We start from the raw sequence: 71,446 nt of genomic DNA on the forward strand, positions 1-71,446 counted from the left end.
AAATAATGTCTCAGAAAACTACTTGAGCAACAAAATTGAATGAGTCTACCTCTATCTTTTTAAATTTCATTATTAAATTTGAAGGAATGCAAGACAGAGACACACAAAGAAATTTCTTTATTGAAGTAGTCGACCTCTTTTTTTTATTGAATATCACTATGGAAAAATAAGAATTTTTTTTTATTACAACTATATCCTCACTTTCTAAGGAATTTACATTAACAAAATAACAAAATTATCCCTTTATCAAATTATCAACATAACTTTTAATTTTCTGATCTTTAAACATTTTTAAAAACTGATCAAGTTTGAAGCTGATTATAGCATAATCAGATTTGTAAAAGGATTCTAGAAGCTCTATTTTTTAGCTTTTGAAACAAATATATATTATACTCAAAACATATTTGAATAAATATATTTATTACATATGATCCGTTGCGGTTCATGATTTGCCAAATACATTTACAAAAAGTAAGATAAAAAACTATTGTGAAAATAAAAACTAGGAAATATTATCACAAATATTCATAATTTGTCAAATACATTTGCATAAACAAATGAGAAACCGTGTTCATGGTCGGCCTACAATTTGGATTGGAATCCAAACAATCAATTGCTAGCTTTATGACAACCATCAGTTGATCTTGACTGGTAGGCGGAGGAGGTGGAAGGCGTTGGTACAAAACATTGTTCAACAAAATGTTCTCCCAAGTGAAAGGAGATGATAGAGAAGGAATGACATCACCTGGATGTTTTCCCTTGATCACTTCTAATGCTAGCACTCCAAAGCTATATACATCACATTTCTCAGTTACCTTCATCGTGTAAGCCAATTCTGCAAAGTGAAAGACAATTCATGAGAACACAGGTCGTAACTGTTTTTAATGCATCTAATTAATAAATCAAACAATAGCAAATGAATTATATATACCTGGTGCAATATATCCATATGTGCTTGCAACTTGTGTCCAATTCGATGAGTCTGGCTCGAGAAATTTGGCAATTCCAAAGTCTGAAACATGAGCTTCATAATCTGAATCCAACAACACATTTTTGCTTGATATGTCTCGATGGACTATTGGTGGGGAGCAACCATGGTGTAGGTAGGACAAGGCTTCAACCACATCTTTTAAAATATTTAGTCTTTTACCCCAATCCAATTCTCTTGCTGGAGCTTCATTACCCAAGAATGTGGCCAAACTACCTCTTTCAAGATGCTCGTACACCAAAAAAGAGTGTTGAGAATATATACAAAAACCGAAAAATTTCACAATATTTCGATGTCGTATCTCTGTTAATGTTCTTATTTCATTCAAAAACTCTTTTTGGTCATTTATCTCATTAGAATGAAATGAGTGAGATTTCTTTATTGCCAAAATAACCTTTGGTAGAAGTTGTGCTTTGTAAACACTTCCAAATCCACCACTCCCGATGCAATACTTGGCATCAAAATTCTCGGTTGGACTCACAATTTCTTCAAACAATATTTTCCCATCAAAATTTAGTACCGAAAAAAAAAATTATCTTTATTCACAATTCTGCATTCGTTCTGTAACTCTTGTTTTTTTCTCCAAAAACAAAAGAACATTATCGTCACGACAATTAAAAGAGCAAGTACTCCTAAAGCAGCAAAGGAAATTTCTAACCATTTTCCTAAGATGTGTCTGCATGAAATGAAAGCGCTACAAGGTGGCAGTCCACTAACATTGCCACACAATTCTTTGTTCCCTTGTAATGCTTCAATTGGAGCATCTCAAAATGCATTGTTGTTAGGAATTGGACCTTGTAACCCGTTATAAGATATGTTCTTCAACTCTCAATTTTGAAATCGTTATATTTAATATTAAAATGTTTGTATTTTAATTATATTAATTTATATAATATATTTATGGTTAAAACATAAATCTTTTGTTAAGACCTTGACTAGGTCGGACTACATTATCAAGCTTTAATTATATGTCATACTCTGCAACTACATGAGAAACCAATTTGCCAATTAGAGTTACACAAAATTTATTGTCCACATTATCAAGGAGCAAGTTGCCAAAAAAATTATGTCTCAGAAAACTACATTAGCAACGAAATTGAATTAGTCAAATTTGAATTAGTCTATCACTTTAAATTTCATTTTTAAGTTTGAATGAATGCAAGACAGAGACAATTAAAAATTTTCTTTATTAAAGTGGTCCACCTCTTTCTTTTACTGAATATGGATATGAAAAAATGAAGAATAAAATTTTTTATTATAATTATATCCTTGCTTTCCAATAAATTTACAATAACAAGTTTATCCCTTTATCAAATTATCAAGATTACTTTTAATTTTCTGTTCTTTAATCAACTTTTAAAACTGATTAAGTTTAGAGTTGATTATAAAATAATCAGATTTATAAGAGGATTCTAAATGCTCTAATTTGTAGCCTTTCAAACAGATCATTCTATAGCTGATTTTACATTATAAAATGCCAAATATACCCACAATAATTTTTTAAATTACGAAAATGAACTTGCATAAATATTTAATTTAAATAATTGAATGAATAATTTTATAATTTATTACTAAATTAAAAAAATGAAATGGCAATGGCTGCTTGCTAGAACCATATAAAATATGATTACCCTGTTGATAAATACATCTTATTTACATTTGGAAATCTCCCTTTAAAAGTATTAAAAAAAAAAAAGAGAATTATTATTTGTTTCATCACTGTTCAACATAGCTTACGGGCAACTTAGATAACAAATTAGATACATTAGTTCCTGGGAGGATATGATATATATTATACTCAAAACTCTAATAAATAAATATACTTATTAGACATGATCCGTTGTGGTTCATGATTTGGCAAATACATTTACAAAAGCAAAGAAAAAACCATTGTTGAAATACAAAATCACAATAAAAATAAGGGAAATTTTAATAAATGGCCGAAATACCTCTCCATTAAGCAAAAATGCCCAATTTCACTATTCTTAAGCAAAAATGCCCAAATTTCCTATTCTTAAACAAAAATACCCTAAACTTTTTTTAAAATACTAAAATTACTCTTCATCACATCTATATAAACCCCCCCACTCACTCTTATGACACACACTTCTCATATCACTCAAACACTCACTCTCATTTTTACTCAATATCAATTAGTACGGGTTCGTTTGGACGAAAGAAGTTCATATTTTTGAATTCGATTTGAAAAAAGGTTATTCGTGAAAAAAAGGTATTTATACGAATCTTAATCTAAAAACTTAATTTTATTTGTTAAATCTAGTTTATATGTCATATAAAGGGGGTATTTGAATAGCAGATAATAATATAGAGGTTAAATGCAATGTTAGATAAATATGAGGGTATTTTGATATAATACAATATATAAATGATTTAAATGACATGTTAAGAATAGATAAGTATACTTTGATACAAGACAACATACAAGGGTGTTAAATAAAATGTTAGATAATTATGAGGGGTCAAATGAAATGTTATAAAAATATGGGGGCATTTTGATATTAAACATTGTAAGAGCATTATAAATGAAATTTTAGGAATAGATATATGTATTTTGATATGAGACAACATACAAGGGTGGTAAATGCAATGTTAGGTAATTGTAGGAGGAAAAATAAATATTTTAAAAATATAGGGAGTATTTTGAAATTACATAATACATGAAAGATTTAAATAATAGGTTAAGAGTAGATAGATGTTTTTTGATACAAAAGAACATAAAATGGTGTTAAATGAAAATTCAAAAAATCGAATCTCAAATTTAAAAACTACATATTAAAAAACCCTAAAACAAAAAAAATGAATATAAAATTCGAAAACTACACGTTGAGAAACCCTAGATATAAAAAATATCAATTTACCCCCTAAGAAAATTTCTATTACAAACATGTCCAGTTTTTATCCCTTGCCCCCTCAGTAATTTTCTAATATATTAGCGCCCCTATAGTTTCAAAAAAGTAATTTTTTCCCCTAACCCATGGTATTCATGGCATCAGCCCACTGTCACATGGAAAATTTCAGAAAAACCCAACGTGGACTAATGGCTCTTAGCTAGCTCCCTAATGTTTTGAAAACGCTACATAACCCCCTAACCCACGGTCAATCTGTCCTGACTGTGGGATGCATTGTTCCCACGGTTGGACTATCGATCACTTTAAATGCATTTTTCAGCCACAGATTCATCGTTTCAACCTCCAATTTCAACACAAATCAAATCTACATAGACTATAACACAAAACCCCTCAACAAATTCAACGAAAACAACCAAAAATCAAAACATTTTAAGCATTATTCAAAATCAAAACCCTAAAGTTTTAAACCACAAAATCTCACTCAAATCTCAATAATATGAACAATAACTTGATTCAAACAAGATTAGGAAAGATATATTAACCTTATTTGTCATTTTTGGTGGTCGAAAAGCACGAAAATCATTGAAAATTTGTGCGACCATGGGATGACCATGGGACAGTGGAACTGTGCATTTTTTCTTTGTATTTGCACAGTGAACCATGGAAGTTTACCGTGGGAAATATGAAAAGTTTCTTTGTTTACATATAGGGGCAGTTTGGTCATTTCATAAAAGTTGGGCATTTTTGCTTTAACCTGATTGTTTTGGGCAATTTTGCTTAAACCCCTTAATTTTGGCCTTTTATTATAATTTCCCATAAAATAACATGGAGAGTTGAGTGGTCTCTATGGTTTCAAAAGAAACGCGCTTTCTTTTGGAAGATAATCAATTCACATGATTGCACTCAATTTTCTTTTCTTTTCTTTTCCTTTTAGTTTTTTATTTAACATTCGGACTTGACAAATTCTAATTTACAATTTATATATATATATTTTTTTAAAAACATAAGAAGAAGAAAATTTTTTGTGCATAATATAATGTTTTATTCCTATTAAAATATGAACAAAATTATATATATTTTTAATTTTTTTATATAAAAAGACGCGGTTTTCTCCATTAATTCTAATAGGATATTTAGTTGATTGATTTTGATGGGTGTGAAATTTAGGTCCACAATATAAAGTAAAATTTCTTTGTCGAAAAATAGTCCCTTTACAACTTTTGGAACATGGGCATCCCATTTCACTAGGTAAATGCTTTGAATTTTCTCATGATTTTCCTTTCTTTTTGTGACAAAAAGAGGGGGAAAACAAAAACCTTTTCCAGATGATTATTTACAAGAATAAATGAAGGTTACATTTTCCATGATATTTTATAATTAAGAAATTGAGCTCCAAATTTAAATGGTTGCCCAATTGCTCCTTTTATGATCTTCACATGATATTTGTGATTTGAAAAACGTATATATTAACCTACACGTATAACTCAGATTAATAATCACAATACGAAATGTATTAGTTTATTTTTGAATAATTATATCAAACTCATAATATAAATTCTTTATAGATTATATATTTATCCGATTTTATTACATGATAACAAAATTTAATCAATGTATCTAAATTATTATTCTAACATATCTAAATTTCTTTCAATGTTTTAATCATTGAATTCATAGAAGCAATTTAGCCAATTACAATTAAATGACTATAGACTTTTAAGTGTCGGAGCTTAGATGGACCATTATCCCGTCCCATTAAACATGTGAATTATAACTGAATTTTGCTTTTCTCCATAAACATCTTTTCGATATTATATAATTCTATTTTTCTTTTTCAAAAAGATTTCTCTATCAAAAAAATTATTTCTCAGAAAACTACATTAGCAATGAAATTGAATTAGTCAAATTTGAATTAGTCTATCACTTTAAATTTCATTTTTCTTTATTAAAGTGGTCCACCTCTTTCTTTTACTGAATATGGATATGAAAAAATGAAGAATAAAATTTTTTATTATAATTCTATCCTTGCTTTCGAATAAATTTACAATCACAAATTTATCCCTTTATCAAATTATCAAGATTACTTTTAATTTTCTGTTCTTTAAACAACTTTTAAAATTGATTAAGTTTGGAGTTGATTATAAAATAATCAGATTTATAAGAGGATTCTAAATGCTCTAATTTGTTGCTTTTGAAACAGATCATTCTATAGCTGATTTTACATTATAAAATGCAAAATATACCCACAATAATTATTTAAATTACGAAAATGAACTTGCATAAATATTTAATTTAAATAATTGAATGAATAATTTTATAATTTATTACTAAATTAAAAAAATGAAATGGCAATGGTTGCTAGTACCATATAAAATATGATTACCCTGTTAATAAAAATATCTTATTTACATTTGGAAATCTCCCTTTAAAAGTAAAAAAAAAAAAAAAAGAGAATTATTATTTGTTTCATCACTGTTTAACATAGCTTACGGGGCAACTTAGATAACAAATTAGATACATTAGATCCTGCGAGGATATGATATATATTATACTCAAAACATATATAAATAAATATATTTATTAGACATGATCCGTTGAGGTTCATGATTTGGCAAATACATTTACAAAAGCAAAGAAAAAACCATCGGCCTATATTTTGGATTGGAATCCAAGCAATCAATTCCTAGTTTTATGATTGCCATCGGTTAATCCTGAGTAGTAGGAGGAAATGGAAGGCCTTGATCCAAAAAATGTTTTCCCTTAATCACTTCTAATGCTAAGACTCCAAAACTATATACATTACATTTCTCAATTACCTTCATTGTAATTGAGACACGTTTTTGAGTCAACAGAGGACAAGAAACATCACCATCCACATCAAGAGGTTGTAGAAAATTGTATTTAGTGGGTTGGAAATTAGAGGGGAAACTTTTCTGGCATTAAAGTGTGCATTATTAATTGCTTATATATATCAGTGTTTCCAAATTGCGATATGCATTACATAATTTGGAACAGAAAAATGGGGTTGTCAACCTTGCTGAGAGTTTTTTCACTTGTTTTCCTGCTCTTGTTTGTTGTTATGTCTCATTCTTCACCTGATGTTGCTTCTACTTCTACTCAAGAAGCACTAGCTCTTCTCAAATGGAAAGCCAGCCTTCAAAACCACAGCCATTCTCTTCTGTCATCATGGGCTCTTTCTTCTGCAAATGCCACAAACACTTCTACCCACCTTAAAACCAAGATAAGTCCATGTACTTGGTTTGGAATTTCTTGCAATCGTGCTGGAAGTATCACAAGTATTAACTTGACCAGCACAAGTCTAAAAGGCACACTTCATAAACTATCTTTCTCATTATTTCCCAATCTTACTCTCATTGATCTAAGTGTGAATGAACTCTTTGGTGTCATCCCTCCTCAAATTAGTGGCCTAAAAAATCTAGAGGTCCTTTACCTTTATTCAAATAAGTTATCTGGTTCTGTTCCTAATGAGATAGGAAATTTAAACTCCCTAACAGATTTAGCTTTGGGGGATAATCAATTGAGTGGCTTTATTCCTCATTCTATTGGAAATTTGAGCAACTTAAGAGCTTTATACCTTCACACCAATAACCTTTCGGGCGAAATTCCTCAAGAAATAGGCAACTTGAAGTCTATTTCGAATTTAGTGTTGAGCATAAATCACTTGAGTGGCTCTATTCCTCGTTCCATTGTAAATTTGAGCAATTTAGAAGTTTTATACCTCCACACCAACAACCTTTTTGGCTCCATTCCTGAGGAGATAGGCAACTTGAAGTCTATTTCAGATTTGGAGTTGGGCAAAAATCACTTGAGTGGTTCTATTCCTTGTTCCATTGGAAATTTGAGCAACTTAAAAGTTTTATACCTCCACACCAACAACCTTTCTGGCTCCATTCCTGAGGAGATAGGCAACTTAAAGTCTATTTTAGATTTGCAGTTGGGCAAAAATCACCTAAGTGGCTCTATTCTTCGTTCCATTGGAAATTTGAGCAACTTAAAAGTTTTATACCTCCACACCAACAACCTTTCTGGCTCCATTCCTGAGGAGATAGGCAACTTGAAGTCCGTTTCAAATCTAACATTAAGTGAAAATCAGTTGAGTGGCTCTATTCCTCGTTCCATTGGAAATTTGAGCAACTTAAAAGTTTTATACCTCCACACCAACAACCTTTCTGGCTCCATTCCTGAGGAGATAGGCAACTTGAAGTCCGTTTCAAATCTAACATTAAGTGAAAATCAGTTGAGTGGCTCTATTCCTCGTTCCATTGGAAATTTGAGCAATTTAAAAGTTTTATACCTTTACACCAACAACCTTTCTGGCTCCATTCCTGAGGAGATAGGTAACTTGAAGTCTATTTCAACTTTGGATTTGGGCATAAATCACCTGAGTGGCTTTATTCCTTGTTCCATTGGAAATTTGAGCAATTTAGAAGTTTTATACCTCCACACCAATAGCCTTTTTGGCTCCATTCCTGAGGAGATAGGCAACTTGAAGTCTATTTCGGATTTGCAGTTAGGCATAAATCACTTGAGTGGCTCTATTCCTCGTTCCATTGGAAATTTGAGCAAATTAAAAATTTTATACCTTATCTCCAACAGCCTTTCTGGCGCTATTCCTAAGGAAATAGGCAACTTAAAGTCTATTTCAAATCTAAAGTTGAGTGAAAATCAATTGAGTGGCTCTATTCCTCATTCCATTGGAAATTTGAGCAATTTAGAAGTTTTATATCTCCACACCAATAACCTTTCTGGCTCCATTCCTGAGGAGATAGGAAAGTTAAAGTCTATTTCAGATTTGGAGTTAGGCATAAATCACCTGACTGGTTCTATTCCTCATTCAATTGGAAATTTGAGCAATTTAAAATTTTTATACCTCTACACCAATAACCTTTCTGGCCCCATTCCTGAGGAGATAGGCAACTTGAAGTCTATTTCAGATTTGAAGTTGAGCTTGAATCACCTGAGTGGCTCTATTCCTCGTAGCATTGGAAATCTAAGCAATGTGGAATATCTGTATCTTAGCTTCAACAACCTTTCTAGCATCATTCCTTATGAAATTGGAAATTTCATAAAGTTGATTGATCTAGAGTTGTCTTATAATCAATTCACTGGTTATCTTCCCTATAATATTTGTCGAAGCGGATCACTTACCCATTTTCGCGTTGGTGGGAACAATTTGATTGGTCATATCCCCCAAGATTTGAGATATTGCAAAAGCTTAATTAGAGTTCGCCTCGAAAAGAACCAATTTATTGGAAATATTTCTGAGGATTTTGGTGTCTATCCAAATCTAACTTTCATAGATCTTAGTCACAACAAATTTTATGGTGAAATCTCGTCAACTTGGGGAAGGTGCTCTCGGTTAGGTACTTTAAATGTCTCTGGAAATAATATTACTGGAAGTATTGTGCTGCATATTCAAAATTCGATTGAATTACATGAACTTGACCTTTCTTCAAATCATTTAATTGGAGAGGTTCCAGTGGAACTTGGAAAGCTGACTTCTCTTAACAAACTTGTTTTAATGGGGAATCATCTCTCTGGAGGTATACCTCGTGAAGTTGGATTACTCACGGAACTTGAGTACCTTGATTTGTCCACAAATAGATTATGCAAGTCAATCCCAGGAGAATTAGGAAGCCTGTTGAGATTGCATTACTTAAATTTGAGAAACAATCAGTTTAGTCTCGAAATTCCATTTCAATTGGGTAATTTGATTCAACTCTCAGAACTAGATTTGAGTCATAATTTACTTAAAGGAGAGATACCGTCTCAAATTTGTAACATGGAGAGTTTGGAATATCTAAATCTTTCCTATAATAACCTTTCTGGTTTCATCCCAAGTTGCTTTGAAGATATGCATGGATTGTCACGTATTGACATATCTTATAACAAGTTACAAGGTCCAATTCCCAACAACAAAGCATTTCGAGATGCTCCAATTGAAGCATTACAAGGGAATAAAGGATTGTGTGGCAATGTTAGTGGATTCACACCTTGCAGCTCTCTCACTTCACAAAAACATGTCTTAGAAAAGAGGTTGGTAATTTCCTTTGTTGCTTTGGGAGCACTTGCTCTTATAATTGTTGTGACAATAATGTCCTTTTGTTTTCGGAGAAAGAAACAGGAGTTACAGAAAGAACGTAGAAGTGTGAACAATTATAAATTTCTTTCGGTATTAAATTTTGATGGAAAAACAATGTTTGAAGAAATTGCAAGTGTAACAGAGAATTTTGATGCCAAGTATTGTATTGGGAGTGGTGGATCTGGAAGTGTTTACAAAGCACAACTTCTATCAGGGCCTATTTTGGCAATAAAAGAATTTCACTCGTTTCATCTTGATGATATAGATGACCAAAAAGAGTTTTTGAATGAAATAAGTGTATTAACAAAAATACGACATCGAAATATTGTGAAATTTTTTGGTTTTTGTGTACATTCTCAACACTCTTTTTTAGTTTATGAGTATTTTGAAAGAGGTAGCTTGGCCACATTCTTTAGTAAAGAAGCTAAAGCAAGAGAATTGGATTGGGGTAAGAGAGTAAATATCTTAAAAGGTGTGGCGGAAGCCTTGTCCTACTTGCACCGTGGTTGTTGCCCACCAATAGTCCATCGAGACATATCAAGCAAAAATGTGTTGTTGGATTCAGAATATGAAGCTCATGTTTCAGACTTTGGAATTGCCAAATTTCTCAAGTCAGACTCATCCAATTGGACGCAAATTGCCGGCACATATGGATACATTGCACCAGGTATATATAATTCATTTGCTATAGTTGTCTGATTCATTAATTAAACACATAAAGAAAAGTTGCAATACAGGTTCTTATGATTTATCTTTAACTTTGCAGAATTGGCTTACACCATGAAGGTGACTGAGAAATGCGATGTATATAGTTTTGGAGTGTTAGCATTAGAAGTGATTAAGGGAAATCATCCAGGTGATATCATTCCTTCTTTGTCCTCTCCTTTCACTTGGGAGAACATGTTGTTGAACAATGTTTTGGATCCACGTCTTCCACTTCCTTCGCCTGCTATTCGTGATCAATTGATGGCAGTCATAAAACTAGCAATTGATTGCTTAGGTTCTAATCCTGAATTCAGGCCCACCATGGACTTGGTTTCTCATATGTTTTGAGCCACAAGGGATTGTTTGTTAATACTAAGTAGAATGTCTTCTGCTATAGAAGAAAAATAATTTGTGTCATTTTGTTATTCTGGTTCATTGTATGCATCTAGTTTTCAAGGCTTGCATTTTATTTCCTTGTAATTTTTATGTATTAGTCAAGGCTTTATGAAAAATAAAAGTTCCAAAACTAAGAAATGCATGTTTAAATTACTTGAAAATAAAAGTTCTAAATATCAGTGATTCAATAATCCACTCTCTTTACTTCTCTGTGTCACAGTCACATATGATGGATCCCAGTGCTGATATCTTCTTTATAATTTGTTCTGTTACTTAAGAATTGAAATCTGAACTTGTTTTGAAGTTATTCGGCGGCAAAAAACTTGTAAGTTCCCCCTTTTAGCCTTTTTGCTTAAGTGAGCCTTAACAACCAATACATCAAGAAGTCTGCTTGTATCATTCATTATATCATCCAATCTTCATCTCCGTTTGTTTGTCTTCTAAGGTCTTTGAGATTCAGAGGTGTCAGATTCCTGAACATGAAACTCTTATTTTGCACATTTGCCATGTGAGGCAGAGGCTGATATTAGATTGTCCCTGCTTTGCTTTTTCATTGATCTGTCGAGAAACCAGTCTCTTGAAAACATATCTGTCAAGAAATCAATTTTCCTTTTTCTTAAATTTTTTCATCGAGTAACATATTCCTGACCTTAAGTGTTTTCCCAATTATGCTATATGGTTTCCAAACTCGGGCTAAATTCCAAGGAGCCATGGATCATAGGTTCAGCTGAAGTTTGCTCCTCACAGGGAAGGGCATACTACAAGGTTTTACTGGATTGCCATGTTGCAGGACAAACAAGTCTAGAAGGATTTTGATAGAGAAGCTAAAGCTTCAGGGATTCTAAATCCAGTTACAAGAAAATATGATGGTACCATCACGGATAACATTTTAGAGATCTGTTTTAATTTGCTGGCAAAGGGACTAACGCTCTTCCTGAAAGGGGAGTCTACGGCCCCCTCGTATCAGCAATTTCTGTGGTGGATTCCGGTGAGTGATTTCTCCTCTTATAATTTCACATATTAAAGTCTTGTTCAAACAATGCCATTCAGATGCTACTGTTGAATGAAAAATACAATATAATGTAATCTACCTTAGTCAATCATAGATATGCATCAGAAATTGTTGAAAACGCCTTGAAAATCTTATAATGCCCATTTGCTGGGAGAGGCTAAAGATGTCAGAATCATATTAAAGAACTAGACTTGTAACAAATTTCAGAATATGCAACTTAGAGCATACATTACTGAAATTATATATTTTGTCTTAATTAGCTCAAATACATGTATACTGGAATCAAAGAGTTGACATTTCCTCTGTTTCATCCAATTTTTATCACAAGAGAATGACATATTTAAGTGATCTATTCAGAAAGTACAAATTCATGCCCAAAACTATATGTATGTTTCTGATTGTAATAATAATTGCTTAGTGGGTTTGCTTGGGCTGACTACAATCCTGCAAAGAAGAAGATTGCAGAAATCATTGTGGGTGTTGTCGTAGGATCATGTCTCGTAATCTTGGCACTGGGTATCCTTGGTTGGAGATACTATTCCAGAATCAGGAGGCGAAAAGTAAATGGTTTGGTCTTCTTTAATCTTGTAGGATATTTGTTGCAACCATGTTCAAAAATTTTTCTCTAAAGTGTGAACTTGGAAAGACTATCTCATTTGGGTGATGATTTATCTGCAAATATCTCTTGGTGGCTAGCAACTATGAGGTCATTACCTTAATATAGCTGTTTCTGTTTAGTTCTTTGGGTAGATGTTTTAAATGGATCAGATCTGAAAACAATTTCTTTTTCCTTGAAGTAAATTAAAGCTGCCACTGACAATTTTGATCCTGTGAACAAGATTGTAGAAGGTGGTTTTGGATCTGTTTACAAGGTGTATTTTTTAATCTTTAGGGCCACAATTATATATCTTTCTTAATATAATAAATTTCTCCAATGATCTGCTTAAAATAATTACAGTTTTTCTGTGCAGGGACAATTATATGATGGTACTATAATTGTTGTGAAGCAGCTCTCTTCAAAATAAAAGTAGGGTTACCAAGAATTCTGGAACGAGATAGCCACGATTTTGTGTTTGCAACACTAGAATCTTATAAAGCTTCATGGATCTTGTTTCAAAGTTATTCAGCGGCAAACAACTTGTAAGTTCCCTTTCTTGGCCTTTTTGCTTAAGTAAGCCTTAGCAACCAATACATGATCATTCATTTTATCATCCAATCTTCATCTGCATTTGTTTGTCTTCTAAGATCTTTGAGATTCACAGGAGTCAGATTCTTGAACATGAAAATCTCATTTTGCACTTTTGCCATGTGAGGCAATGGCCGATATTAGTTTGTTCCTTCTGTGCTTTTTAAGTGATGTGTCAAGAAAGCAACTGTCCTGCCCTTGAAAACATATTTCAGAATTATCAATTTTTTATTTTAATTTTTTTATCTTCTTATAGAATAATATATTCTTGACCTTAAGTGTTTTCCCAATTATGCAATCTGGTTCCCAAGCTCGGGCCATGTTTCAAGGTGCTGTGGGTCATAGATTCAGCTGAAGTTTGTTCCTCACAGGAAAGGACGTACTACAAAGGTTTTACCGGATTGCCATGTTGCAGGACAAACAAGCGTAGAACGATTTTGATATAGAATCTAAAGCTTCAGGGATTCTAAAGCCTGTTACAAGAAAATATAATGCTACCGTCATGGGTAACATTTTAGAGATCCGTTTTACTTTGCCAGCAAAGGGACTACTGCTCTTCCTGAAAGGGAAGTCTATGGCCCCCTCGTATCAGCAATTTCTGTGGTGGATTCCTTTGAGTGATTTCTCCTCTTATAATTTCACATAATAAAATCTTGTTCAAACAATGTCATTCAAATGCTACTGTTGCATGAAAAATACAATGTAATGTAATCTACCTTAGTTCATCATAGATATGCATCAGAAACTGTTGAAAATGCCTTGAAAATCTTATAATACCCACTTGCTGGGAGAGGCTAAAGATGTCAGAAACATATTAAAGAACTAGACATATAACAAATTTCAAAATATGCAACTTAGAGCATACACTACTGAAATTATATATTTTTGTCTTAATTAGCTCAAATACATGTTACTGGAATCAAAGAGTTGACATTTCCCCTGTTTCATCCAATTTTTATCACAAGAGAATGACATATTTAAGTAATCAATTTAGAAAGTACAATTTCATGCCAAATCTATATGTTTGTTTCTGATTATAATAATAATAGCTTAGTGGGTTTGCTTGGGCAGACTACAAACCTGCAAAGAAGAAGATTGCAGAAATAATTGTGGGTGTTGTTGTAGGATCATGTCAAATAATCCTTTTAAATACTGTGATATCCTGTAGTTGACACGTGGAGGACTAATTTTTCCCTTTTCATGATGACTCATTTGATATTTTAGCCCAACAATAAAATTATGTATATCTATTTTTGATACATAATTTATGTATATAGATAAAGTGTCATCATATGATTAGATATTTCTTTATCATATGGTGACACATGTTTTAAAATCATCTAATTACATAATGATACATCACTGTATACATGAATTATATATCAAAAATAGATACACATAACATTATTCTTTAGCCAAATTATGAGCCTAAGTAAAGTGGAAAGGGCCGCTGAATTTAATTTTTCAACATTTCACGATATGTTTTATTTATAAAATTATTATTCTTTCGTTCAAATTAAAAAGAAAATAAAGTAAATTACTAATTCGCAACAAGACAATTTCAGTACAGAAGTATAAATATGTATTGATGATGAAAATTCTATCAATGACAAGTATGTAAAGTTAATTATGTAATCTTATGCAAGTGATTAAGATAAAGTAAAATGTTTAAAAATAATTCAACTTGTTATTCGAAAATTTACGTTCCTTTTTATATTATTAAGTTCTCTTGTCAATATTGTAGGAAGTAACAATATAAAAATATAATTTATCATCTCTTTACTTGTGTATAATCATGTATTTATACAAAAATAAAAAGAAATAATGTTAAAATTACATAAAAAAATACATTCAGATCTTCTTATAATAAATATAGATTAAAATCATTTGTTTCTAGATTAAAATCGTCTACCCGCAATTCTTTTAACCCTTAAACTTTGGAAGGTTAAAATTCTTTTAACCCCAATCCACCGCCAATTTTATCGATCTGTGGATGATTACTTTGCCAAAAGAACTTGAGAGAAAATATAAATGAAAGTTGCCATAAAGAACTTGAAGACTTGAGAGCAAAATATTCAGGTTGTCAAATGACAAAGGAAGGGATTGTTTATTTGTAACAGAATTAAAAAAAAAAAAGTTACAAATCATACAAGATGTAATCCATAACTAATTACTGTCGTGTCGGAATAGTGATCACAAAGTATCTTCTATATGCACATAACATTGTTGTCATAAACTTAAAAGCCTTTTTATCACAATTATTCATCTTTTGTCGAAAATATATACAATATCTAAATGTCAAATATATTCCAAAGCAAATTTTATTTTTATCTTCTTAGGATGCATCTGGTTCATGTAATTTTTTATTACTAAAAATGAAATATTATTATAACGATAGATTATCTAAGAAATTACTAGTATAAATTTATTACAATATTTGATAAAATTAATATATATAAATAATTATTATGTTTGGTTGGAAGTAATTGAAGAATAATTATATATTATTTTATTTATTATATGAAAAATTAATAAATATAAAAATATTTTCTATATTATTTATTACTTTAATTAAAAATTGAGGGCTTTTTTGTCCTTAAAATTTAATAAGTAAGGATAAAATAATGACAAAAACTAAGATTATCTTAGAGATATTTTAATAATTAAAATGAATGTAGTAATAAAATTATTTTTTATATTATCTGTCAATCACTATTATTAATGAAAGATTTCCGAAATCTTTTATTACTTTACGAAACGCTTTCTTAATGTATGGTAAAACGACATAGAAAACAAGACAACAGTAATTGATTACTTAATTAGCATGACTTCAAATTCATCTTAGCTGATAGACAAAATATCCCATCCGGATGGTTGTTTAAGTTTCATTGTCTAGCTTTTTTGCTTATAACTGTCTCATTCATAACATTTTTACTCTTACCATATATTATAAAGATTGATCAACATGTAACAGTTATCATATTTTAGCTAAGAAGATACAGGGAATCTGGGGAATTTCAAGAACTTGAGAGTTGAAGGCATCTTTCCTAACTTTTCAGTTTCAAAGATGTTCTTCAAGCATTTACTCGTTGTATCGATTCTATCGTTATGTTTTGTCGTGAAACAACTATATGTAGATGCTAAGCTGCCTCAATCTGAGGGTAAGACCAATTCTTCTTCCCCAAATTTCTGTTTCTGCTGAATTTCTCCTTGTTCATGGTTAACTTTCCACTTCAGTACTAGTATAAGTGATCATACTGACTGTTCATACAATAAAAAGCATAAAGATCTTTCAGGGAAAAGAGAGACCTTAGAAGATATTTGAAGATCTTTTCTGTGATTTTGTTTGTCTGTGGATGTGTTGCAGTTGATGTTCTGAATCAAATTGTGAAAACAATGGGGGGCTACTAACTGGACTTTTGATGCTGACACTGCCTGTGAAATCCATGAAAAATCGCCTGTCACAGAAGTAACCAAGAACATCAGTTGCATCCTGGGTCCCGATGGCAGTACCCACCGCATTTCAGTAATGTAGGTTTTCTTGTTCTTTGGATAGACAATATAGCGTGGTATTATGAGCTTAGGAAAAAGCCTTACAGCCTCCACATAATCTCGTAAGAAATAAGAAAAAAATTAGCCGTCAGTAAGTAGGTGAACTTGTGTGGTCATCGAAGTGAGAACTGCCATTTGTGTACTATGATGCCTCTCTGGAAAGTTTCAATACACAATAGAATATTAAATTAGAGAGTTTAAGGGGTACGTCGTTTTTACAACATGTGTATTTAATTCTCTTGTTAATATTTTCTATTATTTATTTTAATTGTTTTGACTTAATAGTGGAACATTTCCCTTCTTCTAAATTACAGAATTATCATTTTAATTGTTTGGTTTTGTTCCTGATTTTACATTTTTTAGGTGTGACTAACTAATTCTGGATATGTTTTGTTTCAAATTTCAGAGAATTCAAACGTTGCGACCTTTCTGGAATTCTTCCGGCTGAACTAAACCAACTTCCCAATATCTCTAAAGTGTGAGCTAAACAAATCTGAATATTTTTTCAAAGTGTAGAAGATCCTATATTGGTTGAAAAACGAACTGGGTGTTGGTATATAAGTATGATGAAAAACCTTACCCTTGAGTTAGTTTTTGGAGTAGGATTCAGGAGGCTTAGATGAAGGGAGAGATTGCTTTTTATTCTCTACTTGACCTGGTTGGTTTGGGCTCCTAAATTGACTCTTTGGTTGAGAGGAGGTTGTTACCAAAGGCAAGGGAGGTCGTTTGGCCTGGTTATGAGTCTTGGGAGGTTTGGCCATTTTACTCCTGGCTTTCCATCTTGGTGGGGGAGGTTGCTTCTTACTTCCCGGTTTAGGGGGGTGCGTGTTAATTGGCTTGGTTTAGGAGTCTTGGGAGGTTGGATTAAGACGCTCATGGGTTGTTTGACCTAGTTTGACCAGTTCTGGAAGCTCAGATGAAAAAGACGTTTGAGCTAGTTAAGTGGAGGTTGATTGACCTATTTTAAGAATCTTAACAAGTGTAGAAATTTTTCTCTTAATTTGTCATGTCTGGTTGAGGGGAGGTTGTTAATGGACCAATGTGTCATAGGAAAAAGCTCCCAACTGGCCAGTCTGGTTGAAGGGAGGTTGTTGATAGACCAATGTGTGATAGAAAAATATTCTTTTGAAGTTTCAACCTATAACCCAAAGACCCATTTGAGAGGAGATTGTTCTCCAACCTAATAACCCAAAGGCCTTGAGAGAGGGGGGGGTGTGTGGGGTGGGTGTGGGTTGTGGTGTTCGACCTAGTTAAGTTTAATAGGAGGTCAGTGGCCTGGTTGAAGAATGTTAAAAATTAGCCTGTAGGGAAAAGATTCTTTAGAAGTTGCAATCTATAGCCGAAATGCCTCGTTGAGGGGGGATTTATTTCCAATCTAATAACCCAAAGGCCTTTCAGGGAAGGTTTGGCCAATTTATGTCCTAGTTGGTTTACCTGGTTAAAGGAAGATTGTTAGTTGAGAGGACTGTTGAGTATCTCACGTTGTTTGAGAAATTGAGTGTGGATATATAAGCGTGAATGAAAACTTTACCCATTGACTTTATCTTTTGGGTAGGAGAGGGCTTCCTCACTACAACAGTACAACTTGAAAATCCACACATGGACCGTATTTAGGAAGGAATGAACATTTAGGATTCTACATTGGGAAGGAGTATGAAAAATTTTGATTAAAATCTGTATTCTTAAGAATCCGCATCATTTTCAAGGCTTTTCTGAGTATTTTCTTCTTTTTCCCTCTTTTTGTCTTTAATTGCAGAGCGGAAACATTCTGAATTAACTTACCAAAAAAAAACATTCTGAATTAGGCCAATGTAGTTGTCCGTAAGCAGTGATTTCGCCTACAACTACCTGAATGGTTCGATACCAGTCGAACAGGCTTTGATGCAATTAAATTTTATGTAAGCCCTAAGCTGTATGTATTTCTGCCTTATCACTCTAACCAAATTGTAATAAATGATGAATTTATCAACTCTTGGCAATTGTCAATGCAGCTCTGTCTCTGGGAACCGATTATCAGGCAATATTCCAAACCATCTGGGGGACATCACCAGTCTAACTTACTTGTAAGCTTTAAGTTTAAACTCCTGCACTAAGTAGTCCAAACTATACTGTTGAGAAATAGGCAAATATGTCCTATTGTTTATCTTTTTGTTTTTATTTTACCAGGGACATCGAAGCAAACCAATTCTCAGGAACAGTACCCACTCAGCTTGGGAAGCTAGTTAACCTGGAAATTTTGTAAGGCATTTAGTAGGTTTCTTATATTCAGTTGTTTTTTTAAGCCATGATCAGCATTTTTATTGACGTCATTGATTAAAATTTGGTTGCAGGAAGCTTTCCTCCAATAGATTGACTGGAAATTTACCAAATGAAATTTCTCAGCCGACAAATATGACAGACTTGTAAGTTTTTCATAATATTTTTGTAAGAGTGTGCGCAGAGTTTGCCTGAATTTTAAGTGTTAGTGAGATCTTTTTGCACAGTGCAGTAGGATCAATGATAACAATTTCAATGGAAGCATACCAGAATTTATGCAAAACTGGAGGCAATGTGAGAGATTGTAAGATGATCTACTTTCCTGAAGTTTTGCAACTCATTCTAGCTATCGAGTTCTTAAGCAGTTTTTTTTTTTTTTTTTTTGTTAAAGGGAAATTCTAGGTAGTGGACTGAAAGGACCCATTCCATCATCCATCTCCCTTTTGGAAAATCTACAACAATTGTGAGTCAATATTTCTCAACTAGTCAACTACAAGAATATGCACTATTTAATGCATTAATTTACTGACACTCTTATGTACAGAAAGATTAGTGACATAGATGGAACAAATCAAGCTTTTCCTGATCTTCGAAAGAATACCCGCCTTAGACGGTTGTAAGTTCATTGCCTGTTCCTTTATTTTCTTGCATACAGATGTTGGAGTAAAATTTGTCTCGCAAAATCATCACATTTTAACATTGGATTTCCGGGACTTTGAGGAACTGCCATATTTCAGGAGAAATACCGAAATACATCTGGGGAATGAATAATCTGAGAGTTCTGTAAGTACATTACTGAACTATCAATTTACAATGATTATATGCTTGAAAACTGAAAACTAAAAACTAAACTTCAAACTAAACTTCCTTAATTGCATGCACGACAATGTAACAACTTCGCCTACACTTAAACTCCATATGCTTATGTTTTTATGATAAATCTTTTGTTTTTAAATAGGGACCTCAGCTTTAACAAGTTAACCGGGGAACTTCCCAATGTTAATATCCCTGGGGATCTGATAGTTATGTAAGTCAATGAAAGCCAATTTTCTAGATTTGCAGTTTTATTTTGCCATGTCCAGCTCCACCATACTAACTGCTTTAATGGTCTTCATCAGATTTCTAACTGGCAACTTTCTTAGAGGAGATGTACCAGAGTCAATATTGGTGAAAGGAAGTAATGTGTGTGTCTCATATCTCTTGTATCCTTTGAGTTCTTTAGCATCTTTATTACATGGATCTGATATTTGTTCACCTCAGTGAACACACTTATCTGTTGTGTACTTGTATTAGTTTATAACCTATGATGACTTGATTAATTTACAGAAGGAAGTCTATATATTTTTTTCTCAATTGCTTCATCATTATAAATTAAATTTCCACTTCTGTTTCTTACTTTCTTGCAGGGATCTTTCCTACAATAATTTCACTCAGCCAACCTCTGAGCATCGTGCTTGCCAGAGCATGCAGTTAGTATATTTCTATATATTAGTGATTCAATAATCCACTCTGCTTTCTTCTCTGTGTCACAATCACATACGGTGGATCCCAGTGCTGATGCTTGCTTTATAATTTGTTATGTTACCAGGGAATTAAATCTGAACTTGTTTCAAAGTTATTCAGCGGCAAACAACTTGTAAGTTGCCTTTTTGGTTTAAGTGAGCCTTAGCAACCAATGAAAAAGAATTGCAGTTCCAAGGCTTCATTTTTTGTATATTGTCCCTTCTATGCTTTTTACTGATTTGTCAAGAAAGCAATCGTTCTTCCCTTGAAACATATTTTAGAATTATCAAATAATATTTTTCATTGTTTCATCGTCTCATAGAGTAATATATTATTGACCTTGAAGTGTTTTCTGTATAATGCTAACTGGTTTTTACTTAACTTAAACTAGAAGTCGGGTTCTTCCATGCAAGGCTGATCAGAAATGTCATCGATGTAAGTATGTCTAAGGTGCTTTTGTGTATAAATAAATTGATTGACACCTTGATCACAAGTAAATTTTTGATATTCTATACATAAATGCTCTCAACTTATGCAAAAATAACTTAAAGCTTAATGCTAAGCTGGTCTTTCACATTTTCTTCATTTCATAGATTGGCGCTCTTTCTACATTAATTGTGGTGGGAAAAATGTAAAAGAAAATAGCAGCACATTTGAAGGAGATGGAGAAGTAGATGGTGATGCTGCAACTTATTATTTAAATGATAATTGGGGATTTAGTAGTATTGGAGACTTCACAGATGATGATGATGAACAAAACAACGTTATGTTGCATCTGTGCCCTCATCAGACATTTCAGAATTATTCATTGATGCCCCCAAAGCTCCTCTTTCACTTACTTATTTTGGATATTGCTTAGAAAATGGGGATGATGTTGTCAGTTATGCATGAGAAACTGTTGAAAATGCCTCGAAAATTAGTGAAATTATAATAGAACTAGACATAACAAATGTTAGAATATGCAACTTAGAGCATATATTACTGAAAGTATATATTTTGTCTTAATTAGCTCAAATACATGTGTACTGCAATCAAAGAGTTGACATTTCCCCTGTTTCATCGAATTTTTATCAGAAGAGTGACATATTTAAGCAATCTATTTAAAAAGTACAGTTTCATGCCCAAATCTTTAAGTAATGATAATTGCTTGGTGGGTTTTCTTGGGCAGACTACAAATCTGCAAAGAAGAAAATTGCAGAAATCATTGCAGGTGTTGTTGTAGGAACATGTCTCATAATATTAGCACTGGGTATCCTTGGTTGGAGATACTATTCCAGAATCAGGAAGCGCAAAGGAAATGGTTTGGTCTTCTTTAATCTTGTAGGATCTTTATTGCAACCATGTTCAAATTTTTTTCTCAAGCGTTTGAACTAGGAAAGACTATTTTATTTGGGTGATGATTTATCTACAAATATCTTATGGTGGCTAGCACCTATGAGTTCATTATCTTAATATAGTTATTTCTCTTTCAATCTTCGGGCAGATGTTTTAAAAGGATAAGATCTGAAAACGATTTCTTTTACCTTGAAACAAATTAAAGCTACAACTGATAATTTTGATCTTGCGAATAAGATTGGGGAAGATGGTTTTGGGCCTGTTTACAAGGTATAATATTTAATCTTTAGGGCCACAATTATAAATCATTCTTAATAGAATAACTTTCTCTAACAATTTACTTAAAATATTTACACTTTTCCTGTGCAAGTTCAGTTATCTGATGGTACTATAGTTGCTGGGAAGTAGCTTTCTTCAAAATTAAAGCAGGGAAACCAAGAATTCTTGAATGAGATAGCCATGATTTCGTGTCTGCAACACCAGAATCTTGTAAAGCTTCACGGATGTTGTATTGAAGAGGATCAACTATTGCTAGTTTATGAATACATGGAAAATAACAGCCTTGCCCCGTGCTTTGGTTGGTAAGTTGAGTCTACTTATTGATTTCAAGGTTCCTTCTTGCTTCAATAATATATCTTGAAATTAATTGTTTATTTTAAGGTTATGAAAATTGTCAATTGAAACTAGACTGACCAACGAGACAAAAGATCTGTTTTGAGATAGCTAGAGGTTTAGCTTTTCTTCATGAAGAATCAAAGTTCAAAATTGTTCATAGAGACATCAAAGCTACCAATGTTTTGCTAGATAAGGATCTAAACCCCAAAATATCGGACTTTGAGTTGGCTAAGCTTGATGAGGAAGAGAAAACCCATATTAGCACTCGAGTTGTTGGAATAATGTAGGCTAATCACATGTCTCTCTTGTCAAGCTGAAAGTTTATAATGTCACTGTTTCAGTATAAAATACTAAATATTTAGAACATACATGGAGAGGATACATGATACCATAATATGTACTTTGGGGTTATTTGACTTACAAGACAGATGTTTACAGCTTTGGAATTGTTGCATTAGAAATTGTTAGTGAGAGAAACAACAAGAGTTATGGTCCAGCTGAGGATTGCACTTGTCTTCTAGATTGCGTAAGAAACAACATTCCATAAATATTGATGATGGATGAGATATTAGTCCTTAGTGGTGTGTTTTTTGCAGGCTTGTAAGTTGCAACAAGAAAAGAAGATAATGGAGCTAGTAGATCCAAAGCTGGGATCAGAATACAACAGAGAGGAAGCTGAAAGGATGATAAGAGTATCTCTATTGTGTACAAATGCTTCACCATCATTGAGGCCAACTATGTCCGAAGCTGTAAGCATGCTGGAAGGGAAAACTGCGATCCCAGATCTCATACCTGAAGTAGGTAGTTACAGTCTAGATTTGAGGTTCAAAGCCATAAGAGACTTGCATGGACTGAACCGCAGTCAAACTCAGCGTTCAACACCAGCCCAGGACCTCTACACAATTGATGATGAGTCATGTTTGAGGTATAAAGATGCTAAAGATGGGTATAAACTGATTGAAAAAGGGATTTCAGATGTTCAACTTTCAACGTCTATGCCATCGTGGACTGGCTCTTCGTCAAACATCAATACCAATTCCTAGTATAAAGAACGTTACAGGTATTGATTCTCACTTTCTCTTTATTTATCTATCGGTTGTAAATTTTTATTGGTTATTCATTTGACAATTGTGATATTAATAAGAATTAGGTTACAGTCGTAAAAATTTAATTAACATCTATGAAGCAATGGCTCAATAGCATATTGCTACCGTCCCAGACTGTCAATTTTACGGTTAAGGACTGAATTAGTTTTATATCTCTAAAGAAACGAACTGACATTCATGTGGAGCCTAAGGTTGGCTCGAATCCATTATGTCTAATTCATCAGTATTGGTAGATAGTACCGTCTTAAGGTAGTTAATGGGATAAGCAATATTATCGGTGGGGTTAATAGTATTGTTTAAAGGACTTATAGTATCACTGAGAAGATAAACGAATCAAATATTAGTCAAACTATTGAATTGAAGATTCAATTTGAGTTCAAATTATTCGAGTCAAATGATTGATTCAATATGAGACAACTTAATTTGAATTTACCCTAACTAATATGAAAGGATTAAACAAGGATCTCTTACTAACCCAGCCCACAGTGCAGTAGTAAGCGCGAAACCATTTATTGGATTGGCCCTTGCAGCAAAATTGTTTATTTACAATTTATTTCACAAATTATAGATTTTCTTAAACTTAAATCTAAAATTTTTAACTCAAATGGAAATCTAAAAAGATTATCTTTTACTTCAATCTAACATTATAAAATAAATATAATATCATAAGGATCATTTAATGGGTGTTGTTATCCTAAGTATCATTAAGGAGAATGACTATTTTCCGTCCAAACTATATTAAAACGATAAGTTATCATTCTTAAAGTCAAAGAACGATACATTCTCACCTTACGTGAAGTTATATTAATAAATTTAATTACATTTTAAGAAAAAAAACAAAGAAAAAATGAAAATACAATTATAATAAAATAACAAAATTGTTTTTTTACAGTTTATTTCGCAAACTCACTATGTCTCATCGCATGTAACAACCCACTCTTTCCCTTCCACCATCACACGAAACCTCATCCCTCATCCTCCACTGCCATGCCACAACCTTCAATCATCTTATATCAATGTCATTCTTATCTCGATGCAAAATGGAGGATCAAGTGTATCTCTTCCATTAGGTTTTGTTAAAAGTGATTTTGAATTTTTGTTGAGTGACTGTAGCAGAGTTGGATGGTGAAAATGTTGAACAAGTTAGGGAAGTGGGTGGCGGGGGAGGTGGTGTGATGGTATGGAGATGGGAAAGGGAATTTGTGTAATGACAAGGGGAACTGTTGCACAAACTTGGGTGGTGGTAGCATAATTGCAGTGACAACAATTGTTGTGGTGGTGATATTTGATAGTGGGAAGGTGCAAGGAGCGAAAACGATAGCTGGTAAAAGAAAGAAAAAATAGAATATAAATAATGAAAAAATAAATTTATTTTTAAATTATAATTAATATTAAAAATATTTTAATACTCATTTATAATTATAGATAACCAAAAAAAAAAGCCAAAGATAATTTGTTGGTTTTCAAAAACTTAAAATTGACAATTTATAATTTTGACAGAGACTGTGTGGGAAACTAGTAAGATGTGAGTCGATAGTCTGAAATTTATTATTGACAGCCATGGTTTGAGTTCAGTTTGAGTTTAACTCGAATTTATTATTTGAATTTATGACTCAATCATAAAATAATGTTGTTTTATTCGATAATGAATGAAATGATATAGTTTTGATATTGTTTAATATAATTTAAATCGAACCGTGAGTCTAACTCAATTTTTATAATGAATTGACCTTTGTGACTTGAACTCAGCTTAGAATTCGAATTTGAGTCGAATCAAAATGAGCAACACATTTTCAACACCTAGTAGTATCAAAGAAACCTGTAAGATGTGAAATAGGTCACTGACAAAGTCCAAGTTCCGCAAATTATGTTGATGCATGCATTAAATGGTTACCAATTTTCCCTGATTCAATAATAATACAACTCATATCACATGCTGTTGCCCCTTCTTTTCTATCTACTGACTTGAATTGACTTGAATTGTGGTTTGAATTGACTATCAAATATTAACAATGGAAATAAATAATGCGGCAGTTGTTCTTCATGTTAATGTTCTCTATTTTGGGATTTTTTTTTTCTTGATTTATATTTAAATTTTCATAACTTAAAACTGAAATTGGAGATGTTTCAACCATCAATGTGTTACACATTTTTGCGTGTACTTAACGACAACGACAAGTTAGGTGGAGTACATCAAAGCATATCAATAATTGAATGAGGGCAGAGACACGTTTTGAGTCAATGGAGGACCAGAAACATTAGCATCCACATCATAAGCTTTTTGAAACTTTTATTTTGTGAGCAGGAAATTAGAGGGGAAACTTTTCAAGCATCCACACGGTTTATAAGTTGTGATGATATGCATTACATAATTCAGAAACAATGGGGTTGTCAATCTTGAAGAGAGTTTTTTCACTTGTTTTCCTTCTCTTGTTTGTTGCTATGTCTCATTCTTCAACTGATATTGCTTCTAATTCTACTCAGGAAGCACTAGCTCTTCTCAAATGGAAAGCCAGCCTTCAAAACCACAGTCATTCCCTTCTGTCATCATGGACTCTTTCTTCTGCAAATTCCACAAACACTTCTAACCACCTCAAAACCAAGATAATTCCATGCACTTGGTTTGGAATCTCTTGCAATCATGCTGGAAGTATCACAAGTATTAACTTGAGCAGCACAAGTCTGAAAGGCACACTTCATGAACTATCATTCTCATTATTTCCCAATCTTGCATTCATTGATCTAATTGAGAATGAACTCTTTGGTGTCATCCCTCCTCAAATCAGCCACCTAAAAAGTCTAGAGGTCCTTTACCTTTATTCAAATAAGTTATCTGGTTCTATTCCTAATGAGATAGGAAACTTGAACTCCTTAACAGATTTAGTTTTGGGGTATAATCAGTTGAGTGGCTCTATTCCTCGTTCCATTGGAAATTTGAGCAATTTAGAAGTTTTATACCTCCACACCAATAACCTTTCTGGCTCCATTCCTGAGGAGATAGGTAAATTGAAGTCTATTTTAGATTTGGTGTTGGGCAAAAATCACCTAAGTGGCTTTATTCCTCATTCCATTGGAAATTTGAGCAATTTAAAATTTTTATACATTCCCACCAACAGCCTTTCTGGCGCTATTCCTGAGGAAATAGGCAACTTGAAGTCTATTTCAGATCTAATATTGGGCGAAAATCAGTTGAGTGGCTCTATTCCTCGTTCCATTGGAAATTTAAGCAATTTAAAAGTTTTATACCTCTACACCAACAACCTTTCTGGCTCTATTCCTGAGGAGATAGGCAACTTGAAGTCTATTTCGGATGTGGAGTTGAGCACGAATCACTTGAGTGGCTCTATTCCTCGTAGCATTGGAAATCTAAGCAATATAGAACATTTGAATCTTAACTTCAACAACCTTTCTGGCATCATTCCTTATGAAATTGAAAATTTCATAAAGTTGATTGATCTGGAGTTATCTTATAATCAGTTCACTAGTTATCTTCCCCATAATATTTGTCGAAGTGGATCACTTACCCACTTTTGCGTTGGTGGGAATAATTTGATTGGTCGTATCCCCCAAGATTTGAGATATTGCAAAAGCTTAATTAGAGTTCGCCTCGAAAAGAACCAATTTATTGGAAATATTTCTGAGGATTTCGGTGTCTATCCAAATCTAACTTTCATAGATCTTAGTCACAACAAATTTTATGGTGAAATCTCGTCTACTTGGGGAAGGTGCTCTCAGTTAGGTACTTTAAATGTCTCTGGAAACAGTATTACCGGGAGCATTGTGCTGCATATCCAAAATTCCATCGACTTGCATGAACTTGACCTTTCTTCAAATCATCTAATCGGAGAGATTCCAGTGGAACTTGGAAAGCTAGCTTCTCTTAACAAGCTTGTTTTAACAAGGAATCATCTCTCTGGAGGTATACCTCGTGAAATTGGATTACTCACAGAACTTGAATACCTTGACTTGTCCACAAATAGATTACGCAAGTCAATCCCAGGAGAATTAGGAAGCTTGTTAAGATTGCATTACTTAAATTTGAGAAACAATCAATTTAGTCTCGAAATTCCATTTCAATTGGGTAATTTGATTCAACTCTCAGAACTAGATTTGAGTAATAATTTACTCAAAGGAGAGATACCGTCTCAGATTTGTAACATAGAGAGTTTGGAATATCTAAATCTTTCCTACAATAACCTTTCTGGTTTCATCCCAAGTTGCTTTGAAGATATGCACGGATTGTCACGTATTGACATATCTTATAACGAGTTACAAGGTCCAATTCCCAACAACAAAGCATTTCGAGGTGCTCCAATTGAAGCATTGCAAGGGAATAAAGGATTGTGTGGGAATGTTAGTGGATTCACACCTTGCGGCTCTCTCACTTCACAAAAACACGTCTTTGAAAAGAGGTTGGTAATTTCCTTTGTTGCTTTAGGAGCACTTGCTCTTCTAATTGTTGTGACAATAATGTTCTTTTGTTTTCGGAGAAAGAAACAAGAGCTACAGAAAGAACGTAGAAGTGTGAACAATTATAAATTTCTTTCAGCATTAAATTTTGATGGAAAAACAATGTTTGAAGAAATTGTGAGTGTAACAGAGAATTTTATGCCAAGTATTGCATCGGGAGTGGTGGATCTGGAAGTGTTTACAAAGCACAACTTCTATCAGGGCCTATTTTGGCAATAAAGAAATTTCACTCGTTTCATTCTGATGATATATATGACCAAAAAGAGTTTTTGAATGAAATAAGTGCATTAACAGAAATACGACATCGAAATATTGTGAAATTTTTCGGTTTTTGTGTACATTCTCAACACTCTTTTTTAGTTTATAAATATCTTGAAAGAGGTAGCTTGGCCACATTCTTTAGTAAAGAAGCTACAGCAAGAGAATTGGATTGGGTTAAGAGAGTAAATATCTTAAAAGGTGTGGCTGAAGCCTTGTCCTACTTGCACCATGGTTGCTCCCCACCAATAGTCCATCGAGACATATCAAGCAAAAATGTGTTGTTGGATTCAAAATATGAAGCTCATGTTTCAGACTTTGGAATTGCCAAATTTCTCAAGCCAGACTCATCCAATTGGACACAAATTGTAGGTACATATGGATACATTGCACCAGGTATATATAATTCATTTGCTATAGTTGTCTGATTCATTAATTACACACATAAAGAAAAGTTGCAATAGATGTTCTTATGATTTATCTCTGACTTTGCAGAATTGGCTTACACCATGAAGGTAACTGAGAAATGTGATGTATATAGTTTTGGAGTGTTAGCATTAGAAGTGATTAAGGGAAATCATCCAGGTGATATCATTCCTTCTTTGTCCTCTCCTTTCACTTGGGAGAACATGTTGTTGAACAATGTTTTGGATCCACGTCTTCCACCTCCTTCGCCTACTATTCGTGATCAACTGATGGCAGTCATAAAACTAGCAATTGATTGCTTGGGTTCTAATCCTGAATTCAGGCCCACCATGGATGTGGTTTCTCATATGTTTTGAGCCGCAAGGGATTGTTTATTAATACTAGGTAGAATGTCTTCTGCTATAGAAGAAAAATAATTTGTGTTACTTTGTTATTCTGGTTCATTGTATGCATCTAGTTTTCAAGGCATGCATTTTATTTCCTTGTAATTTTTATGTATTAGTCAAGGCTTTACGAAAAATAAAAGTTCCAAAACTAAGAAATGCATGTTTAAATTACTTGAAAATAAAAGTTCTATATATCAGTGATTCAATAATCCACTCTCTTTACTTCTCTGTGTCACAGTCACATATGATGGATCCCAGTGCTGATATTTTCTTTATAATTTGTTCCGTTACTAAGGAATTGAAATCTGAACTTGTTTTGAAGTTATTCAGCGGCAAAAAACTTGTAAGTTCCCCTTTTTGGCCTTTTTGCTTAAGTGAGCCTTAACAACCAATACACCAAGAAGTCTGCTTGTATCATTCATTTTATCATCCAATCTTCATCTCCATTTGTTTGTCTTCTAAGGTCTTTGAGATTCAGAGGAGTCAGATTCCTGAACATGAAACTCTTATTTTGCACATTTGCCATGTGAGGCAGAGGCTGATATTAGATTGTCCCTGCTGTGCTTTTTAATTGATCTGTCAAGAAACCAGTCCCTTGAAAACATATCTGTCAAGAAATCAATTTTCTTTTTTTTTAATTTTTTCATCGAGTAATATATTCTTGACCTTAAGTGTTTTCCCAATTATGCTATATGGTTTCCAAACTCTGGCTAAGTTCCAAGAAGCCATGGATCATAGGTTCAGCTGAAGTTTGCTCCTCACAGGGAAGGACATACTACAAAGGTTTTACTGGATTGCCATGTTGCAGGACAAACAAGTCTAGAAGGATTTTGATATAGAAGCTAAAGCTTCAGGGATTCTAAAGCCAGTTACAAGAAAATATGATGCTACCATCACCGATAACATTTTAGAGATCTGTTTTAATTTGCCGGCAAAGGGACTAATGCTCTTCCTGAAAGGGGAGTCTACGGCCCCCTCGTATCAGCAATTTCTGTGGTGGATTCCAGTGAGTGATTTCTCCTCTTATAATTTCACATATTAAAATCTTGTTCAAACAATGCCATTCAGATGCTACTGTCGTATGAAAAATACAATATAATGTAATCTACCTTAGTCAATCATAGATATGCATCAGAAATTGTTGAAAAAGCCTTGAAAACCTTATAATGCCGATTTGCTGGGAGAGGCTAAAGATGTCAGAAACATATAAAAGAACTAGACTTGTAACAAATTTCAGAATATGCAACTTAGAGCATACATTACTGAAATTATATATTTTGTCTTAATTAGCTCAAATACATGTTACTGGAATCAAAGAGTTGACATTTCCCCTGTTTCTTCCAATTTTTATCACAAGAGAATGACATAATTAAGTAATCAATTTAGAAAGTACAATTTCATGCCAAATCTAAATGTATGTTTCTGATTGTAATAATAATTGCTTAGTGGGTTTGCTTGGGCAGACTGCAAACCTGCAAAGAAGAAGATTGCAGAAATCATTGTGGGTGTTGTCGTAGGATCATGTCTCATAATCTTGGCACTGGGTATCCTTGGTTGGAGATAAAATTCCAGAATGAAGAGTTGCAAATGAAATGGTTTGGTCTTTTTTAATCTTGTAGGATATTTGTTGCAACCATGTTCAAAATTTTTTCTCTGAAGTTTGAACTTGGAAAGACTATCTCATTTGGGTGATGATTTACCTACAAATATGTTATGGTGGCTTTCAACTATGAGTTCAGTACCTTAATATGGCTATTTCTTTTTCGTTCTTTGATCAGATGTTTTAGAGGGATCAAATCTGAAAACAATTTCTGTTACCTTTAAGCAAATTAAAGCTGTCACTAACAATTTTGGTCCTGTGAACAAGATTGGAGAAGGTGGTTTTCAAACTGTTTACATGGTATACATTTCAATCTTTAGGCCCACAATTATATATCATTCTTAATAGAATAACTTTCTCCAATGATTTGGTTAAAATATTTACACTTTTCCTGTACAGGGTCAGTTATCTAATGGTATTATAGTTGCTGTTAAGTAGCTCTCTTCAAAATTAAAGCAGATAAATTGAGAATTCTTGAATGAGATAGCCATGATTTCGTGTTTGCAACACCAAAAACTTGTAAACCTTCATGGATGTTGTGTTGAAGGGGATCAACTATTGCTAGTTTTTGAATAAATGGAAAATAACAGTCTTGTGCATGCTTTGTTTGGTAAGTTGAATCTATTGCATCTATTTATTGATGTCAAGGTTCTTTCTTGTTTCAGTAATATATCTTGAAATTAATTGTTTGTTTTAAAGTCGTGAAAATTGTCAATTGAAACTAGACTGACCAACTAGGTAGAAGATTTGTATTGGGATCCAAAACTTTTTCTCTGATAGCATATTATTACTTGTCTAAAAGAATATTAGATTATCCCATCTAATAGAGGAAAACAACAAGCTTCATTTGTAATTTGGTTCAATATCATGTAAATGTAATTTAATATGTAAGGGTGGATTCATGTCAAACCCAAGGTCAGTTCGAACTCGATTCAAATTTATTATACCTAATTTTAGTGTTGATAGTTATATTGTGTTGATGGAATAAACAATGGTTTTGGTAGAGTGATCAATATCACTAATAAGATGAACAATGCTATTAGAAAGACAAAAAGTCGAACTTAAATTGAATTATTAAGCTAAAACTTTAGTTCAAGTTCAAATTGTTAATGCTGATTGATGAATTTGGGTCGGGCCACATTACCTTAATATATCCCATGAAAGACCCTCTTAGATGGTTCTCATCATTTATATTATTTTCTTTTAGAAATTTCCATGTTTTTTTTTTTATAAACACAAAGATATTATGAAAATATGACACCTAATTAATCTACTTTAGCCAAATAGACAACTGAAATGACAGCACTACCCACCAAAATATGGCTATTTTTTTTTTAAATTTATAGTATTAAATTAATTCTTCTAAGTTATATATATGAGAGTAATTTCGTCAAATGATATTATAGCTCATCGTTTGGATTCTCATATACATCAAAGCTTGAAGGTGTTCTTCCTTTGGTCTAGGACTCCAAGAAATTTTCAGATATCAAATTATTTTCAGAGTTGATTTTGTAGAGCTAGAATGAACTATTTCTACATAATTTATTTAATACAGCTTATAAATAAACACGGAACGTTTTTTAAGTAGAAGAGATATTAAGAATCCCAAAAGTAAAGCACAAAGAAATTATTGGTAAAATAAGCAAGAAAAGGAAAGACATTGACTCTGTCCTAGTGCGAAAATTATTGATGCATGCGTTAATGGTTACGAGTTTTCCATGATTCAATAATACAACTAAAAAATCAAAGAGGAGACTTTCAAAAGAATGGTTCAGATTTAAGAGAAAAGAATGGTAAAATAAACTAGGTCGTCGATTTCATTATCAACCTTTAATTAAATGTCATACTCTGCAACTATACGAGAAACTAATTTGCCAATTAGAGTTCCAGAAAATTTATTTCTCTGTACTACTCAGTGGATTAATTGTCATAATCCTCCACATAACTACTCAGTGGATTAATTTCTCTGTACGCTCAAGTAAATGCAACAATATATAGGTAGAATAGGAGTGATCTATGACTAAGCGGTGTATGTTAAAAAAAGTAAGTGTGTCGAATAATAAAATAAGCTAAGATAAGAGTTTGGTTAGAGAGCGTCCATCTTGTACTCTTCATCATTCATGATTAATATTTTTCTATCTTTTTTTTGTAGTTGTTTTTAATGTAAATTCTATGTTCTTATTTTAATTACTAGTACACATATTAATTTTTTTTTTTTTTTTACTCCCAATCTTGAAATTGTCATATTTGATATTAAATACGTTTGTATTTTAATTATATAATTTATTTACAGTTAATTAAAACATAAATATTTTGCTAACACTTTGACTACGTCGTTGACTACATTATCAAGCTTTAATTAAATGTCATACTCTGCAACTATATGAGAAACTAATTTGCCAATTAGAGTTCCTGAAAATTTATTGCCCACAATATCAAGGAGCAAGTAACAAAAAAATTATGTCCCAGAAAACTACATGAGCAATAAAATTGAAGTAGTCCCCCCTATCTTTTTGGATTTCATTATTAAATTTGATGGAATGCAAGACAAAGACACGTAAAGAAATTTCTTTATTAAAGTAGTCCACCTCTTTCTTTTATTGAATACCGATAAAGTACAAAATGAAATATAAAATTTTTATTACAATCATATCCTCACTTCGTAATGAGTTTACAATTACAAAATAACAAATTTATGCCTTCTGTCAAATTATCGATATAACTTTTAGTTTTCTATCCTTTAAACAGCTTTTAAAACTGATTAAATTTGAAGCTGATTATAACATAATCAGATTTATAAAAGGATTCTAAAAGCTCAATTTTGTAGCTTTTGAAACAGATTTATTACATATGATCCATTGCAATTCATGATTTGCCAAATAAACTTACAAAAACTAAGAAAAAACCCATTGTGGATATGCAAACGGAGAAATGTGATCACAAATATTCATAATTTGTTAAATATATTTATATAAACAAATGAGAAACCATGTTCATGGTCGGCCTACATTATGGATTGAAATTCAAGCAATCAATTGCTAGCTTAATCTTGAATAGTAGGCGGAGAAAGTGGAAGACGTTGGTCCAAAACATTACTCTGTAACATGTTCTCCCGTGTGAATGGAGACAACCGAGAAGGAATGACATGATCACCTGGATGTTTTCCCTTGATCACTTCTAATGCTAACACTTCAAGGTTATATACATCACATTTCTCAATTACCTTCATCTTGTAAGCCAATTTTGTAAAGTGAAAGACAAATTATGAGAACATCTATTATAATTGTTCTTTATGTATGTAATTAATGTATCAGACAATAGCAAATGAATTATATATACCTAGTGCAATGTATCCATATGTGCCTGCAAGTGCGCAATTGGATGAGTATGGCTTGAGAAATTTGGTGATTCCAAAGTCTGAAACATGAACTTCATATTTTGAATTCAACAACACATTTTTGTTTGATATGTCTCAATGGACTATTACTCTTTTACCCCAATCTTGAATAGTAGGCAGAGGAAGTGGAAGACGTTGGTCCAAAACATTGCTTAGTAACATGTTCTCCCGAGTGAATGGAGATGACTGAGAAGGAACGACATGATCACCTGGATGTTTTTCCATTATCACTTCTAATGCTAACATTTCAAGATTATATACATCATATTTCTCAATTACCTTCATCATGTAAGCTAATTTTGTGATTTAAAAGACAAATCATGAGAACATCTATCGTAATCGTTCTTTATGTATGCAACTGATGTATCAGAAAATAGCAAATGAATTATATATACCTAGTGCAATGTATTCATATGTGCATGCAAGTGTGCAATTGGATGAGTATGGCTCGAGAAATCCGACGATATCAATAAATTTGGATGCTGCAGTCAAACCCAGCATCCAATACCACTTTGACTACGTCGTTGACTACATTATCAAGCTTTAATTAAATGTCATACTCTGCAACTATACGAGAAACTAATTTGCCAATTAGAGTTCCTGAAAATTTATTGCCCCCAATATCAAGGAGCAAGCAACAAAAAAATTATGTCCCAGAAAACTACATGAGCAATAAAATTGAAGTAGTCCCCCTTATCTTTTTCAATTTCATTATTAAATTTGATGGAATGCAAGACAGAGACACGTACGTAAAGAAATTTCTTTATTAAAGTAGTCGTCTACCTCTTTCATCTATTGAATATCGATAAGTAAAAAATGAAATATAAAATTTTTATTACAATCATATCCACACTTCGTAATGAGTTTACAATAACAAATTTATCCCTTCTATCAAATTATCGATATAACTTTTAGTTTTCTATCCTTTAAACAGCTTTTAAAACTGATTAAATTTGAAGCTGATTATAACATAATCAGATTTATAAAAGGATTCTAAAAGCTCAATTTTGTAGCTTTTGAAATAGATATTTGAATAAATATATTTATTACATATGATCTGTTGTGGCTCATGACTTGCCAAATATATTTACAAAAACTAAGAAAAAAGCCCATTGTGGATATGGGAACGGAGAAATGTGATCACAAATATTCATAATTTGTCGAATACATTGACGTAAACAAATGAGAAACCATGTCATTGGTCGGTCTACATTATGGATTGAAGTTCAAACAATCAATTGCTAGCTTAATCTTGAATAGTAGGCGGAGGAAGTGAAAGACGTTGGTCCAAAACATTGCTTAGTAACATGTTCTCCCGAGTGAATCGAGATGACCGAGAAGGAATGACATGATCACCTGGATGTTTTCCCATTATCACTTCTAATGCTAACATTTCCAGATTATATACATCATATTTCTCAATTACCTTTATCATATAAACTAATTCTATGATATAAAAGACAAATTATGAGAATATCTATCGTAATTGTTTTTTATGTATGCAATCGTAATTGTTCTTCAGAAAATAGCTAATGAATTATATATACCTAGTGCAATGTATTCATATGTGTCTGCAAGTGTGCAATTGGATGAGTATGGCTCGAGAAATTTGGTGATTCCAAAGTTTGAAATATGAATTTCATATTTTGAATTAAACAACACATTTTTACTTGATATGTCCCGATGGACTATTGGTAAGGAGCAGCCATGGTGCATGCAGGACAAGGTTTCAACCACACCGTTTAATATATTTTACTCTTTTACCTCAATCTAATTCTCTCGTCGGCTTCATTACTCAAGAATGTGGTCAAACTACTTTTTTTAAGATACTTATAAACTAAAAAAGAGAGTTGAGAATGTATACAAAAATTGAAAAATTTTATAATATTTCGGTATTGTATCTCTATTAATACTCTTTTTCCATTCAAAAAAAATTTTAGTCATTTATTTTATCTTGTCAGGGTGAAATGAGTGAAATTTCGTTATTACCAATATAATCTCTGACATAATTTGTGCTCTTTAAACACTTCCAAATCCACGTGACATAGCTAATTGGTGGGTCCTACTGCCTGTGTCAGTGGTTTGAGTTTAGGCCATCCACTTCAAATATATGGCTGACAATTCTTAGTATTTATTGCATTACAGATTTTCTTTTCGATTAAGATAATATTATTTATGTGAAGATATCCACGTTGTGTGGCCAGCTTTATAAAAGGAATCATTTCATAATAATCCTTTTAAATACTGTGATATCCTGTAGTTGACACGTGGAGAATCAATTTTGCCCTTTTGGACGCCAGCATGATGACTCATTTGATATTTTAGCCAAATTATGAGCCTAAAGTCAAGTGGAAAGGGGCGCTGAATTTAATTTTGCAACATTTCACGATATGTTTTATTTATAAAATTATTATTCTTTCGTTCAAATTAAAAAGAAAATAAAGTAAATTACTAATTTGCAACAAGACAATTTCAATACAGAAGTATAACTATGTATTGATGATGAAAATTCTATCAATAACAAGTATGTAAAGTTAATTATGTAATCTTATGCAAGTGATTAAGATAAAGTAAAATGTTTAAAAATAATTCAACTTGTTATCCAAAAATTTACGTTCCTTATTATATTATTAAGTTCTCTTGTGAATATTTTAGGGAGTAACAATATAAAAATATAATTTATCATCTCTTTACTTGTGTATAATCATGTATTTATACAAAAATAAAAAAAAATAATGTTAAAATTACATAAAAAAATACATTCAAATCTTCTTACAATGAATATAGATTAAAATCGTTTGTTTCTAGATTAAAATTGTCTACCCGCAATCCTTTTAACCCTTAAACTTTGGAAGGTTAAAATTCTTTTAACCCCAATCCACCGCCAATTTTATCGATCTGTGGATGATTACTTTGCCAAAAGAACTTGAGAGAAAATATAAATGAAAGTTGTCATAAAGAACTTGAAGACTTGAGAGCAAAATATTCAGGTTGTCAAATGACGAAGGAAGGGATTGTTTATTTGTAACAGAATTAAAAAAAAAAAAAGTTACAAATCATACAAGATGTAATCCATAACTAATTACTGTCGTGTCGGAATAGTGATCACAAAGTATCTCCTATATGCACATAACATTGTTGTCATAAACTTAAAAGCCTTTTTATCACAATTATTCATCTTTTGCCAAAAATATATACAATATCTAAATGTCAAATATATTCCAAAGCAAATTTTATTTTTATCTTCTTAGGATGCATTTGGTTCATGTAATTTTTTATTACTGAAAATGAAATATTATTATAACGATAGATTACGTAAGAAACTGCTGGTATAAATTTATTACTATATTTGATAAAATTAATATATATAAATAATTATTATGTTTGGTTGGAAGTAATTGAAGAATAATTATATATTATTTTATTTATTATATGAAAAATTAATAAATATAAAAATATTTTCTATATTATTTTAATTAAAAATTGAGGGCATTTTTGTCCTTAAAATTTAATAAGTAAAGATAAAATAGTAACAAAAACTAAGATTATCTTAGAGATATTTTAATAACTAAAATGAATGTAGTAATGAAATTATTTTTTATATTATCTATCAATCATTATTATTAATGAAAGATTTTCAAAATCTTTTATTACTTTACGAAATGCTTTCTTAATGCATGGTAAAACGACATAGAAAACAAGACAACAGTAATTGATTACTTAATTAGCGTGACTTCAAATTCATCTTAGCTGATAGACAAAATATCCCATCCGGACGGTTGTTTAAGTTTCATTGTCTAGCTTTTTTGCTTATAACTGTCTCATTCATAACATTTTTACTCTTACCATATATTATAAAGATTGATCAACATGTAACAGTTATCATATTTTAGCTAAGAAGATACAGGGAATCTGGGGAATTTCAAGAACTTGAGAGTTGAAGGCATCTTTCCTAACTTTTCAGTTTCAAAGATGTTCTTCAAGCATTTACTCGTTGTATCGATTCTATCGTTATGTTTTGTCGTGAAACAACTATATGTAGATGCTAAGCTGCCTCAATCTGAGGGTAAGACCAATTCTTCTTCCCCAAATTTCTGTTTCTGCTGAATTTCTCCTTGTTCATGGTTAACTTTCCACTTCAGTACTAGTATAAGTGATCATACTGACTGTTCATACAATAAAAAGCATAAAGATCTTTCAGGGAAAAGAGAGACCTTAGAAGTTATTTGAAGATCTTTTCTGTGATTTTGTTTGTCTGTGGATGTGTTGCAGTTGATGTTCTGAATCAAATTGCGAAAACAATGGGGCCTACTAACTGGACTTTTGATGCTGACACTGCCTGTGAAATCCATGAAAAATCGCCTGTCACAGAAGTAACCAAGAACATCAGTTGCATCCTGGATTCCGATGGCAGTAGCCACCACATTTCAGTAATGTAGGTTTTCTTGTTCTTTGGATAGACAATATAACGTGGTATTATGAGCTTAGGAAAAAGCTTTACAGCCTCCACATAATCTCGTAAGAAATAAGAAAAAAATTAGCCGTCAGTAAGTAGGTGAACTTGTGTGGTCATCAAAGTGAGAACTGCCATTTGTGTACTATGATGCCTCTCTGGAAAGTTTCAGTACACAATAGAATATTAAATTAGAGAGTTTAAGGGGTACGTCGTTTTACAACATGTATATTTAATTCTCTTGTTAATATTTTCTACTATTTATTTTAATTGTTTTGACTTAATAGTGGAATATTTCCCTTCTTCTAAATTACAGAATTATCATTTTAATTGTTTGGTTTTGTTCCTGATTTTACATTTTTTTGGTGTGACTAACAGATTCTGGATATGTTTTGTTTCAAATTTCAGAGAATTCAAACGTTGCGACCTTTCTGGAGTTCTTCCGCCTGAACTAAACCAACTTCCCAATATCTCTAAAGTGTGAGCTAAACAAATCTGAATATTTTTTAAAAGTGTAGAGGATCCTATATTGGTTGAAAAACGAACTGGGTGTTGGTATATAAGTATGATGAAAAACCTTACCCTTAAGTTAGTTTTTGGAGTAGGATTCAGGAGGCTTAGATGAAGGGAGAGATTGCTTTTTACATTCTACTTGATCTGTTTGGTTTGGGCTCCTAAATTGACTCTTTGGTTGAGAGGAGGTTGTTACCAAAGGCAAGGGAGGTCGTTTGGCCTGGTTATGAGTCTTGGGAGGTTTGGCCATTTTACTCCTTGCTTTCCAACTTGGTGGGGGAGGTTGCTTCTTACTTCCCGGTTTAGGGGGTGTGTGTTAGTTGGCTTGGTTTAGGAGTCTTGGGAGGTTTGGACCTTTTACTCCTTGCTTTCTGACTTGGTAAGGGGAGGTTGCCTCTTATTGCCGGGTTGGATTAAGATGCTCATGGGTTGTTTGACCTTGTTTGACCAGTTCTGGAAGCTCAGATGAAAAAGACGTTTGACCTAGTTAAGTGGAGGCTGATTGACCTATTTTAAGAATCTTAACAAGTTTAGAAAATTTTCTCTCAATTTGTCGTGTCTGGTTGAGGGGAGGTTGTTAATGGACCAACGTGTCATAGGAAAAAGCTCCCAACTGGGCAGTCCGGTTGAAGGGAGGTTGTTGATAGACCAATGTGTGATAGAAAAATATTCTTTTGAAGTTTCAACCTATAACCCAAAGACCCATTTGAGAGGAGATTGTTCTCCAACCTAATAACCCAAAGGCCTTGAGAGGGGGGGTGGGGGTGGTGTTGTGTGTGGGGTGTGGTGTTCGACCTAGTGAAGTTTAATAGGAGGTCAGTGGCCTGGTTCAAGAATGTTAAAAATTAGCCTGTAGGGAAAAGATTCTTTAGAAGTTGCAATCTATAGCCCAAATGCCTCGTTGAGGGGGGATTTATTTCCAATCTAATAACCCAAAGGCCTTTAAGGGAAGGTTTGGCCAATTTATATCCTGGTTGGCTTATCTGGTTAAAGGAAGATTGTTAGTTGAGAGGACTGTTGAGTATCTCACGTTGTTTGAGAAATTGAGTGTGAATATATAGGCGTGAATGAAAACTTTAACCATTGACTTTATCTTTTGGGTAGGAGAGAGCTTCCTCACTACAACAGTACAACTAGAAAATCCACACATGGACCGTAATTAGGAAGGAATGGACATTTAGGATTCTACAGTGGGAAGGAGTATGAAAAATTTTGATTAAAATCTGTATTCTTAATAATCCGCATCATTTTCTAGGCTTTTCTGAGTATTTTCTTCTTTTTCCCTCTTTTGTCTTTAATAGAAATCTTTAATTGCGGAGCGGAAACATTCTGAATTAACTTACCAAAAAAAAAGACATTCTGAATTAGGCCAATGTTGTTGTCCGTATGCAGTGATTTTGCCTACAACTACCTGAATGGTTCGATACCAGTCGAATGGGCTTCAATGGAATTAAATTTTATGTAAGCCCTAAGCTGTATGTATTTCTGCCTTATCAGTCTAACCAAACAGTAATAAATGATGAATTTATCAACTCTTGGCAATTGTCAATGCAGCTCTCTCTTTGGGAACCGATTATCAGGCAATATTCCGAGCCATCTGGGGGACATCACCAGTCTCACTTACTTGTAAGCTTTAAGTTTAAACTCCTGCACTAAATAGTCCAAACTATACTGTTGAGAAATAGGCAAATATGTCCTATTTATTTCACCAGGGACATTGAAGCAAACCAATTCTCAGGAACAGTACCCACTCAGCTTGGGAAGCTAGTTAACCTGGAAACTTTGTAAGGCATTTAGTAGGTTTCTTATATTCAGTTGTTTTTTTAAGCCATGATCAGCATTTTTATTGAGGTTATCAATTAAATTTTGGTTGCAGGAGGCTTTCCTCCAATAGATTGACTGGAAATTTACCAAATGAATTTTCTCAGCTCACAAATATGACAAACTTGTAAGTTTTTCATAATATTTTTGTAAGAGTGTGGGCAGAGTTTGTCTGAATTTTAAGTGTTAGTGAGATTTTTTTGCACGATGCAGTAGGATCAATGATAACAATTTCAATGGAAGCATACCAGAATTTATACAAAACTGGAGTCAGCTTGAGAGATTGTAAGATCATCTACTTTCCTGAAGTTTTGCAACTCATTCTAGCTATCGAGTTCTTAAGCAGTTTTTTTTTTTGGGTTGATGAAGGGAAATTCTAGGTAGTGGACTGAAAGGACCCATTCCATCATCCATCTCCCTTTTGGAAAATCTACAACAATTGTGAGTCAATATTTCTCAACTAGTCAACTACAAGAATATGCACTATTTAATGCAATATTTTACTGACACTCTTATGTACAGAAAGATTAGTGACATAGATGGAACAAATCAAGCTTTTCCTGATCTTAGTAAGAATACCCACCTTAGACGGTTGTAAGTTCATTGCCTATTCCTATATTTTCTGGCATACAGATGTTGGAATAAAATTTGTCTCACAAAATCATCACATTTTAACATTGGATTTCCAGGACTTTGAGGAACTGCCATATTTCAGGAGAAATACCTAAATACATCTGGGGAATGAATAATCTGAGAGTTCTGTAAGTACATTACTGAACTATCAATTTACAATGATTATATGCTTGAAAACTAAAAACTAAACTTCCTGACAATGTAACAAGTTCGCCTACACTTATACGATTATTTTGTTAAACTCCATATGCTTATGTTTTAATGATAGATCTTTTGTTTCTAAATAGGGACCTCAGTTTTAACAAGTTAACTGGGGAACTTCCCAATGTTCCAATCCCTAAGGATCTGTTGTTTATGTAAGTCAATGAAAGCTAGCTTTTTAGATTTTCAGTCTTACTTTGCCATGTCCAGATCCACCATACTAACTGCTTTAATGGTCTTCATCAGATTCCTAACCGGCAACTTTCTCAGAGGAGATATACCAGAGTCATTATTAGTAAAAGGAAGTAATGTGTGTGTATCATATCTCTTGTATTCTTCTTTAGCATCTTTATTACATGGATCTGATATTTGTTCACCTCAATGTATACACTAATTTGTTGCATACTGTTATCAGTTTTAGAACCTTGGATGGCTTGTTTAATTTATAGAAGGAAGTAGTCTATATTTTTTCAATTGCTTCATCATTATAAATTGAATTTCCACTTCCGTTTCTTTCTTTCTTGCAGGGATCTTTCCTACAATAATTTCAGTCAGCCAACCTCTGAGCATCCTGCTTGTCAGAGAATGCAGTCACAGTATATTTTTATATTTTCTTTATTCGATAATCCACTCTGTTTACTTCTCTGTGTCACAATCAAATATGGTGGATCCCAGTGCTGATATGCGCTTTATAATTTGTTATGTTACTAGGGAATTGAATCTGAACTTGTTTCGAAGTTATTCAGCAGCAAACAATTTGTAAGTTAACTTTTTTGGCCTTTTTGCTTAAGTCAGCCTTAGCAACCAATGCATCAAGAAGTTTGCTCGTATCATTCATTTTATCATCCAATCATCATCTCCACTTGTTTGTCTTCTAAGATCTTATAGATTTAGAGGAGCCAGATTCCTGAGCATGAAACTCTCAATTTGCACGTTTGCCAAGTGAGGCAGAGGCCTATACTAGATTAGAGTGGCAATTTTAGCCCGAATTTAGAGCCCTGACCCTCCCCGACCCTGATAGGGAGGGGATTCCCTAATAGAAATGGGGAAGAGGACGGGGATGAAGATAAAAAAAATTCTCGTAATTGAGGACTGTGATACATGTGTCTCTGCCCCGCCCCTGTCCCCACCTCTTTATATTAATATCTTTGCTTAAAATACTAACATATTTTTATAGGTTTAGATTATTTATGTTTTCTAAATTTATTTATATTTTTGTTGCACATATTAAGATGATTAATGTATGATATTTATGATATTTGAAATAGTAAGTTGATTTTAATTGTATTTAATTTTGTTATTTCATATATTTATGTTGTGTTTAGAAGATACGAGGAAGGGATTTTTAAAGCCCTGACCCTCCCCGACCCTGATAAGGAGGGGATTCCCTAATAGAAATGAGGAAGAGGACGGGGATGAGGATAAAAAAAATTCTCGTAATTGCGGACTGTGATACATGTGTCTCTACCCCACCCTTGTCCCCACCCCTTTATATTAATATCTTTGCTTAAAATACTAACATATTTTTATAGTTTTAGATTATTTATATTTTCTAAATTTATTTATGTTTTTGTTACACATATTAAGATAGTTAATGTATGATATTTGTGATATTTGAAATAGTAAGTTGATTTTAATTATACTTAATTTTGTTATTTCATATATTTATGTTGTGTTTAGAAGGTACGAGGAGAGGATTTTTTTTTTGTGAGTACGGAAAGAGGATTTTTCCCTCAAGGATGGGGAGGGGATTTTTTTTCGTGGAAAAAGAATAAAGAATCATTTTTATCTCCATAACAGGGATGGGCCGGGGATCAAGATTGATATCTTCTACGGTGACATGGATGGGGACAGGGATATCAATCCCCTCCCCGCCACTCCCTGTTGCCATCCCTATATCAGATTGTCCCTTCTGTTCTTTTTAACTGATCTATCAAGAAAGCAACCATTTTTCCATGAAAACATATTTCAGAATTATCAAATAATTTTTTATTTCATTTTTCGTTGTCTCACAGAGTAATATATTCTTGACCTTAAGTGTTTTCTCTATTATGCTAACTGTTTTTTACTGGACTTAAACTAGAAGTGGGTTTCTTCCATGCAAGACTAATCAGAAATGTCATCGATGTAAGTATGCCTAAGAAATCCATTATGTATAAATAAATTTATTGACACATTGATCACATGTAAATCTCTGTTTTCTATATATAAATTGTCTCTACTTAGCCGAAAACAACTTAGAGCTTCTTGCTAAGCTGGTCTTCCACATTTTCTTCGTTTCCTAGATTGGCGCTCTTTCTACATTGATTGCGGTGGAAGTAATGTAAAAGAAAATGGCAGCACATTTGAAGGAGATGGAGAAGTTGAGGGTGGTGCTGCAACTTATTATTCAAATGATCATTGGGGATTTAGTAGTACTGGAGACTTCAGTGATGATAATAATGAACAAAACAAGAAATATGTTGTTGAACATGTGCTCTCATCAGACATTTCAAAATTATTCATTAATGCCCGCAAAGCTCCTCTTTCGCTTACTTATTTTGGATATTGCTTAAAAAATGGGAATTATGTTGTCAGTCTAGACTTCGCTGAGATCCAGTTCACAAATGACAACAAATATGGAAGCCTTGGAAGGCGCATGTTTGATAGTTATGTTCAGGTAAATAATCACAATCAAGAAACACCTTTTCATTTTTGGGTCAATAATGCTGTGTCAATTGTATCTTTTTTCGATCTATCTTGTTACACATGGTTGTAAGTACGGGCTAAGTTTCAAGGTGCTATGTTCTTGAAGCCAACAGTTTTGGGTCATAGGTTCAGCTAGAGTTTGTTCCTCACAGGAAAGGACAAACTAAAAAGGTTTCACCGGATTTCCATGTTACAGGACAAACAAGTCGAGAAGGATTTTAATATAGAAGCTGAAGCTTCAGGGATTCTAAAGCCAGTTACAAGAAAATATAATGCTACTGTCACGGATAACGTTTTAGAGATCCGTTTTTATTGGGCTGGCAAAGGGACTACTGCTCATCCTGTACGCGGAGTCTATGGCCCCCTCGTATCAGCAATTTCAGTGATGGATCCTAGTGAGTGATTTCTTCTCTTCTAATTTCACATAATACAGTCTTGTTCAAACAATGTCATATAAAAGCTACTGTTGTTGAAATGCCTCGAAAATTATATAATACCCATTTGCTGGTAGAGGCAACAGATATCAGAATCATGTAACAGAACTAGATATAACAAATGTGAGAATATGCAACTTAGAGCATATATTACTGACATTATATATTTTGTCGTAATTTGCTCAAATACATGTGTACTTGAATCAAAGAGTTGACATTTCCCCTGTTTCATCCAATTTTTATCACAAGAGAGTAAGTAATAATAATTGCTTGGTGGGTTTTCTTGGGCAGCCTACAAACCTGCAGAGAAGATTGCAGGAATCATTGCAGGTGTTGTTGTAGGATCATGTCTCATAATCTTGGCACTGGGTATCCTTGCTTGGAGATACTATTCCAGAATCAGGAGGCGCAAAGGAAATGGTTTGGTCTTCTTTAATCTTGTAGGATATTTATTGCAACCATGTTCAACTTTTTTCTCGAAAGTTTGAACTTGGAAAGACTATGTCATTTGGGTGATGATTTATCTACAAATATCTTATGGTGGCTAGCAACTATGAGTTTGTTATCTTAATGTAGCTATTTCTCTTTCATTCTTTGGGCAGATGTTTTAGAAGGATCAAATTTGAAAACAATTTCTTTTACCTTGAAACAAATTAAAGCTGCCACTAACAATTTTGATCCTGAGAACAAGATTGGAGAAGGTGGTTTTGGACCTGTTTACAAGGTATACAATTTAATCTTTAGGGCCACAATTATATTACTCTTAATAACTTTCTCCAATGATCTACTTAAAATATTTACACTTTCTTTTCCTATATAGGGTCAATTATCTGATGGTACTATAATTGCTGTGAAACAACTTTCTTCAAAATCAAAGCAAGGAAACCGAGAATTCTTGAATGAGATAGCCATAATTTCGTGTTTGCACCACCAGAATCTTGTAAAACTTCATGGATGTTGTATTGAAGGGGATCAACTATTGCTAGTTTATGAATACATGGAAAATAACAGCCTTGCCCGTGCTTTGTTTGGTAAGTTCAATCTACTGCATCTACTTATTGATGTGAAGGTTCATTCTCGCTTGTTTGTTTTAAGGTCATATCTATATCTTGAAATTAATTGTTTGTTTTAAGGTCATGAAAATTGTCAATTGAAACTGGACTGGCCAACCCGACAAAAGATCTGTATCGGGATAGCTAGAGGTTTAGTTTTTCTTCATGAAGAGTCAAGGTTCAAAATTGTTCATAGAGACATTAAAGCTACCAACGTTTTGCTTGATAAGGATCTAAATCCCAAAATATCGGACTTTGGGTTGGCTAAGCTTGACGAGGAGGAGAAAACCCATATCAGCACACGAGTTGCTGGAACAATGTAAGCGAATCACATGTCTCTCTTGTCAAGCTGAAAGTTAATCATATCATTGTTTTAGTACAAGCACTAAATATTTTAAACATATATGCAGAGGATACATGGCACCAGAATATGCACTTTGGGGTTATCTGACTGACAAAGCAGATGTTTACAGCTTTGGAATTGTTGCATTAGAAATTGTTAGTGGGAGAGACAACAAGAGTTCTGGTCCAGCTGAGGATTGCAGTTGTCTTCTAGATTGGGTAAGAAACTAACATTCTATTACGTGTTGATGATGGATGTTATATTAGTCCTTAATGGTGTGTCTTTTGCAGGCTTGTAAGTTGCAGCAAGAAAAGAAGATAATGGAGCTAGTAGATCCAAAGCTGGGATCAGAATACAACAAAGAGGAAGCTGAAAGGATGATAAGAACATCTCTAGTGTGTACAAATGCTTCACCATCATTAAGGCCAGCTATGTCCGAAGCTGTAAGCATGCTGGAAGGGAAAACAGCGATCCCAGATTTCACACCTGAAGTAGGTAGTCACAGTCAAGATTTGAGGTTCAAAGCCATAAGAGACTTCCATGAACTGAACCGCAGTCAAACTCAGCATCCAACACCACCCCAGGACCTCTACACAATTGATGATGAATCATATTTGAGGTATAAATTTGCTACAGATGGGAATTCAGATGTTCTACTTTCAGCATCTACGCCATCACGGTCTGGCTCTTCAAACATCAATACCAGTGTCTAGTATAAAGAACCTTACAGGTATTGTCTCTCACTTTCTCTTTATATATCTTTTGGTCGTAAACTTCGTTAACATTTAGGAGGCAATGTATCAATAGCATATTTGTTACAGTCCCAGAAGCTCAATTTAACAGTAGAGGGCTGAATTAGTATTAAATCTCTGAAGAAATGTATCAACATTTGTACTCATATATGCATGTGATATGGAATCTGTTCTCTTTAGATTTGAGTTTGATTTATGTTACATGTTTTGCCAATTCTGCCAAATAGAAAGGAGAGTTTCAGGATCCAACTTTTTCTCTGATAGCATATTATTACTTGTCTGAAAAGCAACATCTAGTAGCTAAGGACTCAAAAAATATTAGATTATTCCATCTTGAAGCAAGAAAACAATGAGCTTCAATTGTAATTTGGTTCTATATCATTTGAATGTAATTTAATATGTAAGGGTGGATTCATGCTGAACTCAAGGTCGATTCGAGTTCAACTCAAATATATTATTCTTAATTTTAATGTTGTTGAAAGGTAGCTAATGAGGTGAACAATATTACAAATGAGATGAGCAAAATTACTAGTGAGGTGAAAAATGTCATCAAGAAGACAAACAAGCAAAACTTAAATTGAATTATTGAGCTAATGCTCCAACTTTATTTTAGATTATTCGAGTTGAATGATGGATTCAACCGAGCCAAAATCACCTTTATATATCCCATGAAATGTCCTTTTAATTGGTTCTTATTATTTATATCATTCCTTTAAAATTTTTCACGTTATCTGTATAATCACATAGATAATATGAAAATAAGACACCTAACTGAAATGACAACACTACCCACCAAAATATGGCCTTTTTTTTTTTTAAATTTGTACTAGTAAATTAATTGTTCTTTCTTGAGACATGTCCAAATAAACAAAATTATATATAAGGGTAGTTTCGGCATATAATATTATAGCTCATCGTTTGGATTCCCATAAACATCGAAGGTCAAAGGTGTTCTTCCTTTGGTCTAGGGCTCTATGAATTTTATAGAAATAAAATTATTTTCAGAGTTGATTTTGTTGAGCTAGAATGAACAATTTCTACTTAATTTAATTAATAAAGAACATGGGACGTGTTTTAAGTAGAAGAGATATGAAGAATCTCAAAAGCAAAGAATAAAGTTAATTGTTCAAAATCTAACTAAAATTTTGATCTTTTTTACTTAAAAAAATCAGTAATTTGAACCATATCTTAAAAAAAGTAAAAAATAAACTCAAATCAAATTATTTTTTATTTGAACTGCACTTGAGTTAAGAAGTATTCAGGTTTGACCGGTTCATGGCCATCCATAATTATAATCTAAAAGTTTGAGCCATATCTTAAAACATGGAGTATGAATTATGGCGATCAAAGAAACCAGTATTATTATCAACAAATGTGATTGATGTGAGTTGAAGTCTGAAATTTAGTATTCACAGTTGGATTTTTATGAAGAAATTATTGCCAAAATTAATAAGAAATGGAAAGGCATTTACACTTTCCTAGTTACGCCAATTACTGATGCATGCATTACCAATTTTCCATGATTCAATAATGCAAAATAACACCCACCAGCAGCCCTAGGAAAAAAAAGCTGTTTAAATCCTTAGAAAAAATGAGATAATTTTTTTTTAAGGAAACTATGGGTTTTATAGATCTCCATGTTTGACCTAAATTTATTATAAAATTTTATTTGCCCATTATATTTAAGGTTTTTTTAACTCTTAATCTTGAAATCGGTATATTTAATTATGAATTCGATTGTATTTTAATTATATTTTTATATATATGATATATTTGTTATTATTAAAATAAATATTTTTTTAACACCTTGACTAGGGCGTCGACTACATTATTAACCTTTAATTAAATGTCCTACTCTGCAACTGTGTGATAAACTAATTTGCCAATTAGAGTTGTAGAAAATTTATTGCCCACATTATCAAGGCGCAAGTTGCAAGAAAAATTATGTCTCAGAAAACTACTTGAGCAACAAAATTGAAGGAGTCTACCTCTATCTTTTTAAATTTCATTATTAAATTTGAAGGAATGCAAGACAGAGACACACAAAGAAATTTCTTTATTGAAGTAGTCCACCTCTTTCTTTTATTGAATATCAATATGGAAAAATGAAGAATTTTTTTTTATTACAACTATATCCTCACTTTCTAAGGAATTTACAGTAACAAACTAACAAAATTATCCCTTTATCAAATTATCAACATAACTTTTAATTTTCTGATCTTTAAACATTTTTAAAAACTGATCAAGTTTGAAGCTGATTATAGCATAATCAGATTAATAAAAGGATTCTAGAAGCTCTATTTTTTAGCTTTTGAAACAAATATATATTAGACTCAAAACATATTTGAATAAATATATTTATTACATATGATTCGTTGCGGTTCATGATTTGCCAAATACATTTACAAAAAGTAAGATAAAAAAACTATTGTGAAAATACAATCTAGGAAATATTATCACAAATATTCATAATTTGTCAAATACATTTACATAAACAAATAAGATACCATGTTCATGGTCGGCCTACATTTTGGATTGGAATCCAAACAATCAATTGCTAGCTTTATGACAACCATCAGTTGATCTTGAATGGTAGGCGGAGGAGGCGGAAGGCGTTGGTCCAAAACATTGTTCAACAACATGTTCTCCCAAGTGAAAGGAGATGATAGAGAAGGACTGACATCACCTGGATGTTTTCCCTTGATCACTTCTAATGCTAGCACTCCAAAGCTATATACATCGCATTTCTCAGTTACTTTCATCGTGTAAGCCAATTCTGCAAAATGAAAGACAAATCATGAGAACATAGGTTGTAACTGTTTTTAATTCATCTAATTAATGAATCAAACAATAGCAAATGAATTATATATACCTGGAGCAATATATCCATATGTGCCCGCAACTTGTGTCCAATTCGATGAGTCTGGCTTGAGAACTTTGGCGATTCCAAAGTCTGAAACATGAGCTTCATAATCTGAATCCAACAATACATTTTTGCTTGATATGTCTCGATGGACTATTGGTGGGAAGCAACCATGGTGTAGGTAGGACAAGGCTTCAACCACACCTTTTAAGATATTTAGTCTTTTACCCCAATCCAATTCTCTTGCTAGAGCTTCATTACCCAAGAATATGGACAAACTACCTCTTTCAAGATACTCGTACACCAAAAAAGAGTGTTGAGAATATACACAAAAACCGAAAAATTTCACAATATTTCGATGTCGTATCTCTGTTAATGCTCTTATTTCATTCAAAAACTCTTTTTGGTCATTTATCTCATTAGAATGAAGTGAGTGAGATTTCTTTATTGCCAAAATAACCTCTGATAGAAGTTGTGCTTTGTAAACACTTCCAAATCCACCACTCCCGATGCAATACTTGGCATCAAAATTCTCAGTTGCACTCACAATTTCTTCAAACAATATTTTCCCATCAAAATTTAGTACCGAAAAAAAGTTATCTTTATTCACAATTCTGCGTTCGTTCTGTAACTCTTGTTTTTTTCTCCAAAAACAAAAGAACATTATTGTCACAACAATTAAAAGAGCAAGTGCTCCTAAAGCAGCAAAGGAAATTACTAACCTTTTTCCTAAGATGTGTCTGCGTGAAATGAAAGCACTACAAGGTGGCAGTCCACTAACATTGCCACACAATTCTTTGTTCCCTTGTAATGCTTCGATCGGAGCATCTCGAAATGCATTGTTGTTAGGAATTGGACCTTGTAACCCATTATAAGATATGTCAATACGTGACAATCCATGCATATCTTCAAAACAACGTGGGATGAAACCAGAAAGGTTATTGTAGGAAAGATTTAGATATTCCAAACTTTCCATTTTACATATTTGAGACGGTATCTCTCCTTTGAGTAAATTATGACTCAAATCTAGCTCTGAGAGTTGAATCAAATTACCCAACTGAAATGGAATTTCGCGAGTAAACTGATTGTTTCTCAAATTCAAGTAATGCAATCTTGACAAGTTCCCCAATTCTCCAGGGATTGACTTGCATAAGCTATTTGTTGACAAGTCAAGGTGCTCAAGTTGTGTGAGTAAACCAAATTCATGAGGTATAACTCCAGAGAGTTTATTCCCAATTAAAACAAGCTTGTTCAAAGAAGTCAGCTTTCCAAGTTCCTTTGGAATCCCTCCAGTTAAATGATTTGAAGAAAGGTCAAGTTCATGAAGTTCAATCAAGTTTTGAATCAGAGGCACCATGCTCCCAGTAATATTGTTTCTAGAGGCATTTAAAGTACCTAACCTAGAGCACCTTCCCCAAGTAGATGAGATTTCACCATAAAATTTGTTTTGACTGAGATCTATGAAAGTTAAATTTGGATAGACACCAAAATCTTCGGAAATATTTCCAATGAATTGTTTCTTTTCAAGACGGACTCTAATTAAGCTTTTGCAATCTCTCAAATCTTGGGGGATTTGACCAAGCAAATTGTTCTCACTAGCACGAAAATAGGTAAGTGATCCACTTTGACAAATATTATGAGGAAGATAACCAGTAAATTGATTATTAGACAAATCCAGACTAATCAACTTAAAGAAATTTCCAACTCCATAAGGAATGATTCCAGAAAGGTTGTTGTCACTAACATACATATTTTTTATAATGCTTAGGTTTCCAATGCTAAGAGGAATAGAACCACTTAGTTGATTTGTACTCAACGCTAGATCAGAAATGAACTTTAAGTTGCCTATCTCCTCAGGAATGGTGCCAAAGAGGTTGTTGCTATAAAGGTATAAAACGTTCAAATTACTTAGGTTTCCAATGGATTGAGGAATAAGACCACTCAGATGATTTATACTAAGCCCTAGACTAGAAACGAACTTCAAGTTGCCTATCTCGTTAGGAATGGTACCAGAGAGGTTGTTGTTATAAAGGTATAAAACTTTCAAATTGCTCAAATTTCCAATGGAATGAGGAATAGGACCACTTAGTTGATTTCTACTCAATGCTAGACCAGAAACAAGCTTTAAGTTGCCTATCTCGTTAGGAATGGTGCCAGAGAGGTTGTTGGTATACAAGTATAAAACTTTCAAATTGCTCAGGTTTCCAATGGAATGAGGAATAGAGCCACTTAATTGATTTTCTCCCAAATCTAACTCTGTGAGGGAGTTCAAGTTGCCTATCTCGTTAGGAATAGGACCAAATAACTTATTTGTGTAGAGGTAAAGGAACTTTAGAGTTACTAGGTGGCTGATTTGAGGAGGGATGACACCAAAGAGATCATTCACACTTAGATCAATGCATGCAAGATTAGGAAACAATGAGAAGGATAGTTCATAAAGTGTGCCTTTTAGACTTGCGTTGGTCAAGTTAATACTTGTGATACTTCCAGCACGATTACAAGAGATTCCAATCCAAATACATGGACTTACCTTGGTTTTAAGGTGGACAGAAGTATTTGTTGCATTGACAGGAGAAAGAGTCCACGATGATTAAAGAGAATGGTTGTGGTTTTGAAGGCTGGCTTTCCATTTGAGAAGAGCTAGTGCTTCTTGAGTAGAATTAGAAGCAACATTAGGTGAAGAATGAGACATAACAAATAAGAGTAGGAAAACAAGTGAAAAAACTCTCTTCAACATTGACAACCCCATGCTGTTTCTGAAATTATGTAATACATACCATAATTTGGAAACATTGATATATATAAGCAACTAATAGTGCATACTTTAATGCTTGAAAAGTTCCCCCTCAAATTTCCTTCTCACTAAATAAATTTTTCTACAACCTCTTGATGTGGATAGTACTAATGTTTCTTGTCCTTTGCTAGCAATCACAAATGCACATATAGTCAGATTTATTTGACTTGACTTAAAAGTATCTTTGTCTTACATTCATTCATATTAATTTAATTATGAAATTTAAAAAGATAGAGGTAGATTGATTCAATTTTGTTGCTCATGTAGTTTTCTAGGCATAAAGTTTTTGCAACTTGCCCCTGGATAATGTGGACAATAAATTTCCTGCAACTCTAATTGGCAAATTAGTTTTTTCATGTAGTTGCAGTGTAGGACACTTATTTAAATGTTGATAATGTAGTTAACCCCATACCCAATAAGGTTGGATTCAAACTGAATTGAGTTTGAGCTTATTGAACTCCCTTCAAAGTCGTTTGAACTTGATTGTTTGAGAGAAGTTGAGTTTGAGTTCAGTTCGAGTTCATTTATAGTGTCAAATCAAGTTGAGTTTTGAGCTCAAATTGATACTATAGCCAAAGAAAAAACTAAAACAATATCGTTTTAATGTGTATTAGTCAAAACGACCTTATTTTAATTGATTTGTATCAATTTTTTTGAAGCTCGCGAGTTTGGTGAACCATACACCCCTCAAACTCAAAAATATTTAACTCTCATGCTCAAGCTTGAGTTCACTTAAGTAAAACTCGTTTTGAGCCCGTTCAAGCTTGATTCAAATCGATCCCCACTAATCAAGGTTTTTGGTCTTATGTAAGTGGTTATGCTTTCCACAACAAATTATCTTAACTTTAGCTCCCTTTTCCTAAATCTTTAGCATTTTTATAAATCAAGCTATTATAAATTATTAGAAAGTGTTGAACTCAAGTTCACATTGGAGATTTAATTTCAAGTTAACATTCTATAAAATTATTTTACAATTCAATTAAGTAAAATTTTACCCGATGAATAATTAATTAAATTTATTTTATTACCTTCAGAATTTTCCACCTTTTTGTATAAACACAAAGATAATATGAAAATATGACCTAATCACTCAACTTTAGCCAAATAGACAACTAAAATGACAAAACTACCCACCAAAATATGGCTTTTTTTTCTTTAAATTGATACTGTTTCAGAGACATGTCTAGATAGACAAAGCTACATATGAGAATAGTTTTGTTGTATGATATGATAGTTCATCATTTGGATTCCCAGAAATGATGCTGCTTAAAATTTTGGATTCCAAAATTTTTACTTTTATTTTTATTTTCTTAAAAAATAATAAATCTAAAAATATTTACATAAGAAAATATTACTTGATAATTGTAAACCACCTTTTAGCAAATATAATACGTATTAAGAATAAAATCCACCCATCCATGCTACCAAATTCATAAAAACACAAATGCATTCACCACATAAGCATATCAGCTAATAGTTAAAGACTACTGGTTAATTTCCCCAATTAGGATTGATAATAGTAAAGTAATTTAAATGGAGAAATTGTATGAAATTTATACATATTATTTATTCATGATCATTCAACAGTTTGAAAGTTGATGAGGTGACTTCTAAAAATATTTAAATCAATTGGAAATTTAAAAAAAAAATTAACATAATAAAATAAATATAAGTGGCAGCTGTGGGGTGTTCTTTTCTCGAATATCTTAAAATCTGGAATATGGAGTCATGGGCTGAAGCATCAAAGAAACCAGTGTTTATCAACAAATATGAATTGAAGTTTGAAATTTAGTATTCACGGTTGGATTTTTATGAAGAAATTAATGCCAAAATTAATAAGAAATGGAAAGACATTGACACTGTCCTAGTTGGGCAAATTATTTGATTCGTACATTAATGGTTACCAATTTTTCAAGATTCATTAATACAGCTCATATCACATCCTGTTGCCCCTTTTTCTATCTACTGACTTAGTCAGAATGAAAAACGCATCAAACCGCAAACTAAAAAAATATGAACAATACTATATTTACCCTTTTCGGATACCTAAACATGTACATATTTATATGTATCATTATGTAATTAGGTATTATTTTATCTTTAATTCAAAATTATTCAATTATATGACAACACTTATAAGTGTGTATCCAAAATAGCTATACATAAATTTATTAAAAACAATATTAATACAAAAGAAAATAACTATATTTGTTTTTTTATTGAATATTGATTATATTTTTGTGTTTAAAAGATGAAATTTACGTGCGTCATATATATCGAATAAAGAATATCACTGTTATATAGATGGAGATAATTGTGGTATGTATTGACTATCAAATATTAACAATGGAAATAAATAATCAGGGCAATAATCTTGGCAGATATGCTTCCTTGTCTACTATCGTATTATATATTGTCGGAAATATATATTGGGTTTACAAGTGTGAAGATTGAAAACTATGTTACACAAAACCAATTGGTTTATATTAAGGTCCAATCCACAACATTTATATACCACTTTTTTATGTTCTATTCATTAGATGTGTGACTCTTTTTCTTTTCTTTTTATTTGAGTCTCCAACACACGCGTTTAAGTGCAAACACCTAGGTTGTTAAGCCTAGCTGTTTGGCTCAGTCGGTTTGTGGCTGGGTGCATTGTCACTTATATCGAGGAACACTTAGGGTGTTAAACCTGCCGTTTGGCTTGTGCTCTGATACCATGACGGAAATATATATTGGGCTTATAAGTGTGAAGATTGAAACTCATGTTACACAAAATCGGGGCTTATGTTAAGATCCAATCCACAACACTTATATATTACTCTCTTATGTTCTATTCATTAGATGTTACACAAAAAAATCAGCTGAGCCGAAAGGCAAGTCTAACAGCCTAGGTGTTTGCACTTAAGCGAGGGTGTTGAAGACTCAAATAAAAAGAAAAGAAAAAGAAAAAGAGTCTCGCATCTAATGAATAAAACATAAAAAAGTGGTATATAAATGTTGTGGATTGGACCTTAACATAAGTCAATTAGTTTTGTATAACATGAGTTTCAATCTTTATACTTGTAAACACAATATATATTTCCGACATATATGCATATCTATTTATTTATTTATATGCATGCTCTGTATTGGGCATATTTTCTTCTTGATTTCTTGCCTTCATCTGCTCTGATTTGAGCAGATTTATTTTCCTTCTTGTTAGTTGGTTTATTGTTCCGTTTTGGTGTGTAAGTGTGCACCTTTGAGAACTGCACTAAATTCCGGAGATCTAAGCATAAGAATATGAGCAAACATAAGTAAACGGGAGACACAGTTTTAAAGTGGTTTAGTCAAAAAAGTTAATAGCTTATGTTCACGATATTGTTATTATCTCGATAATGCAAGATTAAAAAGTTTACAAAGATTACAATACTCCTAAGTGTCTTTTTCGCTAATCTCAGTTCATGTCTTTCCCTTTTTAACTGTTATGTATCATGACCACAATAAGGTAGAAGGGTTGTTACTCTTCAATTGTTATTGTCAATTTTCCAATACAAGGAGAATGACTCTTTAATAATAGGAAATACTTATTTAATATGGTATGATTATTCTGATAATATTGTGACAAATTTGGTCCTCGTTTCTTGGTCTATAGAAGAAAAAGTGTCTTGCTCGAGGTTCACACTATGCTGCCAGAGGTACTTGTGTACATTTGATTCCTTGGAGGCATTTGATATAATACCTGTATATGAAACTTGCAATATTCAGATCCTCATTAAAACAAGAGAGAACAAACCAATTTTGTATAATTAACTCTCTTTATTCAAATACCAACAAATAAATAACAATTATTACGGACAAAATCCAACAAAGGAAAACACAAGATAAAATCAAATATTAATATTTTATCATAGCTGATAAATAAAAATAAAGATAATATCACATATTACTGACATTATCTCATAGATCAAATGAATAAGAATAAAAATAGTATTAAATATTAGAGTCTATTGGATCCGGGTCCACCCATGACGGGCCGACCCGACCCGATTAGCGGTTATTGGCGGTTAGACTTTTATATAAAAAAGTCTTAACTGCCTCCCAAAGCACTAGAACCAAAAACTATGAGAATGTAATGAGAATGAGAGGCCATTTTACAGAGAACCTTTCTCTCCTGTCAAAACGAATACGCACAGTAAATGAGTCTCCCAAATGGAAATCAGTACGTGGGCAAATGGCGTCATGGAAACAGACTAACGTCAACACCTCGCGTAGAATTCGAAGACGCTTCATCGAACACACAAACAGGTACGCAAATTCTATTTACAGATTTCACAGAATTCGAATCCTGGCATGTTTAATTGTTTCTAACAGAGTCAATGTCTTATATCAAGGTAATGTATTATAAATATTAATATTTGACTAATTTCATATTCAAAAACAAGGATCTAAATATTGTCACATCAGAATATGAATATCATAATAATATTGTCTCTTAAGATGACGGTTAATATATAATCATATCGATAAGATAATATTTGTATTTAAAAAATATGATAACATAATGTAAATGTAATCGCAAGCCAAAACATGTTTCATTCAAGAGTACACATAGAGGCTCTGCTACCATACCATTTTTAATAGATTAGATACGATTTAATGTGGTAATGTATGATTGGGTGATTTTGAAATAAAAAAAAAATAAACAATCATGTCACCTAATCATAAACTATCAAATCAGTTTGTACATAAACAATTGTATTACCATCTTAGTTTGTACATAAAAAGTTGTACAATTTATTTGTACGTATGATTTTATTCTTTATAACATTAATGGTCCAATAGACAAATTTACTGTCAAAATACTGTCTATTTTTGACACGCAATCCATCATAGTTTTATTTTTAAGTTTTGTAACCCAAAACATAACTTAAGAACATAAGTGTGCACACACAAGAGATATAAATATATTCCGTGTTTTACTAATGTGAGATTTATTTAAAGGTGTCATAATAATATATATGTGGCACACAACATTGTAGAAACATAAGCTAAAACTCGTGATCACAAATGTTTATAATTTTTCAAATACATCTACACAAGTAAAAACAATCACACAGAAAATAATGTTAACTCTGTAGGACAAAACTTTGTCTACAGTGTCAACAACGTTATCAACATTTACGTGAATGTTAATCAAGACTCCATCAACATAATATCGTTTTCCTAGCGGAAGAATAGGCAAAATTAGTGTTGACATCAAGGGCCAAGTTGCAGAAATCTTATGTGCAGAATTTGTCAACAAAACAACAAACTGGAATTTCTCAAGAAAACTACGTGAGAAAGTAATTTGCCAATCAAAGTTGCTTTTACATTAACAAAGCTGAAGTGATCACCTGTGTCTTTATATGCAAAATATGCATTTCAGAAATTAACGTAAGACATAGACACTTCGAAGTCAAGTCTAATACATTTAACCATATATGCATCTGTCACTGCTAGGGGGAAGCGATATTAGTATCCACATCAAAGATTAAGCTGAGTGAAGATGGTAACGATTTAAAGGAAAGGAAGCTAAGAAATGAAAATTCCACGTAGAAGTAGAACCATTCACGCAAGGATAATGTTAACCCTATAAAACAAAGACCTTGATTAGAGTGTCATGTACGTTAATATTAGAGTTTAACTAAATGTTAGAATCAAGACTTCTATTGATGCAACATTATTTTCCTTGTGGAAGTATAGGCAAATTAGGTAAATTAGTGTCCACACAAGGGGCGAGAAGCAGAAGATTTTTGTGTAGAATTTCTCAACAAAACAACAAACCTGGAATTACAGATCTATGCGTATACGTAGCTGCATTCATGGGACAAAAAACTATAGACCTTAACCCCAAAGAGAAGCAGAGTGCTTGATTAGTCAAGTTCTAAAAAAATTTTTGAGCAAGTAATTTGCTAATTAGAGTTGCTTTTACAGTAACAAACTTGAAGTGGTTCACCTCTGTTTTTTTTATATGTATGCAAAATAGGGAGAACTAGTACTATTTCTCACCCAAATTATATCAAAATGACAGTTGTTACTCTTGAAATGGAAAATTGACATTTTCTCACCTTAAGGCAAGCACTCATAGTCAAATTAGATAATTTTAAGGATGGACATACTGATAAAACAAAAATGTTCCTCATAATTTTAATTATTTATTAAAAATAAATAATAATTTATCCCAAAACTTTATTACATGAAAATTAAAAAAAAAAAAGAAATTCCATTTTACAAACCTAAAATAGTCGTCAACTAGAATTGCACTAGACAAATGCGATTCCAATTAGAATTACACTAGATAAATGCGATTCCAATTAGAATTGCATTGAAATATTGTGATTCTAGTTAAAATCACACTATTTCGATGCTATTTCAGTTAAAATCACATTGGGTGTGATTTCAATAGACTTGCATAATTCCAATGCGATTCCGATATGATTCTAACCCTAATTTCAATTACAATTGATGCAATTATGGATTTGGGAGTGTTGGAGATAGGGTCATAGTTTTGATTTGTTCATCCATTGGATGCTCGACCATGGACGTGGTTTTTCATTTGTTTTGCACTACAACATATCACTATTAATACTTAGTAGGATGTCTTCCACAATGGAATAAAAATAATGTGTTAATTTGTCATTCTGGTTCATTGCATGCATCTAGTTTTTTCCCTGTGATTTTGATGTATTAGTGGGGGCTTTATGTTAAATAAAAGTTCCAAAACTAAGAAATGCATGTTTCAATTACTTGAAAATAAAAACTGTATAGAAATATATGACGGAATATGTGTTGAGTACAGTATATATCCTATCCTCCAAAGAATCTAATGAATCTAATTTGTTATTTATGTTTAAGGAAAAACAACCATACAGGTACCTGGCAGAAGGATTATTATGCTTGCTAACAATTGCAAACTTTCTGAATTAGAAATTGAGAAAAAAATCTGTAACGAGTGAAAAAAGTGTTTCAAGTCCAAGGTAAATTAATTGAGTTGTATTTAGTGAGAGGAGATGATAATGATTAATTGTACTTAAGTATAATTGTTATCTTTCTGCAGCATTTATATGTTTGACTGCAGGTAGACGTAAAGACAATCACCATGAATTTGCATCAATAAAAAGTACACTGGATAGTAAAATCCAGATTCAAGATCATGAAAAATTGAAATATGAAAAGATTACATATGTGGTTTGTGAGGTTCGACCTGAAAGCTTTATGGGGCCTATATCCATATAGTATTGCTATTGGGCTTGAACTACTTGTCAGACTTAAAATGTATCATCCATTGCTTCACTAACTTGAAAAGATCACAGCACTTTCAGCTTGATTTGTACACCATGAATTTTGTTTAAAAGCAAGAAAATTTCTGAATGATGCACCTACAGATTCATCACACAGATATGTTTGGTACTTTATGCAGGAAAATGCGTAACTTAAAAATTATTGCTGTAGGATGTTAGAGTCATTGTTAGGAGGAAAGGAGGTGATTATCTGAAGCAGAGTCATACCAAATGGACTGTACAATTTGCTCCTGATGTGTTTAACATGACATTTACCCCCATTGTTTCTCTGCTTGAAGGAGTTCCTGGCATCAATAAAGCAGTCGGCCCCTGGAATTGATTCATACTTGGATTGTATGTTCTAATCAAACTGTTAGATGTTTTCTCCCATTTATGCACCGCACCAATAGAGTATACTGATGCTTGCACTGGAGACCTCTTTGGTGTTCACATTGTCACTGGGGTTCAGCTTGGTGTTTGGGATTTGGGTGCCAAAAATGTATTATATCTCAAGCTCCTCTTCTCCAAAGAAATTGATGAATTGGGATTTTGAGACTAAGAAATTGATCAATTTTAGAAGCCATTTCCTTTTCAGGAAAAACTTATTCAACATAAATATCTAACGAAATTTCTATTGAAAAATTTTCTTTGCTGGGAGACTTCAGCTAAACTACACTGAAAAGCTATTATTAATGAAAGCTGCTTTTAATTTCTATTGAAACTGAAATAGCATTTAAGCCGGCAACTAAGTGAATACACCTCCTTGATCAAAGACATAAATAGTAATACAGGAATAGCAGAACATATGTTCCAAGCAAACGAACAAACCGTTCCAAAAGTCGTTCTAGAGGCATTAATTTGAGCAGAATAGAGAATGGGCAAGCAAACATGACCATTTCATTCTTGAAAGGCAATATTTATTTATCCGGTTTGGATAGAATGTCGAACGGTCTTTGCATCATGTTTTAGTTTTAGTCGAATTTTCTTATTTTAGTTTTTGTTGAACTTTTTTTTTAATTTAGAATTTTTCTTAAATGTGACTATTTAAAGGCTGATTAGCCTAAGAACATGTCTTATTGTTATAATTGAGATCGGAATCTTAATATAATTGGGTATCTAGTGGTTTATCCTATAATTATTATCACAAAGTACAGAAAGCTATTGAAAAAATTGGGAATTTTTGTTGCACTACCTCTGACCAATTCAGTGATAACGAGTATCTATTCACCATTTTTTAATCTCTTCAATGGAGGACCATCTAAATCTGTCTAAATCAACTTGCCATCAACATTCTGTTATCATCATTTTCCATTGCTAACAAAATAAATGGCCTTATCCTGTTGCTTGTTGAATGGAGACATTTGGTTAAACAAATAGTTGGGTGCCTTTCATCATTGTTTCTTTAAGAAATTTCTTGTGTGCAGCATTAAGCTCATATGTATAAACACTAACAGCTGAAATAACTGAACAAAGAGGCAACATTTGTGTCCAAGAGATAGAGGACAAGAGTGGGATGCTTTTGGATTACAGTCTAATCTCTCTCTTTTTGTAATGTTGCTTCTTTGAATTAGCTATATTCAAAATGAAAAATATGACTTTTTCCACTAACACTATTGAAATAATATGAGTTAAACCTTGTAGATTTCCCTGAAATGGCAATGTATGTGTCTGTATCCTGTTGATCAATCTTTAGTTGACAGTTTCATTAGAAATTCTTTCCCAAAGTCGGCAAGATTCACCCACAGATAAAGTCACCTTCATGCAAGCAGAAGAGCTTGTATTTCAAATCCTAAGAAGTAGTCATGAATAACATATTTTCATTTTTTTTATTTGAACGATTATAAATCCCGTGCTTTGTATTAGCTTGTAACAATCTGCACATTGTTACACTTCTAAACAGGCACTTAATAGCCTAGCGAGGAGCTATGGTACCTTCTAATTCTACATTCAGTTTGTCTCTCTTTTGATATTATTCGAATTAAATTTCTTATTTCCTTGCAGGAGACACCTAAGCATATTGCAGGAAAGGTGGACTGGAAGGGAAGACAAGCCCTCAAGTATAAGCATGGGGGAAGAAAGACTTCTTTGCTCATACTAGGTAGTAAAAAAAAAATTATAGCATGATTCTGACCTCTTCGATATATCATTCACTCTATTTTTTTTTTTTTTTTTTCTTTCATTTTGGGCTGTGTTCCAATTGCAGCTTCATATGGTTTTGAACAAATGGCAAATTTTGCACTGGCTGTGAACAGCGTGACATATTTCAATGGGACTTTGCGCATGGAACTAGCTGATGCAGCTAACCAAGTGACAACCTTTTCGGGTACTTGTTACATCCTCTCCATTCTGGTGGCTATCCTTGCGGACACTTACATTGGAAGGCATAAAGCTGTGCTAATTTCAGGAAGTTTTGAGTTTCTGGTACGCCTGTTAATAATTGTAGCCTCTTAATTCTGAAAACAGAAAAAAGTTGGAAAGAACATGCTGAAAGCACTGAAAATCAACTTGGAACTCATTGGCAAATCAACTATTCATTTTTTTTTCCCTGTATGTTGTTTATACAGTGACTGTTGTTGTTGACAATACAAGCACACTACCCCAATCTTAAGCCACCTCCTTGTGTAATGTCTTTGATCCAGCTTCTCATTGCAAGAAAATTGGGGGAGGTAATGCTGCCCTTCTCTTTGTTGCAATCTACTTGATAGCTGCTGGGACAGCAGGAATCAAAGCTGCACTGCCCTCTCAGGGTGCTGATCAGTTTGATGAGAAAGACCCACAAGAGGCTAGTAATATGTCTAGCTTCTTCAACGGCCTCTTGCTAGCTATATGTTTTGGTGCTGCAGTTAGTTCAACTCTCATTGTGTGGATTCAAGACAACAAAGGATGGGATTGGGGTTTTGGCATATGTACTATAGCTATATTATTGTCTGTGATCATTTTTGGAGCTGGAATGCCACTATACCGAATCCAAGCTGCCCAAGGGACCAGTGCCATCATCGAAATTATACAGGTTTGGATTCGTAATCATGTTACTCCAAAGTCAGTTTTGAATGTGTAGGTTTGTGTCAGCTTACATCAGTATCTTGCTGATGCAAAACTAGCTTCCGGCCATGTAGCACTTCTTATGGATGCATACTTTATAAAGAATGATTTATTTGTTTTTTGATTGATTTCAGGTATATGTTGCAGCCATCCGTAATAGGAAACTTCAACTTCCTCAAGATCCTATGGAGCTCTATGAGATTAAGGACAAAGAAGCTGCTATAGAAACAGAATTTCTACCTCATAGAGATATTTTCAGGTCAATTTTCTGAAACTTGCAGTTCAAAGTGTTGTCATCATCCCACCTATAACCGAATAAAAGTGCAATTTTCTTTTGCTACATATATGTTCAGGTGCCTGGACAAAGCGGCAATCCTGACAGAACCTACAGGACATACTGGGAAACCAGATGCTCCAAATCCGTGCAAACTTTGCAGGGTAACACAAGTAGAAAATGCAAAAATCCTACTAAGCATGGTTCCAATATTCCTGCGCTCCATTATTATGACCCTTTGTCTAGCTCAACTTCAACTTTCTCCATCCAACAAGGCACCACAATGGACACAAGCATCACTAAATCTTTTAACATACCAACCAGCCTCACTACCCATCATCCCAGTTGCATGCTTGATCATTATAATACCTGTATATGATCGGATGGTTGTACCTTTTGCTTGCAAGATCACAGGCCACCCTACAGGCATAAACCATTTACAACGTGTAGGCGTAGGCCTTGTTCTTTCTTGTCTGTCCATGGCATCGGCTGCAGTAATAGAAGTGAAGCGCAAAGGTGTGGCACGAGATCACAACATGCTTGATGCCATCCCCGTGGTGCAACCGTTGCCAATTAGTGTATTTTGGCTATCAATTCAGTACTTCATATTTGGAACTGCAGACATGTTCACAGATGTAGGACTGCGAGAGCTTTTCTATTCAGAGGCACCCAATGCACTGAAATCAATCTCTACTTGCTTTCTTTGGACTTCCATGAAACTTGGCTACTATTTCAGCACCGTTCTGATCAACATAGTGAATAGAACAACCGAGGATATTACTAAAAGTGGAGGGTGGTTAGCAGGCAACAACATCAACAGGAACCATTTGAACCTCTTCTACTGGTTGCTTTCTATATTGAGCTTGATCAATTTCTTTGTTTATTTGTTTGTTGCTAGAAGCTACAAGTACAGACCTCAAACTAGCAGTACCAGGTTGGAGCAATAAGGAGAGGGATTAAGTGTTATGGTTCTTCCATTTAATTGCATAAATTTGATCACGATGCAGAAACTGTAATATTTACTGTATCAAATTGAAACAAAACTTTTCCTCATATCGAAAGAGTAGTATTGTTCTTGGCTGTTATTCTTCAGGTACGGAACAAAACTTTGAGGCTTTTTAAGGGTGTGCATAATTCAATTCAAAATCAAATTATTTAAAAACGATGATTTAGTTTAGTTTGGTTTTGTAAAATGGTTTGATTTGGTTTGAATTAGAAATTTTTCAAACCTTATTTTTTTTAATTTAAGTTGGGGTTTGGAGGATTTTCAAACCAAATCAAATTGTAAATAATATATTTTTAAAATACATATATATAATTATACTTGACAAAAATTTTTAATAAATAATTAGATATATAATTTAATTTTTTATATTTATTTGTATTACTTTCTTTACATGTATATTGCATATATATTTTATATTTATTTTATACATTTATATTATATTATAAAAAACTATACTTTTATTAATTTTATTAAATAAATATATTTAGAAGCATATGATTTTAATAATTTCAAACCGTAATCTAAATCATACTTTTCAGTATGATTTAAAAACTAAAATGATTTGGTTTAATTTAAAAATTTTTTAAATCTTTTTTTCTCAGTTTAGTTTACAAAAAATGTCAAACCAGTTAAACCACATCTAGCTAGGTCACACACACCTTAAGGGTTTTTCCCCCTCTATTACTTGTAGGGTTTTTATTAGTTTATGTTAAATATAGGGGTGAAAATGATGTGTAAAAAATTGAAAGAATCACCTTCCTTTCTGTCCCTTCCACGTGCCATCATCTTCACAGCTCCCGTTGCCATTTTTAAACGCCAAGGAGCTCACACCTCTACAAAAAGTGGATCAAATTTTTTTTTTTTTTTTTATATTTACTTTCTGAACCATTTCAACGAAATAAAAGATGGGATCATTTCAATCTTTCTGTCTCAAGAACTTTCACAGATCTTTTCTTCATTAGATTCCTAGCATTTTTTTGGGTGTCCTCGGCTTCTCTCTCATCGTTTTCTCAATCACCATGGATGTTCCCGCAACTGCAGTCGACACAGACGAAACTCAGAAGAATGATTATTCGGTGTGGGCGGCTCCACCGGAGGATGTGATACCGAGAATGAAGAAGTTGATGGAGGGTCTACGATCCGAGTTCGGCGGGCCTCAGTTCGAGCCGCATATGACCCTGGTTGGGTTGGTGAGTTTGACAAAGGATGATGCGCTGGCCAAGTTTAAAGAGGCTTGTGATGGGGTCAAGGCTTATACTTGTGGTGTGGATCGTGTGGCTACTGGGACGTTCTTTTACCAGTGTGTTTATTTGCTTATTCATCCAACGACTGAGGTGAGTTTTTGTTTTATTTTGTTTCTGCGTGGCGATTAAGCTTATCTTAGTTGAGTAATTAATAATCTATAATTGAGATTTTGTTTTCAGGTGGTGGAAGCTAGTGCAAAGTCCAGTAGCATTTTTGGTTTCAAGTCCTCAACACGTAAGTATACAGTTTTGCATTTGTTTGAGGTATTTTCTTTTGCCCTTTTGCTGAAAGAAACATCTAAATTGTTATTATTCATATATGAACAAAACTTTCTTTTAGTGTTACAAAAAGGAAGAAAAAAAATTGTTTGTGTTGTGGAAGTTTTGAGAATATTTTAGGAAGCAGACTAGTCATCTGGATCACTAGGGGTGGATTCAAATTCACATTTCGAACTCAAGGTGGAGCTCCAGCTCAGCTGGAGGGTTTTCCGACGATTCACTTCTGTGGTGTTAGGTTCACCTATCCAGCCAGCATGAGCTGGATGTTCTGAATTCAAACTGAACCCGGGCTGGCCCTTGTCAGACTTGTCTCAGCTTGGATCCACCCCTATGATCTAGTCAAGAATTGTTTTAATGTTTTCTGTAAATTGTTAACGTCTTGCCCTTGCTCATCAGCCCACACCTCATGTACCTTAAAGATGAACCCTTTTACACTTTATGTGCATATAAGAAATTTTATGTCCCTCTTGGGTTTGTATCACTTGCTGAGATCATTTAACTGCAATTTTGTATCTTAAGATTAACCGTACTCTAATACATAGTTATTTAGTTATTTCTGTAATGAGTGATTGTGTTTACGTAATGATGCCTTGCATTATCTTGCAGCTTATATGCCGCATATAAGCCTGCTTTATGGGGACCTGACAGATGAAGAGAAGAAAAAAGCTCAAGAAAAAGCTTACGCTCTTGATGAGAGCATCGGTGGACTAACCTTCCCAATTACTCGCCTTCAATTGTGGAAAACACCCACTTCGGATAACACTCTGAAATCTTGGGAGAAGATTGTTGAATTCAATCTCAGCCCCAATTAAGTTCTCTTCGACTACTTAGTTGAAATAACTTGAGCAAGATCCACCACACGGTGATCTTCAACTTGTTGCACGCACTTTATAATATAACACTCTATGGTGTCAGAGGCCTGTAATAAATGCAGCTTATAGTTTAGTTTCTGCCTATTTATGCATGCATGTATCATTCAATAAAAGTCAGTAAGTCACCAGCTTATACTTTTTTTTTTTTTTGTTCTCTCAATCCAAACACTGTATATAAGTCAGTTGAGCCTCTAGAAGATCATGGAAGATCCAAGAAGCTTCACGATTTATATATTTTATGTCATTAATCAAAATGAGATTAAAAGATAAATTTTGATCACGGATAATGATCCTCAAAGCAAGCAAGATTCACCTACAGAAGAAGTCACATTCATGCTAGCAGAAGAGCTAGCATTGTCTTTTTGAAGTCTTAAACAGTGGACATAAATCACATGTTTTTGTATCTAGAATTTGAATAGTTATATTTTACAGTTCTTTTCCTTAGCTTGTAACCATCTGGACATTGTTACACTTCTGCACAGGCCCCCATGGAGCCTAGACAGGATTTAATTATGGTACCTTCTTATTCTCATTTTTGTATATCCTCCTTGTCATTTTTCCAAATTTATTCCAAATAAATGTCTTATTTCCTTGCAGGAGACACCTGAGCACTTTAAGGAAAGGTGGACTGGAAGGGAAGAAGAGCTCTGAAAAATAAGCATGGTGAAAGACTTCTTTGCTCAAACCATGTAGAGTTAATCTTGTGAATATTGTGATAGATCATGCACTTAAATAGAGTGCATCTAAGATTGACTTAGTTGTCCAATAAATTCTTCTTTTATTTTTTAATTTTGGGTTTTGTTTCCATTGAAGTTGCGTTTGGTTTTGAACAATGGCACTGACTGGGAACAGTGATATAGTACTTTGATGGATGCATAGTAGATCAAGAATGATTTGAATGTTCTTTAATTGATTTCAGGTGTATGTTTCAGCCAACAGTGATGGGAAACTTTAACTGCTTGAAGATCCTAGGGAGCTCTATGAGATTAAGGACAAAGAAGCTGCTATAGAAGCGGAATTTCTATCTCATAGAGATGTTTACAGGTAAATTGATTTTCTTAAATTTCCAGTCCAAATACTTTATACAATATCATCTTTCACCTAATGAAATCATATATAAGAGCAATTTGTTTCTGCTACAGTTATGTTCAGGTGTCTGGACAAATCAGTAATTGAGACAACAGCTACAGGACAAACTGGGAGACCTGAAGCTCCAAATCCATGGAAACTTTGCAGGGTAACACAAGTAGAAAATGCGAAAATAATTCTAAGCATGCTTCAAATATTTTGTTGCACCATTATTATGACCATTTGTCTGACTCAAGTTCAAACTTTTGCCATTCAACAAGGTGTCACAAAGAACATAAGCCTCGCTAAGTCTCTTAACATGCCCCCAGCTTCGCTGCCTATCACCACATTTGTATTCTTGGTCATTATAATAAACCAAATATTTGTACCCTTTGCTGGCAAGATCACAGGCCGCCCCACAGGCATAACTTGTCTGCAACTTGTAGGCGTTAGCTTCATTCTTTCCTCTTTCTCCATGGCCATGGCTGCACTAATGGAAGTAAAACACAAAGGTGTGGCATGAGATCATAATATGCTTGATACCACCCCTTGAGTGCAACAATTGTCTTGCAAAGTATTTTTTGATATCATTTCAGCACTTCATAACATATTCTCAATTGCAGACATGTTAACAAATATAGAACTACTTGAGTTTTTCTATTGAGAGGCACCCGGTCCACTTAAATCAATCTCTACTTGCCTTCTTTGGACTCCCATGGAAGTTGGGTACTTTTTAAGCCCTATTTTGATTAATGTTGTGAATAGCACAACCAAGAATTTTACTAAAGGTGGAGGGTGGTTAGCAGGAGCAACCTTAACAGGGAAAAATTGACCCTCTTCTACTGGCTTCTCTCTACATTGAGCTTGATCAATTTCCTAGCCTATATGTTTGTTGCTAGAAGTTATAAGTGTAAACCTCCAAATACTGGTTCCTACTTAAAGCAATACTTACCATTAGGTGATCTTCAACTTGATAGAACTCTCCATGCTGCCTGTTGCCTTAATAAATGCGGCTGATAGTGTATTTATCTGGTCAATTTAATGCATGCAGATGTTGAAGAACTTTCACCAGCTAGTCTCTAACCCGTCCCTGGTGACAATGATATGATGGCCATCACTTTTTGTGATGGCCTGTGGTGGTTAAAAGCTGGGAAATTCCGTGCAACCAGATGGGAAGTTAAATTGAAGAAAAATGCAGATTCTGAAAGTGAATATTTGAAAATACAAAAGTGGGTTTGGTTCTACTAGGATATAATTTAATAGAGCCCAACCAAATACGATAGGTAGTTCAAATATTCTCACACCGCCATATCATATAAAGTTTTATTAGATAAAGAAATAAATTTGGACACATATTAACTCTACATGTACATGTATATTTCTACATTTTTAGGGGGAATCAGATTTGGTGAAGCTAGACCACTAAGTCATTCATGGAGAGATTAGTCCAGTAATCCATTCTTAGAGTCTTTCACTTCAATACGAATATGTATTGAATATGTTAAAAAACGTTAATGTGTTTACTCAAATCTATGTGTTTGGGCATAGAGGTGAACATAACTGCTTATGTTCCATGTTTAAGATTATATGCCCTAACATACTATTCTACAAGGATAAAATCCATGTGAGCATGCGTTGGTCTATCCACATGCAGGATTTCTGGGATTTGACCTTTGCTTGCCCATTAAGGATTCATTTACCACTCTCAGGAGATTCAGCATCCTACTTCGTCCAAAGAATTGGAAACAATAAATTTGTTTAAACACTTAACAGTTTACCCAAAAAAAAAAAACCCAAAATTCCAGCTTAGAGATCAAGTTTGATTCCATCTAACTTGTTATTTCTCACGTGTTCTAAATGATCAAACTCAAATAGAAACCCAAAATTCCAACTTAGTCAACACGTCTTCAACTCTAAGAACGGCTGGAGCTTATTGTAAAGCCAACCAAATCAAGACAAAGTCAAAGTCTCATCTAGATGTCATTAGTCTACCATTATTTTCTGATTGATGTGGAAGCCTTACCGCATATAGAAGTAATCTTCCCCACATATTCTCTTCTTCTAAACCAAAACAATTCCCACTAGCTGCCATTCTTAACAGATACATACATTGAACAGTGAATTCAATCTACCCACTTTCCCAAAGTCAGATAAATTTGATCTCTTAAAAACAGAACAAACCGACCTCATTTTTGTATATTATATTGTTCATATGAAGCCAGACTACCAGAATTCAACTAACAACAACCATAATAAGTTCTGACGCAGCCCCACTTGTTTTTTAATCAATAAAGAAATGCCATCTTTGTCAAGCTCTCAACTTTGAACCAAATTCTGTCTCCCATTTTGATATGTCCACATCTGCTTTTTTACTTTGGCAAGGATTAAGATAAGTATCAGAAGGCAAAGCTGTCCACAAAAGCAGAAGGGTAGTTAAAGTCAAGGAAGGAACAGCTCAATAGGCTTCTCCCACGATACAGATGATTAAACGACGTCGTAATGCAACAGTATGTATATGTTAGTCAACTACTTCTTACATTGCGCTGGATACGCGTACGCTGTAATAATTAGTATTCTCTTTGACGCGCTTTCTGAGCGTGGTTTCACCTTCTCCCTACATCGTCAACCTTACTCAACTGTGAAACTTCAAAACACATACTTAAAACGTTACTCAAATCGTTGAATCTTTTCCCTATTTGAAGTCGATCTTAATTGGAGACTAAGCTCTTGAAAAGAATATTTTTGTGTAATTTTGTATAAGTGTATGGAGACGAAGGCGCCAGCGAGGACGCTGTTAAAGCAGTCATCGTTAGCTCCGGATCGGCAGCGGAAGGAGGCGGAGCTGACGGATGGAGAAGGCGACGGAGAGGACATCAAGCCGGAGGTGAGGTTGATGTATTTGGCCAATGAGCGTGACTTGGAAGGCATAAACGAGCTCTTAGATTCAGGCATTGATGTAAATTTTCGCGATATTGATGATCGTACGGCTCTCCACGTGGCGGCTTGCCAGGGCTTCGTGGAAGTTGTCGAATTGTTGCTCCAACGTGGCGCTGACGTGGACCCCAAGGATCGTTGGGGAAGCACGGTGAGTGAAGTAACATAATGAGAACCTTGTAATGGTTCTGGTCCGGTAATGTTAACGACTTATCTAATGTTGGATAAACAGCCTCTTGCAGATGCTATATATTATAAAAACCATGATGTGATTAAACTTTTGGAGAAACATGGAGCAAAACCTCTGGTATGTTTTTGTTTTTAGTTTGATTTAGTGATTTGAAATTATTATGAGCATAATTTTTAGACTCTGTATCTTTGAATTAATGTGTGTAGATGGCTCCAATGCATGTCAATCACGCCCGTGAAGTTCCAGAGTATGAAATTGATGCTCATGAACTCGATTTTACTAATAGTGTTGATATTACTAAGGTAATTTCTCCCTCTTATGATATGATTTTATTTATATGCCATTTTGGACTTGTATTTGCTTGCTTCTGATGCTAAGTCGTTGTTGGAGATGTTACTCTATCAAAACTGTTATGCCATGAATCATGGGTTGCTTAATAATGCTAAGAAATTATAGAAAAAGAAAACTGATGAAGTAATTCCTGGGAAAATTGAAAATGTAGAAATCTAGCTGCTTACTGTT

The 71,446-nt window shown here is 33.3% G+C and overlaps 6 protein-coding genes, 1 long non-coding RNA gene and 3 pseudogenes across 8 annotated transcripts in view; 8 read left to right on the top strand and 2 right to left on the bottom strand.

Moving 5' to 3' along the window:
- Positions 1 to 515: 515 nt before the first annotated feature.
- LOC123192108 (MDIS1-interacting receptor like kinase 2-like) lies at positions 516 to 1,649 on the bottom strand. The gene is made up of 3 exons (XM_044604567.1): positions 1,619 to 1,649; positions 932 to 1,474; positions 516 to 835 (listed from the first exon to the last, which is right to left on the bottom strand). Exons 1-3 carry the CDS (start codon positions 1,647 to 1,649, stop codon positions 516 to 518), a joined length of 894 nt encoding a protein of 297 aa, XP_044460502.1.
- Positions 1,650 to 6,877: 5,228 nt separating this feature from the next.
- Positions 6,878 to 29,800, top strand: LOC123192109 (annotated as a pseudogene).
- LOC123192978 (probable LRR receptor-like serine/threonine-protein kinase RFK1) lies at positions 16,190 to 20,081 on the top strand. The gene is made up of 12 exons (XM_044605720.1): positions 16,190 to 16,421; positions 16,628 to 16,791; positions 17,219 to 17,290; positions 18,569 to 18,710; positions 18,804 to 18,875; positions 18,979 to 19,050; positions 19,143 to 19,214; positions 19,301 to 19,372; positions 19,460 to 19,531; positions 19,613 to 19,684; positions 19,806 to 19,851; positions 20,027 to 20,081. The coding sequence occupies exons 4-11, from the start codon at positions 18,694 to 18,696 to the stop codon at positions 19,837 to 19,839; spliced, it is 483 nt and encodes a 160-aa protein (XP_044461655.1). The 5' UTR covers positions 16,190 to 16,421; positions 16,628 to 16,791; positions 17,219 to 17,290; positions 18,569 to 18,693; the 3' UTR covers positions 19,840 to 19,851; positions 20,027 to 20,081.
- Positions 20,080 to 20,931, top strand: LOC123192979. Its single transcript, XR_006496984.1, has 3 exons — positions 20,080 to 20,095; positions 20,187 to 20,537; positions 20,657 to 20,931. It is a non-coding gene; the product is annotated as an uncharacterized LOC123192979 (long non-coding RNA).
- An 8,212-nt stretch (positions 29,801 to 38,012) lies between the features above and the next one.
- On the top strand, positions 38,013 to 47,240 carry LOC123192976 (probable LRR receptor-like serine/threonine-protein kinase RFK1). 2 transcript variants are annotated; one of them, XM_044605717.1, is made up of 24 exons: positions 38,013 to 38,230; positions 38,437 to 38,599; positions 39,026 to 39,097; positions 40,523 to 40,591; positions 40,685 to 40,756; positions 40,843 to 40,914; positions 41,007 to 41,078; positions 41,165 to 41,236; positions 41,321 to 41,392; positions 41,474 to 41,545; positions 41,641 to 41,712; positions 41,872 to 41,940; positions 42,032 to 42,097; positions 42,313 to 42,381; positions 42,497 to 42,544; positions 43,869 to 43,912; positions 44,071 to 44,444; positions 44,670 to 44,868; positions 45,199 to 45,327; positions 45,510 to 45,631; positions 45,728 to 45,938; positions 46,041 to 46,278; positions 46,370 to 46,520; positions 46,593 to 47,240. In XM_044605717.1, the coding sequence occupies exons 1-24, from the start codon at positions 38,137 to 38,139 to the stop codon at positions 47,013 to 47,015; spliced, it is 3,045 nt and encodes a 1,014-aa protein (XP_044461652.1). In that variant the 5' UTR covers positions 38,013 to 38,136; the 3' UTR covers positions 47,016 to 47,240. The 2 variants fall into 2 exon arrangements, with proteins under 2 accessions (XP_044461652.1, XP_044461653.1); XM_044605718.1 differs by having other exon boundaries at positions 43,872 to 43,912.
- A 2,194-nt stretch (positions 47,241 to 49,434) lies between these two features.
- On the bottom strand, positions 49,435 to 52,658 carry LOC123193608 (MDIS1-interacting receptor like kinase 2-like). The gene is made up of 2 exons (XM_044606658.1): positions 49,927 to 52,658; positions 49,435 to 49,830 (listed from the first exon to the last, which is right to left on the bottom strand). The coding sequence occupies exons 1-2, from the start codon at positions 51,665 to 51,667 to the stop codon at positions 49,541 to 49,543; spliced, it is 2,031 nt and encodes a 676-aa protein (XP_044462593.1). The 5' UTR covers positions 51,668 to 52,658; the 3' UTR covers positions 49,435 to 49,540.
- A 9,977-nt stretch (positions 52,659 to 62,635) lies between these two features.
- Positions 62,636 to 64,416, top strand: LOC123192110 (annotated as a pseudogene).
- A 752-nt stretch (positions 64,417 to 65,168) lies between these two features.
- Positions 65,169 to 66,865, top strand: LOC123192658 (cyclic phosphodiesterase-like). Its single transcript, XM_044605290.1, has 3 exons — positions 65,169 to 65,671; positions 65,762 to 65,816; positions 66,467 to 66,865. The coding sequence occupies exons 1-3, from the start codon at positions 65,357 to 65,359 to the stop codon at positions 66,670 to 66,672; spliced, it is 576 nt and encodes a 191-aa protein (XP_044461225.1). The 5' UTR covers positions 65,169 to 65,356; the 3' UTR covers positions 66,673 to 66,865.
- Positions 66,866 to 67,015: 150 nt separating this feature from the next.
- On the top strand, positions 67,016 to 69,360 carry LOC123192657 (annotated as a pseudogene).
- Positions 69,361 to 70,065: 705 nt separating this feature from the next.
- Positions 70,066 to 71,446, top strand: part of LOC123192656 (integrin-linked protein kinase 1-like) — a 5,964-nt gene continuing 4,583 nt past the window's right edge. Inside the window, exons 1-3 of the mRNA XM_044605289.1 lie at positions 70,066 to 70,885; positions 70,967 to 71,041; positions 71,131 to 71,226. Coding sequence (XP_044461224.1) covers positions 70,565 to 70,885; positions 70,967 to 71,041; positions 71,131 to 71,226 — 492 coding nt within the window. The 5' untranslated portion in view covers positions 70,066 to 70,564. The remainder of the gene's footprint in view (positions 70,886 to 70,966; positions 71,042 to 71,130; positions 71,227 to 71,446) is intronic.

This window comes from Mangifera indica, chromosome 12 (assembly GCF_011075055.1).
Source record: "Mangifera indica cultivar Alphonso chromosome 12, CATAS_Mindica_2.1, whole genome shotgun sequence".
NCBI lineage: Eukaryota > Viridiplantae > Streptophyta > Magnoliopsida > Sapindales > Anacardiaceae > Mangifera > Mangifera indica.

Excerpts from the sequence above, each read along its gene's own strand:
- LOC123192108 (XM_044604567.1), bottom strand. The coding sequence starts at position 1,649 with ATGGTTAGAAATTTCCTTTGCTGCTTTAGGA. Across the intron at positions 1,475-1,618 it reads TTTCCTTTGCTGCTTTAGGA|AAATTGTGAGTCCAACCGAG; the intron begins GTACTTGCTCTT and ends TATTGTTTGAAG. Across the intron at positions 836-931 it reads ATATGGATATATTGCACCAG|AATTGGCTTACACGATGAAG; the intron begins GTATATATAATT and ends TTCACTTTGCAG.
- LOC123192978 (XM_044605720.1), top strand. Across the intron at positions 18,876-18,978 it reads ATCACCAGTCTAACTTACTT|GGACATCGAAGCAAACCAAT; the intron begins GTAAGCTTTAAG and ends TTATTTTACCAG. Across the intron at positions 19,051-19,142 it reads CTAGTTAACCTGGAAATTTT|GAAGCTTTCCTCCAATAGAT; the intron begins GTAAGGCATTTA and ends ATTTGGTTGCAG.
- LOC123192976 (XM_044605717.1), top strand. The coding sequence starts at position 38,137 with ATGTTCTTCAAGCATTTACTCGTTGTATCGATTCTATCGTTATGTTTT. Across the intron at positions 38,600-39,025 it reads AGCCACCACATTTCAGTAAT|AGAATTCAAACGTTGCGACC; the intron begins GTAGGTTTTCTT and ends TTCAAATTTCAG. Across the intron at positions 45,632-45,727 it reads GTTTTGGACCTGTTTACAAG|GGTCAATTATCTGATGGTAC; the intron begins GTATACAATTTA and ends TTTCCTATATAG.
- LOC123193608 (XM_044606658.1), bottom strand. The coding sequence starts at position 51,667 with ATGTATGTTAGTGACAACAACCTTTCTGGAATCATTCCTTATGGAGTT. Across the intron at positions 49,831-49,926 it reads ATATGGATATATTGCTCCAG|AATTGGCTTACACGATGAAA; the intron begins GTATATATAATT and ends TTCATTTTGCAG.
- LOC123192658 (XM_044605290.1), top strand. The coding sequence starts at position 65,357 with ATGGATGTTCCCGCAACTGCAGTCGACACAGACGAAACTCAGAAGAAT. Across the intron at positions 65,672-65,761 it reads TTATTCATCCAACGACTGAG|GTGGTGGAAGCTAGTGCAAA; the intron begins GTGAGTTTTTGT and ends TTTTGTTTTCAG. Across the intron at positions 65,817-66,466 it reads TGGTTTCAAGTCCTCAACAC|CTTATATGCCGCATATAAGC; the intron begins GTAAGTATACAG and ends ATTATCTTGCAG.